The sequence below is a fragment of the Megalops cyprinoides genome, chromosome 14, assembly GCF_013368585.1.
Source record: "Megalops cyprinoides isolate fMegCyp1 chromosome 14, fMegCyp1.pri, whole genome shotgun sequence".
NCBI lineage: Eukaryota > Metazoa > Chordata > Actinopteri > Elopiformes > Megalopidae > Megalops > Megalops cyprinoides.
Window position 1 is genome coordinate 10329669 of NC_050596.1, and position 70574 is coordinate 10400242.

General features: G+C 45.5%; 3 protein-coding genes across 16 annotated transcripts in view; 1 reads left to right on the forward strand and 2 right to left on the reverse strand.

The window, feature by feature from the left end:
* Positions 1–19458, reverse strand: part of si:ch211-269e2.1 (cohesin subunit SA-2) — a 19988-nt gene extending 530 nt beyond the window's left edge. Inside the window, exons 1-34 of one of the 6 annotated variants that reach the window (XM_036545039.1) lie at positions 19191–19445; positions 18690–18973; positions 17725–17836; positions 17217–17336; positions 16631–16715; positions 15567–15731; positions 15347–15443; positions 15086–15162; positions 14903–14974; positions 14247–14451; positions 13543–13694; positions 13202–13275; positions 12987–13110; positions 12121–12219; positions 10629–10708; positions 10433–10540; positions 10035–10152; positions 9419–9536; positions 9040–9137; positions 8744–8836; positions 8572–8661; positions 8167–8370; positions 8008–8084; positions 7829–7916; positions 7666–7746; positions 6581–6673; positions 5761–5938; positions 4670–4809; positions 4030–4131; positions 3186–3340; positions 2566–2694; positions 1869–2074; positions 1284–1395; positions 1–994 (exon numbers count right to left, since the gene is read on the reverse strand). The exon at positions 1–994 is cut by the window's left edge and continues 530 nt beyond it. In XM_036545039.1, coding sequence (XP_036400932.1) covers positions 886–994; positions 1284–1395; positions 1869–2074; positions 2566–2694; positions 3186–3340; positions 4030–4131; positions 4670–4809; positions 5761–5938; positions 6581–6673; positions 7666–7746; positions 7829–7916; positions 8008–8084; positions 8167–8370; positions 8572–8661; positions 8744–8836; positions 9040–9137; positions 9419–9536; positions 10035–10152; positions 10433–10540; positions 10629–10708; positions 12121–12219; positions 12987–13110; positions 13202–13275; positions 13543–13694; positions 14247–14451; positions 14903–14974; positions 15086–15162; positions 15347–15443; positions 15567–15731; positions 16631–16715; positions 17217–17257 — 3570 coding nt within the window. In that variant the 5' untranslated portion in view covers positions 17258–17336; positions 17725–17836; positions 18690–18973; positions 19191–19445 and the 3' untranslated portion in view covers positions 1–885. Of the gene's footprint in view, positions 995–1283; positions 1399–1868; positions 2075–2565; positions 2695–3185; positions 3341–4029; positions 4132–4669; positions 4810–5760; positions 5939–6580; positions 6674–7665; positions 7747–7828; positions 7917–8007; positions 8085–8166; positions 8371–8571; positions 8662–8743; positions 8837–9039; positions 9138–9418; positions 9537–10034; positions 10153–10432; positions 10541–10628; positions 10709–12120; positions 12220–12986; positions 13111–13201; positions 13276–13542; positions 13695–14246; positions 14452–14902; positions 14975–15085; positions 15163–15346; positions 15444–15566; positions 15732–16630; positions 16716–17216; positions 17337–17724; positions 17837–18689; positions 18974–19190 lie in introns of all 6 variants that reach the window. The other 5 variants (XM_036545033.1, XM_036545034.1, XM_036545035.1 and 2 more) reach the window with 5 other exon arrangements.
* Positions 19459–21179: 1721 nt separating this feature from the next.
* On the reverse strand, positions 21180–49154 carry LOC118789539 (mediator of RNA polymerase II transcription subunit 14-like). The gene is made up of 31 exons (XM_036546010.1): positions 48673–49154; positions 45807–45833; positions 45521–45626; positions 44895–45068; positions 43872–44001; positions 42909–43037; positions 41689–41796; positions 38928–39060; positions 38559–38709; positions 37892–38003; positions 36547–36672; positions 36198–36276; positions 35186–35345; positions 34478–34672; positions 33123–33257; positions 32930–33006; positions 32406–32566; positions 30875–31021; positions 30441–30532; positions 29526–29678; positions 28154–28423; positions 27615–27749; positions 27406–27517; positions 26952–27056; positions 25743–25925; positions 25399–25637; positions 24375–24554; positions 23383–23490; positions 23133–23258; positions 22274–22463; positions 21180–21542 (listed from the first exon to the last, which is right to left on the reverse strand). The coding sequence occupies exons 1-31, from the start codon at positions 48843–48845 to the stop codon at positions 21469–21471; spliced, it is 4290 nt and encodes a 1429-aa protein (XP_036401903.1). The 5' UTR covers positions 48846–49154; the 3' UTR covers positions 21180–21468.
* A 4971-nt stretch (positions 49155–54125) lies between these two features.
* The window catches only part of LOC118789597 (probable ubiquitin carboxyl-terminal hydrolase FAF-X), a 49515-nt gene continuing 33066 nt past the window's right edge, over positions 54126–70574 (forward strand). For 7 of the 9 annotated variants that reach the window (XM_036546081.1, XM_036546087.1, XM_036546088.1 and 4 more), the window contains exons 1-2: positions 54127–54861; positions 66703–66956. In XM_036546081.1, the coding sequence (XP_036401974.1) occupies positions 66861–66956 (96 nt within the window). In that variant the 5' untranslated portion in view covers positions 54127–54861; positions 66703–66860. Of the gene's footprint in view, positions 54862–66702; positions 66957–70574 lie in introns of all 9 variants that reach the window. The other 2 variants (XM_036546084.1, XM_036546089.1) reach the window with 2 other exon arrangements.

Below are 70574 nucleotides of genomic sequence, written 5' to 3' on the forward strand. Positions count from 1 at the left end.
CTGTTAAACAAATCAGTTAAATTGTACCCGGTTCCAACGTCCTGAGCTCAAATCTCATTTCAGACAGGGAGACAGTAAGCCATCACAACAGCTCTTCTTACTGTTCTTACTCAACTTACTGTTCCCAGACCTCATAAACCGCTAGGCCAAATACTATGAAAAGATTTGCACTTCTGTTGTGGAGAATGTAAAAGAGTACAGATGTATTTACATCACCATTTAATTACCCTTTTCTTTCCTTATGGAATATAGAATGGACTTCACCTGATCAAAAACTGTATATACATATATGTACAAGACTAGCTTCTTCCCCAACTCTAATATTTTCTCATCTAATTGGCAATTGTTTTGAAAACAAAATATTTTCCTGAATTTCTCAGGGGGAACCAGAAGTATGCATTTTCTGCGAGTTAAATGTCATGAAACGTATTTATGAACCTTCTGAACTACAGTACAGATTTACCACAGTAGTTTGTTTTAAACAAGTAGTGTCCACATTGATGGAGAGGTAATTAAACCAAGTCCTGCACCAAGTCCCAGGGAGACCTGCACTGCCTATTAGCTTACATCTGGCAGCTACTCGAAAAGGCAGTCAAGTCGCAGCGTTAAATCCTAAGCAGGCTCCCGGGCAGAGCCGAAACGGCAGGAGAGAGGACACTGTCACCACATGCTACAGGATGCGTGGTGTAGGGCAGCAGAGGCAAATTCATCAGCTAAAACCAACAGCAGGCCCTTCACATGAATGGGTCTATTTACCATTGCAAGAGACACAACAGCAAGTACAATGACAGTTCTGGATCGCCCTTAAGGTTCCAGACTAAGAACTTTACTCCGCCACAGATCTCAGGCTTCTTCTCTGGCCTTGCTGAGGCAGGAGGGGCCGGGTCACAGGTCAACGTCCACCGTGTCCACGTCCACTTCCTCGTTGGCGGCGGTCGGGCATCCCTCTGAGGGCAGGGCGGGGGCCCGCGGCTCCGTTTCTTCCTCCTTGTGGCTGGCCATACAAAAAAAATGATGTATTGAGAGTATATTTCCGGGAATATCTTTTGTATCACAGTAAATACATTTCAAATGTGTCGCTTATTGCCATTCTGGTATGTTGCAATATACTTCTTTGTGTTAATATTTTTAATTATATTGCCAATATATTCTGGGACTGAACAACATATTTCTCAGTATATTACAACATATTTCATTTTCGCATTGGGTGGCCAGGACGGTGCACACACTTTCAGTGAAAACGATTCATTCTAAATGGTAACCCCTGAGAGCATTCATCTTACCTTGGTTTGGGTTTCACAGGGTTCCTGCCTTTTATTGCTGTAGACGTTAGCAGGGGAGGAGCCTTCAGCTCAGGGGTCTTGAGGGACTGGCTGGGGACAGCACGCACCTCTCCTGCTGAACAGCAGTAATAACACAAGAGCTAGACTTGTAATACCAGCAAGGTCAGCTTCACAAACCCTACTGTGTGTGTATGGGCCATCACCGTGTAACAAGGGGAGGGTGTCGATAAACCTCAACACAGACGCTGAATGAGTGTAGGCAACAGTGTAGCACAGTGGTAAGGAGCAGGACTTATAACCAAAGGGGTGACAGTTCAATTCCCCACCAGGGCACTGTTGTTGTACTCTTGGGGAAGGTACTTAACCCACAATTACCTCAGTAAATATTGTGCTGTATAAATGGGTAACATGTAAAAAAATAATTGTAAACAATGTAAGCTGCTCTGGATGAGCGTCTGCTAAATGCCAGTAGTTTAAGGTAATGCAGTGTGAATCGTTATCCCTTGATCACCAAGATCAATTTAAACCCTGCACACAGCGACAGCCTCTGCGATGTGCAGTTGCACGGTCTCTGTCACGGCGTACCATCAGAGGAGCCCTGCTTTAGGGAGGGCGAGCGGGAGGGGTTGGGCAGGGAGGGCTGTTTGAGCGTGTCGGAGCTGACGGAGGACACCGAGTCCTCGCCCTCCGCCGTCACCAGCAGCGACGTCTGGTAGTAGACGAGCGGCACCCAGGCTTCGTCGCGGCTGTTGACGGTGTGCTCCCCGGCGTACCTCTGCAGGTAGCTGTACCTGAGGGACAAACCGCAGCCATCACCAACAGGAGCGTGGAAGCACCATCGCATCAGCAACGGAAGAAGCGCACTCTGTCGTTTATCTTTAAACAGCCGCCGTACTCGTGCAAGACGGCAGGGCGTAGTTGGTGAAATCCTCCAACGCGCTCATGCACCAGCCAAGACTATTTTTCACACTTCAGCTTGCTCAGCACACTACGGTTAGTTAAGTGGCAATTAAGATGATGGGTGTGGCTTCAGTGATGTCATCCAAGCAATCAGCAGACACCTGATGAGTAACAAGGTGCCTGAGAGCGGTGAGATGAGCAGCCCCCGCCGACATACCCACCCCTACACAAATCTGTTATGCTGCCGGGGGCTCCAGGTTATCATTGGCTGCTGACACCGAGCCTTTCAGAAATGAGCTGGCTGGTTGCGTTTAGCACCATGACTTGAGCATATGGGCCTACGGAGTGCAGGGACTATGGGTCCTGGTGCTCATGAACTTACACGGTCTTCTTGTCCGGTCTCAGCAGCTTGCTGGAGAACTCGCTGAGGATGGTGAGGTACGAGAGGTAGGGCGGAGTGTGCTGCTCTGCTTGCTGTACGAAGCCCTGGAACACGAACTCGATGCCGTCCCTGCGGAGAGGAACAAGGGCTCAGTGAGAGCAACACTCCAGTACCACGGTGAAGACACTCACAGCTGAGACAACGTCACATGCTAGGACTGAGAACGGCGACATAAGCAGTGAGGGAGACGTAGGATTGGATGAACTGGAGATGATGAGTGTGGCAGTGGGCGTGTCCACTTAGCTCTACTCATGGAGGAGTGTCCTGAATGCCTACAATATACATTTCAGTGGAGGCTCATGGGACTGACAACTTATTACATTACATGCATTTTCAAAGGCATTGTTAATCACATGAATTTAAAACAAGTTATGAACAGCAAGCTCTGTCTCTCCTATTTAAAACTCAGAAGCCACAGCTGGTGTGCTCATCTACGATTGGGCTACACATGTCACATGGATTTCCTACACAAATCGGAGAGTGTGTGTGCCGCACAAGGGCAAAATCACTAGGCTTGATCACTGCCATGGAGAGCAGAACTAGGCAAGAGAGATCTGTACCTGTGGATCATGGCCAGGGACTCGCGGGACTTGATCTGGTCCCACCCGAAGCTGAGGGAGAAGCGTCTGGCCAGCTCCTTTATGCCGCTGAAGGTCTGAGCCACAGTGGTGCAGGAGATGCCGCTCTCCTGGTCCTCCTTCAGCCGCAGGAAAAGCTGCGGAGTGCAAGAGGGGGGAGTCACATGACCTCTAACGGCCATCCGACAGGCCCTCGCTTCCAGATCAGACCCCAGATCAAACCAGTCTAAACCCATCACTGTTTTGTACAGCTCAACCTTTAGGCTGACATGGTGAAGCAGCTATTGAGGAACCTGCCAGAACTGTCAAACAGAAGGGGCCCTATCTTCCTGACTGATGCTTCATCAGTTAAATGACACCTAAGGTGTTTATATGAGAAAATAACACCCAGAAAACAGTTTATAAAGAATTCATAAATCTCATGCTCGGGATGTCCAGTAGAAGACTGCCCCTGGAATAAGGCTTCATTTCATTTTCAAACATGATTTTTTTTTTCCAGACAATTTCACATTATGCCCATTTAGTCAGAAGAAATGGAAAAGGTGAGGTAAGCAGCAGATTTTTTCACAGAGTAGCCACTGGTGCCCTTAAACATGCATAGGTTTAACACAGAAACAAAGCCAGAGACTTGAGAGCCAAACTGAAGCCCAGCTGTGCTTCCCAGTGCTTGTTACCAGAATATTTCACCAGTCACAGGGGGCCGGGGGGTGCACAGGGGCCTTTCTGTGAGCAGGTGTCCCAAGACGCTTCTTGTTCTCTTTTGGTGGGGGGGGGGGGGGGGGGTTCTGAAATGGGTGTTGGATTCAGACAGGGATGCTCCACATACCTGCTGCAGGCACAGAACAAGCGTCCTTGCACTCTCGATCCTGTCCATCTGCCTGGTCCGGCTCAGGGTCTCTTTGATGATGTCGCCAAATTCGTTGTAATACTACAGTTCAGAGAGACATAAAGCAGTGAGCAAAGCATGAATTCACAAAAATGACCGAAACGTTTGCAGCCAACGTTTGGTCTCAACGCACATGGTGGTGCTCCTCTTATAAGCTCTGGTGCAGTTGGATGGTTTTAAACACTTCGCTGTGCTACTAGCAACCTTTTAGCTTTGTGAGCTGGTGTGGCAATAAGCCAACAATAGACATATGGCACAAGGATATCTGTGTCAGTCAGGGACTTTGTGTCAACCTGAGCAGAGAGATTAACGCTAAACAGAATATGGGCACTGAGGAGCAAGCTGGGCTGGCCTAGTTTTTAGAACTCCTGATAGCAGCAGCTAGCGCTGCTGGATAAGGATGTCTGCCAAACGGACAGAAACTGAAAACAGAACCACACTGAGCGGGTGGGTGGTTCCAGTTTTCATGTGGCCATACTCTAAACGTATCTGACGGGTGGACAAAACATTCTGGTTTCCTGCCCCGGCTGCCCGCACGGCCCCTCGACCCGTCCGGACAGGCCTTCGACAGGAAGAGTACCTTCATGTACTGCTTGAAGACCTCAGCCGCCATGCTCATCTCCAGCACGCCGTGCACTATCAGCTTGCAGTAGGCGGCCAGCAGGTTGCGCCGTCTGTGCACGTCCTCCAGCCGGACGATGCTGGACTCGCTCCCGCTGGCTGCGTGAGAGAGGGAGGGCAGAGAGAAAGGCTCCGTAACACAGCGCTGTAATTACGACCCCCTAAGCGTTCTGCCATTCACATCGCACGGCTAATAACAGAAACGTCAAAGGTCAGCTGAAGCTAATGATGTCCCCCCCCCCGGAAAGCGATCGTCCTAATATTGTGTCTTAATGGCTACCTTCACATTGCGAATGACCTTATAGCTGGAATGCAGCCGAAATTAACCACGCACCTTAATAGTCCTTCTAAAACATGGAATGATTACATAACACACAGGGAGCCATTTTATCAGTCCTCTCAATCTGGCAGGCCCTTATTGCACCTGTGTTCCCAACAGAGCAATCTTGGCTGATTCATGTCTATCTACAAGACATGTACTTCTACAAGATAATGGGTTTTTCCAAGGCAAATTTCTGAGAAAAAGGAACAACTTTTTTAGGAATTGTACCACAGTGTAGATGAGCCATAAAATAATTCTATGAACACGCATTTAATATCTGAATACTCTACCATTAGTATCTCAGTGTGAAACTCCAAATTGCTTCCTTTCATTGGGGAAAATAGCACGAAATATCATACAAGAAGAAAGTCTACCACCTGCTGGAGAATGGTAGTACTACAAAAGACTTACAAAGTGAAAGTAGAACATGGTGCTCTGCATTCTGGAGATTAAATATATGCACATAACATTTGTCGTATTACAGAACAAGCGCACATCTTAAAATTCAACTGCTAATCCTGTTGAAAACTGCTAAACTGCTATTTTTTTGGGTGAGGTACTGGTGTACTGTACAACCTAAAACATTTTTATTAGCAAGGAATCAATAAAAGTAAGAACAGCTATTAAAAAGGCACTGATGATACACGATCTCTAACTAAGAAGCATTACTAATGCTAACCAGCCACAGACAGTGCGGTATAATTGGGGAGAGGGACAGGGCAGCTCACCCCTGCTCTGGGTGTCCATCTCCACCTCGGTAAAAACCCCCTCCATGATGAAGGCCAGCAGAGCCTTCTGCAGTTTGGGGTCCGGGGTGTAGAAGAGGAGGGGGGTGCCGGCCGTGTGGTCCGAAGCCTGGAGCTGGTAGCTGTGAGCGGTGAGCAGATCACACACCGACAGAAAGGCCTGGAGAGAACACACAAAGCGTACTGACTACCTCCCTGCTGTTATGGCCACAGTCAGCAACGCAGCGCCGCAAACCCCACACTTCACAGTACCTAACACCCCCGATCATACACATCGCAGACAATAATGTCACCCGGCCGACCAAATCTGACACATCAATAACATAATAACACCGATCATTTGTGACACTGTCAGTGACACAACGATATACCAGGGTTGATTCCTTGTTTTCAAAATTGCATCTCGTTAGGTGGTATTAGTTTTGCGTATTTCACATTAAAAGACTTTACCTACTTCAGACATTGGGTTACAACACAATTACAAGATGAGTGTATTATTATATTATTACATACGATCGTAAGAATGAGACTGATTTGATCAGACAGGATTTGACACTGATCTTTCAGCTTTAATTAATACGTTCATTTGAAGCACACAGAGGTTACAAGGGTAACACTACTCCTTGTGAAAAGGCACCATCTACTCTCAAACTGCCCTGATTGGCTGGTTCTAGTGGTGGGCGGTAGCAGCCCAGTGACAAGGATTGGAATGTAAAACACGGAACAGAACTCAGAATTTTTTGCTTTGTAACTCAGTCTCAGCTCCCGACAATGGGAAGGTGTCTAGGGGGGATGTTCTTACCTGTTCCCTCACCGCAGGGTGGCTGTGGGAGAGACAGTGGTGGGCCTTTTCACAGAAGCCCCGCAGCTGGCTCCTCTGGGTCAGAGTTCTTTCCTGAGGACGCACACAACAACCGGATCATTCCCCTTCACATGGTACACAACGCTGGTAATGAGCCAGAAAGGCATTCTAAACAAGGGGACCCTACTGTAGTGCAGACGACATCAGTATGAACCATGAATATCTAAGCTTTACAAAAGCCGAAACCATTTTAGGTGGTAAAAGCCTCGGTCAGAGTAAGTAATAGAGTCTGATTTGATAGTCCAATGGGAGAACTCTGATCTGTAGGGAAGAAAGCACGGCTAACTGTTATTACCCTCATTACCCCGCAGAAACCATTCTTTCATAATCGCACCAGCTGCTCCAGGGACACCGCGTCTCTCTCATTTAAGGACCCTCAGCGGCGCGGCAATCTAATTTCATCAGCGCGATTCACCTGAATCATACCGCTCTCCTCTTTTCTGCTGAATCTGTCCAAATCAGCTCAATTGTGGAGTCAAGCACCACCGGCACTGGAATTGCAGATTGCGACACACAAGCGCGGCCGCCGGCAAAAATTACCGCCCGCGCTCTGTGGGCTATTGATTAAAAGCTCAGTGGGAGAAGAAGCCTGCACCCCTGACCCTCTCATGAGGCAGAACATAATCACCATCTATATTTCACTCGAGAGGTCAAAGGTCAGGGAAATGAGATTCAAAAAAAAAAAAAAAAACAGTTTTAATGAAACCACCAGATTAGAGAAAATGTACATGTACACAACACAGACAAGTTATGTCCTACAGAATGCATCACCGTTGTCTACTGCTCTTAATGACCTCAGGTGAATCACAATCACTGGTATTTGCTTCCCCTATTAAAATTCACAGAATATAATAAGTGATACATGTTAGTTATAAGATATAAATGATTAAAATATCTGCTGTCGTTTTTTATCACTTAAGATAGCTGTCAGTATTTCAGAAGGTTATTATATGCCAAATTGAAAAATGCAGACAGCTACTCGGAACGAATCCCTTAGTGCAGAAAGTTAATCAGCGGTCACGCACCTTGGAGGGCGACCCCTCTCCGTATGCGTTGAGCTGCCAGAGGACGATGTAGCACAGACACTGCAAGGCCTGCACAGTGACCTGCAGGAGGGAGACGCGCACTGTTACTGAGAGGGTGGGGGCTGCTTCAGTCTGCACGGCGTACTGAGTGAGGGGTCCGTACCTGGGGAGGCAGGCCGACGTGCTGGACCTCCGCATTGAGGAGCCGGGAGACAGGGTCGTGGAGCTTCCAATGGGACAGGTCGTGAGCGCTGAGGGAATCCAGGAGAGAGACAAGACGTTCACATTGGGCGCACGCCCAGGGTAAGATTACATTTGGCCAACATGCAAGTGCCCTCCTACTTGTGGAACATGGTGACCCTCTTCAAGGCCCACAGAAGGTTCTGCGACTGCTCTTCGTTCGCGCTGAAGGTGCCGTCCTGGCGGAGAGAAAACACGGAAGCTGATCAAGTCCTCCGCCTGGACGCCGGCATGCAGGGGTGGCGCGTTCTCGGTACCCACCTCCTGCAGGGTTTCTCCCAGCAGCAAGCCCAGTGCGTCCACCCAGCGCTCGACCAGCTGGTCCCTCGCGGGGCGCGCCAGGCCGTGCCAGGCCGTGTCCTCGCAGCAGAGGGCCTGGAGGGTGCGGGCGCCCGCCTCCAGGACCCCCGTGTCCGTGTGCCTCTCCAGCGCAGCGCCCATCATCGTCAGCAGGGTCTGCAGGTGCTGCAAAAACCAGGAGGAGGCGCACTTTCACTCTATCGTCTGCAGGGGGAGCACTCTCAACCCCAACAACCAGCGCTGAACCTTAAAAAAGCTTCTTATCCGAGCATGGTTTTTGAAACACGACCGTGGCTCTTTGCTTCTTTCCCCTGAAATAGGTGGTTGCTTTTTTAAGAAAGGGAGCCAGAAGAGCAAGAGACGTACCTCTTGGGAATATGCACCCTCACTGGCATCCATTTGGAAATACTGAGGTATTCTCAGCAAACACGCCACCTTCTCCGGATCCTCTGAGTACTGTGGAGTGAAAAAATGGACCATTGCATCACCAGAGGCCCCTGGAGGCTGAGGTATCAGGAGAGACCGGCCTGCTCTGTACCTTTGACAGAAGGTCCGGAAGCACCGCCAGGAAGTGTTCAGTAAGTCCGGCACAGTCGTCTGTCTGGACTTTCTTCTCTTTGGTGCTGATCACCTGAACACACACACACACACACACACACACACACACACACACAAACAGAGCATCAGCTCCCTGCATTCTTCCAAGCCCCAGAAACATGATCTCGTCCAGACAGGTCTTTTATAATGAAAGGTATAGAGCTGACTGACGACAGTAAGGAAAAACAGAAGTCTTAACAGTGTGATATGAGACTGGTCACGCAGACAGACTCTGACCTTCTTGCCTCTCCCAGCCTGCGGGGGGCCCTCCACTGCCTGCCGCACCGACGCCAGCAGGATGTCAATCACCAGGCCCTCCTGAATGTAGCTGAGACCTGTGGACACACACACACGCAGACACGCACGCACACACACACACGCACGCACGCATGCACACACACACGCACACACACACACACACACGCGCGCACACACACACACACGCGCGCACACACACATACACACAGCAGCAAGGCAGCACCGATCAGAAAAATACAGGGTCTATTTGTGGCCACAAGCAGACACTAACCATTTGTACTAGATGTAAGGCTAACATTCACGATAACATTACATTGCTTCATTTAGCAGACGCTGTATTTGCATTAAGGGGCCGTACCCTGCTCCAGTGAGGGGCAGTTCTGCAGGAGCAGAGAGGTCAGGGAGGGCCAGTCTTTCAGCAGGTCCCCTGCAGAATCCCATAGGCTGTCAACCAGGTACGTCACATGCAGATGGAGCTGTAGAGCAGGACCACACACACGATCGGTCCTCATGCACATGCACACACACACACATAAACACACACACACACACAAACACACACACACACACACACACACACACACACAAACACACACACACACACACACACACACACACACACACACACAAACACACACATGAATACACCTGGACACATACTCTTACACACAAAACAGGCATAAACACTTACTCAGTCATACATACACACACACACAACCACAAGCATCTCTCGCTCTCACTCACACACACACACACACACACACACACACACACACACACACACACGAATACACCTGGACACATACTCTTACACACAAAACAGGCATAAACACTTACTCAGTCATACATACACACACACAACCACATACGAGTGCGCATGTGCACACACACCCACAAGTATCTCTCTCTCACACACACACACACACACACACACACACACACACACACACACACAGCACTACACGCCGCCTCACCCCACTGTCCCTGTAGAACTGCAGCAGAGCTCGAAGCCTGGCGTCTGCCAGCTCCCTGGTCCTGTCCTGCTCTGATGACCCCTCTGTGGGCTCTGGGAGGGAGGGGGCACTGAGCAGCCTGTGGGGGGAGGTGATCATGTGTTCATTGAGGGTGAGCTCTAAAATTCAGCCTTTTTCTCCTGGAGGGTCCTAAAAATCACTACCACTATAACCATGCAAAGAAATTATATTATAAAAATTATATACTTGAGAAAAACTAAATACACAAATAAACTGGCTTAGTTTGTTCTTTAACACTTGTTTTTGAACGTTAACATTCCAGCCATTCTAGTTTAACAGCTTAAACTGTTAACAGTGAGCACAGTGGAGCTGCTGTGAAGCAGTTCCCTCAGACTCACTTCTTGTATAGGAACTCTCCTGCTGTAGTAGCCAGGGGTCTGTGAGAGGAGTAGACAAACTGGTACATGTGCTCGCAGTCGTCTGAGTTCAGCACATCGTCACAGGACCTAGGGGACACAAGGATACGAGGTCACCTCTCACACGCGCGCGAGTGTGTGTGCGTGCGTGTGTGCGCGTGTGCGAGGGCAGACTCACTCTGAGATGACCACCAGCAGCCTCATGGCCTGCACCGCCACCTCGTTGTCCCTGTCCAGCGTCATGGAGATTATCCGGTCCTGCGGGGGACACAAAGGGAGCGGGTGTCACTCGGGCGACCCCCCCCCACCCGCCCCCCCCGCTGCCAACGCCGCGGGTTAAACGAACTCGTCGATTCATAGAACGCTTAAAGTGTCTCCCCTCGTTTTCACGGCACCTCATTTCTCTCTCAGGAAAAAAAGAACTTACCATCAATGTATTTCTCCATCAGTGATTTGTTTGGCCTGAATTCACAGCATTTCAAATGCTTAAAACATACCATGGAATTGGCAAATAAATTACAGTACAGTGACCTTCACAGAACAGGTTCAGAGGAGAGAACCAGTGAAATGGATAGGGATGTGGGGCTTACTGGTAGAAAATCTGTTTCATACAGATTTAGGTAACTGACCTGGGAATGTCTGAAAACTCATGATTTCGTTCCAAATCCTGTATTATATTACAGAGTCAAGAAAATCTACAATAAATGTATTTCTTGGCTCAACACATACCTGACTGGTGTTGCCCATGTCAAAAGCTTCAACAAACACTTGATTGACTCACTTCAGCAGAAGAGCAAATTATGCACAGAGCTTTGTACCACTAATCCTCACCAGCAGAGATATGACCTTTAAATAATAAGCTTTAGAGTCAGATAAATTCAGTGATGCAGCCTCCGAACTCCACACCTTCAGCTGCAGTTTCCTTCTGGTTGTTCGGGCTGAGCGGAGACAATCTCTTCTATACACTAGGCACTGCATTCTGGTGTAATGACATACCAAGACCAGGCCATAAGGGTGGCTAATGACCTAGCTGAGGGGCTACACTGCCTGGAGGAAACCCGAGGGCTTTCACAGGCTGTCAATCAGCAATGATCTGCTAATGGGTCACCCTCCAATAACCTGCCATAGACATGCGTGCAATTCTATGGGGGTGACGAGAGAGAATATTCTCACACATGGAGTCTGCTCACCAGCACTGTTCTTTCATTCCACTGAGCTCTCTTCCTCTTTAAGAAGACTTTAACCAAGAACACGGAGACAAATCCATCCCAGATTTGGCAGATCATTTCCAGTCAAAGGTCTTGTGTTTATGGCATTAACCGTGAATTGATTTACAAAGGAGGCAGGGAGCTGGTGTGTGTGTGAGTGTGTACATTATAATACAGTAAAGATTTGCTTTGCCTTGCCTGTGAGAGGGACTGCCTGTGGTTACTAGGGTAAGGTTGTTGACCCCTCTATGAACTTCACAGAAGAAGAATGTGCAGAGAGGACAGACAGAGATGGGAAGGAGAGAAAGGAAAGTGGAGATGGGGAGAAATTTTGTGGATAATAGTAAAAAAATGCTGGGAAAGTAAGGTTTCATGAACCCCAAAATGAGTGAGGGAACCATGTACACTCCAAGGTAACTGCACAGGGAATACAATGAAACACTCCAGTCTCCCTGGACCTACCTTAAAGCGGCTTGTGAAAAGGTCAAGCTTGGAGTTGAGAAGTGTGTCTCCATACAGCACCTGTAGACTCAATAGACACTTCAAACGCACATCCGCTTCCTGAAAGAAAAGAAGACATCGGGGTCTCAGTTAATCTTTCTTTTTTTATACTGTACAAGGATTTGGCACCTACTGTTGATCTAAGTGAAAATAAAACCCAGCTAAAGTGTTGTAAAAAGTGGTTGGACATTTCAGGGCATAAAGCGGACAAGGATATTAACTATGGTTTGTGATTCTACTTTCAACTAGGCCTATACGTTCAGCTAGGCCTAAATACTTTTTCCCTTCCTTTCATTTAAACACAATTTACACAAAAACACAATTCAAGTCAAAAGTAATTATACATATTAATTAAGGCAGCATCATATCAAATCACATCATATCATTCATCTTCAAGCAGAGGGGTACTGAAGGTTATTTACTGAAACAATTGTCTTAAGACCTCAATGGCATCCAAATCTTTCATGAAATAACCGGATAACAATCTAACATTATATTGTATCAAAGCACAACCAGTTCTATTACTCATATGAAAATGTTTACAGGTTTTCACTGACAGATACACCCATCCTCTGAGAGCGTCTGTGCAATTCATTATATCTGACAGAATGACACATCGCAGTCAAAAGGCACGCTCTTCCTAGGACGCCGCCTCTCAGAGTACACTCCAACACAACCAATGGGTCACTCCCGCCAGAAGGTCAGGCCCACTAATCAAGTCCACAGGCCAGAGAGTAAACTATGTTTGACACGGGAACCGATTCACGGGACCAACCAGTAACCTGCCGCCACATTTGCAGAGCAGGACGCCACTCTTGTCTACGCACCTTGTCATACAGCATCCATCCCAGGTACTTCAGGTAGCTGTCATTGAGAAACGCAGAGCTGTACAGTCTCATCCAGATGCCCAGCTCCTCAATGCAGATGGCCCTGATCTCAGGGATCACGTCTCTGCGATCGGAAATCCATTTATCAGCGAAAGACCTCAAAGCGTACAAGCACAAAGGGCTACTGAGCAAAGCAAGTAATGTGGCCGTCTTACCGATACCGCTTAAGAAAAACTCCTTTGAAAATGGCGTCCATCATGTTTTCGATTTCGCAGCTCTTGTCTTGCAACTGCAGAAGCAATAAAATATTTTAAATATGGAGCCACAGGCACATCATCTGTTAGACCTGCCTAAAATCTGCCCATCAATTCTCCAATTATGTATTATATATGGACGAAAAACAAAGCTAAGACACATTAGATATAACACTGAGCTTATTAACGCAGTATTCAAAACTGGAGCCATTTCTCTCAAATGAAACAATCCTGTTTTTGGCTTGCACAGTTTCCTTACAGGTGGAAGCCACCGTGTTAGAGGCCATTCTGAGAGCGCTCACCTCCGCAATCTTCGCCTCGACCTTCTCCAGCCTGGACGCCACCCGTTTGGAGGGCGACTGCCCCTTCTCCACCTCGTAGAGCCGCTGGCTATTGTCCACGCTGACGCTGAGGTTCAGAGCCACGCCCACCAGGGCAGTGAGGACCTTCACAGCTATAGGACGAGAGAGAGACACAGCAAGATATGAGAGAGTTCAGAAAAAATTCAACATTCAGGAATTACTGAACTGTTATTGCATTGCATTACGTTACATTACTGGCATAGCAGACGCTAGTTCTCTTTTTTTCTCCTCCCTTGAATACCTGTACTTTTAGACAACTTGCAAAGCTATTCATTGTAAATAAACTGCCATCCCTACTATGCAATTTTATTGATCCATTTGATACATTACATTGTTGTCATTTAGCAGACGTTGTTATTCAGAGCGACTTACATAGGTTACAATTTATAGATCTTATCCATTTATACAGCTGGATATGTACTGAGGTAACTGTAGGTTAAGTACCTTGGCCAAGGGTACAGCAGCACTGGCCCAGTGGGGAATCGAACGGGCAACCTTTTGGTTACAAGTCCTGCTCCTTAACCACTATGCAACACTGAACTGCAAACTCAACATCTAAAGAGAACTCTCAATACAGAGACGAGCACCGCAACTGTTGTTCGTTGCGGTATGAACGGTGGTGCGGAAGGGAGCTTGCGTCTTGCCTGCCAGCGTGCAGGTGTGTCGGAAGGCCCGCACCCCCGAGTCAGACAGCTCTGTCAGCAGCGAGATGAGCGTGTCCATCAGGTGGCTGTCGTAGATGATGGTGTACTGACTCCGGGCCACCAGCACCGACACAAACTCGCAGAAGTCGTTGCAGAACCTTCTCCAGTACGAGCCGGGCAAGGCGAGGGGGTACTGACCACTGTCCTAGGACACAGCGTAAGGGTGGGACCGGTCATGAGATTTTACTTAGCTGAAGCATTGATGAATGTCACAGCAATGCATTTCACAGAACTGAGTAATGTAACAGCAATATGCTGTTGGGGAGAATAAATGACTGACTATTTCTATATTTCTACACGACAAACAAAACAAAAAATATGCTTCTTTTCAGAATAAGAGAATGTGAAACTGTTTAGTTAAGTTAATGTTAAGTTTAGTTAATGTGTACCGTTTAGTAATACGTGCAGACAAATGACAAATTGTTAGAATTACTGGCAGGGGAACAGAATCTGGCAGTGGCGACTTGCACAGTGGACTGACAGCTCAAAGAACAGGTTACCAGAATCAATACACCAGAACACATTTAAAATAACATCTCAGTGCAGACTGTAACCGTACAGAAATTCCAGTAATTGCTGTTACGGCAGAACCTTACCATGTGCAAAGGCCATGTGACAGTGAGAATCCAAGGGAAGGCCAGGAACTTTTTATACTGTAAGCCTGACCCCTAGAACAGATAAAAAACCCGATGTGAACAGATTTAACTTCAAACCATTGAGAACTCAACAAAGTAATAATGCAGGCGGAGCAGATTCAGAGCTGAGACATGAACTCCTACCTCATCAACCTCCTCCACCATTTTACTCATGACATCAGTGTCCTGTTTGTTTTGGAACATCTCCGCTGTGACAAGACCTGTGACAGAGGAGACAAAGGTCACACACAGATCCACCAACCACTACAGAGGTCTACAAGATGTACTGCAAATAAACATAAAAGCATTCCCTATATAAGCACAGCTAAACCTGCTACAGAAACTGTTTAATATATTCCAACAGGGGTGCTTGCACCAAAGAGTATATCAGCAAGCAAAAGTTGCCTTTGCATCCTGAACACTGGATGAAGAAGCTGATGAGGTCCAGTAGGGCAGTGTCCCTGTCCGTGTGGTAGGCCTCGATCCAGTCATCCACCACCGCCTTCAGAGCACAGACACACGGGAGACATGACAGGCCTTTCTGAAGGCGCCGAGTCCACAAACAGCTGCAGTGCCGTAATACTGAACGCAAACAGTTTCACAGACTCGCCGAGCTGTGTCATACCTGCATGACGCTCCTCCCCATGGAGATCACTTCGAACAGGGTGACAGCCTCCACGGGCCCATTTTTGGGGCGATCAAGTGGCGGCCGGCCCGGGCCCCTGCGGATTTGCTCTGAGCATCTGCGCTTGGCATTCTCTGACACCTCCCGAGCTTTCCTCTTCCCTCTCTGAACAGGAAACAAACACACAGCAACTCAGTTGTGCTGCGAAACTATCAGTAGGCCTACACATTTCTTTGTCATGGTTGAATACACTGAGGCATTAAAATAGCTTCCAAGAATGACCGTCAGCTTCACAGAAATACCATCTGAATGGATCACGTGCATCTTCTGAACATGCCTGTACCTTAAGGCTATATTTTCCCAGTCATGGACTGAGGGATCCACTGCATGAGCTCAATTCTTTTGCTTTGATCCTGTTTTTGCTTTGAATGCCAGTCTCTGTTTCACAGATCTGCACAGTTATCTACCATATCAAGAATTCTTTCTGAGATAATGTGCTGCTTGAGACATGTCAAAAATACAAAATTAACACTCTTTTTGTACTTGCTTTTTCACCTAACAAAGTTAGACCTACCTCTGTGACCTAAACAGTGATTAAGCGTAGTATCTATTTCATTTACCCACTGTTCTACAGACTTCAACAACTAATTTAACTCCAGTTTAACTGCAGACATTCTGTATTATTATTCTGTTCAAGAACAAATCAAGTTGAAAAAACCTTTGGTCGGTCAACTTTTTTTACAATCACAAACACGCCTAAAACTATATACATCTTATATACGTAACCTTAAAAGACTTTCAGCAGGTGTTTAGATGTGAAATCCCAAATATTACTAAATCCTGATCAACTGAGCTCATCTGGCATGAATAACACCATGCAACATCCCAGAACAAGGACTGGGACACCTCTCTTAAAGGCTGTTCCTTAGGCATACACTATATTAGAGTATTAGTGGCAGCACACAGAGGAACTGACCACATATGTAAAGGTGTTACAGTTTTTGCTTCAATCAGAAAGGAAATAAGACCTCTGTCTATTCTCAGGAAAGATGTGCAACACCCACCAGACTCTTCTGTCTGTTTTCATTGCTTACTCCGCCTAGGGTGTGACTGGCTGAACCAGAGGAAGTGACATCAACCGAGTTCTCTCTGAAATTCACAAAACACATATCACCTTTTCTCATATCATCTTACAAAGGGACAAACTGCATTAATGCAACTTATTTTGTTGTGGCTGGCCACACCATTTATCATTTAAAATATAACATTCGGTAGCAGCCTGAAGTATATTTTTAAAGGCAGAAACATAACCTCTTTGGTGAAAAATGATCAGGTGTTTGTCATATCATTACATTAATGATAAATTAATGCATAAAAGTTGACTTTGAATCAAATGTTACATTTTCTGGTAATTAAAATCAAAAGTGATTTTAAATGAGGAAACGTAAAAGCATTTAGTAGGATGTACCATGTACACACAAAAACAACAGTGTCACAAGACTGTCTTCTAAATGTTGGGCACCTCACACTAAATTCTTCCCATAAATTAAATTTTGCCATAGACCCAGTCAAAGTTCATTTTAAAAGCGTAATGGACCTGCACTTACAAGTTATAAAGCACTTGAACACTTTCAATAAAACATCCCTTACTTTTGTACTGAGGATCTGGTAGCTATTGGCTCTGCTATCATCTCTTTCAGGTCATTGATAAACTAGAGCCATGATAATGTGATGAATGACGTTCAGAAATGCTGTCCAGTAGAAGAGAACCTGGGGGAAGAGGTGACATTAACAGTCTGAAATCAGCACTTTGCATTCACTTACTCTGTCTTACTTACATAACATTACATTATTGGCATTTAGCAGACGCTCTTAGGCAGAGCAACTTACATAGGTTACAGTTACTTATGAGTGAAGAGCTGTGTGTAGCTTTAGTTACAACGTGTAGCTTTCCTGTTCTGTTTCAGTGTATGTACCATGATTTCCACAGAGGTCTGCTCTTAAAATAAACTAGCATTGCGTCTCTATTACACCTGACTGTTAGGACAGGTTTGTGGGCGTGACCCTGCCTGAACGATTCTCTGGGGTGAAGCTCATTAACTGCCATGGCTTCAGCACCCAAGAGGCTGAGATGCAGGCTACTGAACAAGCAACCCACCTGCATCAAACACACAGCCGACTGCAGCAAGACAAAGAGGACGCCGCAGCCCACAAACAGAAGACTAACCACGCTGAAATGTTCAGTTCTGTGAAGGTAGGTCCACCTCAGACTTTGAAAACAGAAAAACAGTTGTATAGTATTGGCTACTGCAAGGTACTATAAGGCTAACTGCAAATTAATCTAATTACTGATAACTACTTTTGTATGAGAAATTATGATTGCAGACAGCTATGGTTTATAGACGGGAATAAAGTCAAGGACCCTGTTGTCAGCTAATTTAGGAGTGGTAATAAGCCAAACGGGGGGCATCAGTGTAATGAACGAAATAGTTAGCTAGCTAACCTAGATAACGTCCAGGTCAGACAACCGGTCTACATTTAGGTAGGTACCTACAAATCTAGCTGCTGTAGTTCGCTTCTGTCTTAATTATTGAAACAATCAAAGCAATTGTCGTTTGGCTAGCAAACTAACCTATTAGCTATACGCTTTAAATTACAGACAATATGAGTTAAATTTACCCATAGATTAGCTAGCTAGCCAGAAGGTTTAGACAAAGCTTTTGGTGATACAGCTGTCTAGGTAGCTCTCAAGCTTGCGACGGAGTGTTTCCTAATAACAGTGTAATCGGCGCAGAATTTTTTTGGTCTGACACGTAGGTAGCAGGCTAGCAACCTTAGATCGCTCCCAGATAACAACACATGGGTGGCTAACTAGCTTGCGGAACACGGAAATGCAATTTCCTGCTTCTATCAAGACTAGCTAACAACAGCAAGGCTGCAGACTGTCAGGACACAAAGTAGCTAGCTAGATAGCCTCTATAAACATGCAGTTGTAGGTCTGCTATTTTAAGAAATACAGTAATATTTAATATAACATATAGCTTACAGCAGTAAATAAAATGGATGTCTGTTCTCTGTCTAAAAACGATAATAGATTGCCGAAAATTTAGATCACACACTCACTTTTGCGGCGAGAGACTGCCGGTTGTGATAGCTGATTGGCTATAAACTTGCCACTGTGTCTGCGCAAGAGATTTTCATTGGACGGAAGACGTGTCACTCAGGATTCCTTCAAATTCGCTCCTCTGGCTTCTCATTCACCCATCCCCCACAACTCGATTCCCCAAAACACGGAACTCTTATCCCGCTGCGGTAGCTAAGTAGCCCCGTTTACGAGTTCAAGTCCACTGATCAGCATTGACTTCTGTATGGCGGTGTCCAAGAAGCTCCCCAAAAACCTTACAGACCTGCATTTCAATAAGTGAAACCGAAATAATCACAGCGTGTTGTTATTGACACCAATATCACCAGTTGCGGCATTATTGCCATGTATCTAAGCTTTACAGTAGCTTCTATCTGATCAGCTTTCAACCAAGGAAGCAATATTTATTATCAAAAATGCGTTACTCTTTAAAGCAATAGTGCCGAGGATTTTCTGTTTGTAAAAACGCAGATTTCCCTTACCCATCGACAGAAAGCATGAAGATTTGGGTGGGTAACAGTCCTTGTATAGGAGCTAACAAGATGTAGATCTCAAGAACGCCATCCCGTGGCCTTCTCTCGCAATAATAAAATTCCACAGTGTCAGAAGCAACAGAGGGAGGAGCGTTCACTAAATAATCTTGCACTCTGAATAAAACATCATGGGATAAACAAAACTCGCCTTTAGCCACAATAACATTATACGCTGTGACGTGTCACCGATTCCTACCTTGGAATCCTGGGACTCTTTCAACGGATTTTAAAACCTTAGGGAGAGTCTCAAAACTACGCAGGTATTTGTATAACGCACGGCAGTGTCCTAGCTAAAGACGAACAAACAAGGCAAGACGAATAGTGTTCCGGAAAGATAGTGTGCCAGATGGCGACACACAACGGTACATTTCAAGAGACTGTTTCATGTTAATCAATGTCAGAACTGCAGTCAGATTTGTCCAGGACTATTCGAGCCATTACGCATGACAGCATTTGAGGGAGATTCTCATGAGCGATGCCGACAGAACTATATTTATGTATATGTACGGATTTACCGTTAAGGCGTTTGCAAACAGACCATAATACAAGTATGTGCCTTGACCTAAAATTCAGAGGCCGCAGATACCAGTGAATTAAGACTACGTTCTGATATTTCCTTTTACATACCGTCATTTAAAAGCTCTTATCCAGGGACTTGTTAGTACATAAAGTAGGGCATGTGGACAGTATTTTGCAATCATTGTCATTCACAGAATTTGAACAGTGTCACTGTATAAAACAATCCTACTATCAACAAGCTGTTATGAACAAGTGAAGAGGATGATATAAAATGAGGCAAATACACAAACTCTGTAAGAAGCAGTATGGTGCAGTGCTTGTAACCAAAAGATTGCAGGTTTGATTCCCTGCAGGGGCACTGTTGCTATACCCTTGGGCAAGGTACTTAACCCAGAATTGCCTATGAATAAATATCCAGCTGTATAAATGGATAAGTTTGTTTTTAAAAAATAAATAAAAAAAACATAGCCAATGCAAGTCACTCTGGATAAGAGCATCTGCTAAAATGCCTGTAATGTAATGCAATATAATGTAGGTGAGAGGAGTCTGGGCTGAGGGAGCCAATATGCAGCCTGGGGAGGTGTGTCTTCAGTCTGTGCCAAAACAAGGCAGTGTATCTGTTCTGAATTATGCAAGTAGCTCATTCCACCACAATATTGTCAATCAAGAATCAGACTGTATAGCTACTACTTGTGATAGCAGGTTTAACGGCTACAGAGCTGCCTGAAATCACTTCATCACACATGGGCGGCCCCAGGTTCATGCCTTTGCGGTCAGGAACTGCCACAGCTGTGTGCTGTTATGCTGAAGAATACGTCATTAAGACATTCTAAACATGATCCACGAGCCCAACTGATGCTAAACAAGAGCTCTGATGAGCCAGTTGCATTCCACGAGTTTTGAATTACTTGTTAGAGAACTAAACTCGATTTGCATTCAGCATTTGCAAGTGTTCCAGGGACCAGTGGTGGTTAGTGACGACCTATACTATACAATCCTGGGGAGCACAGCTTAAGATGAAAGAAAAATGCCAGACCCAAAAAGCATTCTTTAACAATTTATTAAATAGTACTCCAAGACAGACGAGCAGTCTCAGACTCTTTTTTTGCGCCTCAAAGGCAGTCATAATAAAATACAACTTATAAGGTTTCTCACAGTTTTACAGCAATAAACTTGACTGAAAAAAATGTTCCTTTTCTATTACCACCTCAGAAGAAAAAGGACATTTACACAGAACAATAAGAAATAACACATTTCCAGTTCTTCAATGACACTGGTATATCATGGTATAAAAGTGAATCTGATTAAAGTTTCTTGCAAAACATGTTTTCTTTAAAACACTGAAATATACAAATGTACAGCTGTAGGTAAACAAACCTCAATCTACTTGTATTATTTTTTAACGTAAGAAGTGCATCGCAGAAAAATATAATTTATTGTTCATCTCATCAAAATTATTTATGACTGGCATTCTCAAGAGTTGCCACCTGCAGTTGCTGCTTTATTAATTATAAAATGTGTTCTTAATAAAGAAAAATAAAGGGATTCACAGCCAACAACAGACTGCTTCCCTTTCTTGTCTGTACAGAAATTTGCACACTAGAGTCAAGTAAATTCAATAGCTGCAGCTGAGAAGAGGTGTCTACTTGGATATCTAGCAACCAGTGTATAGTTTCCCCGAGTCAAACCGACGTAAGAAGATGCTGTGTTATGGGCGTCCACCAGGGGGCAGCGTGAGGCTGGCCATGAGATCATGAACAGAAGCAAATATTGTGCATTCACCTGAGGAGAAAAAGACAGATGAGGGTAAAGCAAATGACGAAAAAGGGGGGTCATAAAATTTAAGTGCTCATAAAAACACTGACCCAGACAGAAGTCTTTAAAAAGGCGTGTGTCTGAAGCCTGTTTTGCTCCAAAGATATTGCTTTGCTCCCCGCCTCCCTCAACACATACAATGAAGTGCTTAATCTTTCCGCAGAGCTTATTATTTTCACCTTTATATTCCCTCCATTTAAAAGGCAAGTTGCTCATCAAATGTTGGCTATTGTTTCAAATTAGCAGATTTTATTTCCGTCTCTGCTAGAATGAGTTTCATCTCGATGAACAACTGCCTGCAAAACGGATCATTTCTCCCAGAACACAGCTATTACACATACAGTACCAGTGAAGTTTGGACACACTTTTCTTTCTTCATTTTTACGATGTACTGCTTTTTAGAATGATAGTAAAGACATCAAAGCTATGAAATAACACAAATGGAATTATGCAGTAATATATGTACCTTATATATTAGATTCTTTAAAACAGCTAAAATATTTTTTTAAATTAAAACTTTTTTGGAAAGAAATTCATACATAGGCATCAACTTCACAATATACTTGTCTAAGAAACAAATTTGTTTCCCATTATCTTAATCAGCTGTGTCCAGATTTTTGACTGGTACTGTATACAGACACAGCTGTTAAAGTGTAACCCCAGCGGATATGTGGTGTCCCCCGACCCCCCCCCCTCACCCTGGCGCGGCGGGTGCATCTCGCTGAACCTCCTGAGGATGCTGCTGACCATGAGGGCGGCGGCGCCCGAGGCGCTGGGCTGGCGCGGGATGTCGGCCTGCTGGGTGAGGCCGGTCGCCATGTCGTACACGATGGGCACGATGATGCTGACCGGCTCCTGGGGCACGGGCAGCCGCTGCGTCAGCTGGAGCTGCGGGGGGGGGGGGGGGGGACATGCACAGTAAACCAAAAGCCTCCTACAGAGATCTTCCGCGCTCACCTACACACCTGAAACACCAACACCTAATGCACTTGCTTATGTCTTAATTAATGTCTTTGTTTTCCTTAAAAAAAAAAAAAATCAAATCTTCAGTTTCATGCAATTGTATCTCTACTACCTAGCTTGTAGCTCATCTGTCCAACTATTGAAAGTTGGTGATGCAGCGTTTGTAATATTGTTACATGGCTATTTGCTTGTGTTGTACACTGCCTCACTTGTAAGTTGCTTTGGATAAAAGTGTCTGCCAAATGAATAAATGTGGAAGTAACATAAATGTAACCGCGCTCAGCTAATGTGCAGCACATCCCTTCCCCGTGTGGACCCGAGCCAAGCCAAGCGGCTCCACCCCCGCGTGGACTCCACACTGCGTAGCGCGGTTAAGCTCCGGGGCGTTTTCGCCGCTTTTAAGCGGAGGCAAAGCTGTAGCATCCATTACCAATCTCATTTGTCCAACAAATCCCATTTGTCATGGCCGCTGAGCGGTTTACAGAGGAACATACATGGGCACAGGGAATTAAGCGATGCTCTCCCTGGGCACGAGCTCCACCGCGCCCCTCCCCGGACTCCTCGCGTGCCCCGCGGTGGGGTGGGAGTACTTACAAAGAACAACATCTTGGATTTGAGCACCACGGCGATGGTCCCCGGGGGGGCGATGGGAGGGGCGCTGGGGGGGATGGTCAGACAGAACTGCACGTTCCACTTGAGCTGGGTGGCCTGGTCTGGGAACTGGGGAAAAGGAGGAGAGACATGGCGTTACTGATGGAGGAGGACGCCATGTCTGCGCACACGCACACGCACACGCACACACAGTATTAAAGACAACGGGACACCATATCTGCACTCCACTCACCAGTTCTAGCTTCATGATGCGCACGCAGTCCCTGAGGATGTTGGTGGGAGCACCCAGCAGCTTAGTGAAGGCATTCAGAGTGTTGTACTTAAAAGGAGGGCCAGCAACCTTAGAATGGGGAAGAGCACAGAGGATGTTAGCTCAACCGGACCCGCCCTGGACACTGCACAGATGCACCGATCCTCATTTTATCTGGATGGGCTAATAACACACCCAGAACCTGAACTGAGAAATCCTGACCACACGGATAAAGATCAGTGCGTCCCTGCAGCTTTGCCTTTACGTGACACGGATATCTTGAATATGCGCCTCATTCTTGGAATGCTGGGTTCAGTTCAGGACATCACAGAATGTGGAACTGGGAGCACCATCTGCTCTGAAGGTAAGGAACACCACATAAAAGAATCATTTTTTGCAGGAACTCCGCTTTAAAATTTCATTGCATGCTTTCATGTGACGGGAACGCCTGGTGGGAGATCCATTCTGGATGCTTGCGTAGCGGATTACTGAGAGTCGGAGCACAGGCGCTGAGCACTCCCTGCTGCTTTTGCCCCCAACACACACACACACACACACACACACACACACACACACTGCCTCTCAGCTCCTTGACAGAAGGACACTGAAAGATTGAATGATATCATCGCCTCCCTGCAGCTCAAGCTGCCCTCTGTCTCTTCTGTCTGCAGGACGCAGGCCATGTGTGACATCAGAGTGCTGGCTCAGGGCTGTACCATATGGAGGGGAGTAAAGGGGGGGGGAGAATGTGTGAGAAGTGTGTCATTCAGGAAATTTACTCTTGTACACCCCCCATGCATTACACACTCTCACAGCAAGAGAGGACTTTGGAGGTTAATATCATAAGTCATAAAAATAGCCTTGAGAAACGATCTGGATTTAGTGTATGTCTGACAGCCTGCGCAGGATGGCCTGGCCTGACCGTCTGGCGGCTGCGTGCGGCGCCGGAGCGGGCCGGCCGCGCCGTCTCTCACCCGGGTCTCGAAGAACTTCTCCAGCATCTGCAGCTCCTCCTGGGACCAGGGCCCCGTGTTCTCGGGGGTCACCTTCAGCTGCAGCGTCTGGTAGGTCTTGGGGTTCAGCGCCACCCTGCACTTCAGCACCTCCGTCTTGAACATGATGACGCCGGGCTCGTTGGAGGTCAGGATGGTGAGCTGCAGCGGAGGGAAGGGGGGGGGTCTGAGTGAAACACACAGCTCCTGAAGGCGCTGCTCTGCCTCTCAGCACGTTTCCTGCGTGTTTCACAAGGTTTCCTACATCTACTAATAAATGTTTCACCGTAATGCATTTCATTCATGTTTCCTGTATGCACTAATAAAGTCTCACTTGTGTTTCAAAATGTTGCCTACATTCCCTAACCATGTACTGGATATTAGCAGCGGTATTTGTACAGCTGACAGCATTTGCTTGGTTGCACATGGACACCCTGGCGAGCTTATTTTCTTAGGACTGCTCACCAGTGAATTTAGTGTTAGGTCAAACATTTACCTTTAAGCCCATGTTTAAATGAAATATCTGTAATCCACACAGCTTCTGGTTTTAGCATCCATTTCCAGATTAATGCACACCCACCCACTTCCATTCTCCCAAATGGTTAAACTAACAAAGGCAGAGCTAATACAGTGACTTGTGCGACCTCTGCGCACAAGAAAGGAGCAGCCCTGACAAGCAGCCCAATTATCAGCACAGCATCAGTTCCACAGGACAAGGGGCTGCCCAATAACAACCCACCCTGTGAATCAGACGAGGGGGTGAAGGCCTGCTAATGTGACCACAAGATTTAACAAAGTTTCAAAGCATAGAGATAATATTAATATCTTGCAAAGGCAACAGACTATGTAACATGGGGACAAGTTGAAGAAAGAAACATACAGGAAATGAGAGGAGAGATGAAAACAGAGAAAGCAAGAGAGAGGCAGAGGTCAGCCGGAGAGAGGCATGAACCACCCATGCCGACAGACAGACAGCCCCCTCGCACGGACGGACAGGCAGACTCACGCTGGGCTCCTGCTGGATGATCCTCTGTAGGTGCCTCCTCATGATGACGGAGCCCAGGAAGCGCTCCAGCGGGGAGCACAGGTAGCTGCCGGCCAGCCCGGGCACCAGCGAGGGCGTGGGCGAGGGCAGCAGCAGCACGTGCAAGGCACTGTGGGTAAGAACGGTGGGGATGGAGGCGGCCCAGGAGCGCTGAGGTAGCTTACGGGGAGGGAGCATGCTGCTCGGCGTCGCCTGGGAGCCTGTTGTGGGGGGGGGGGCAAGAAGGGGCACAGAGGTGAGAAGGTGTCACGCTGAAGGGGAAAAGGAAACTGTCACCGTGGGTGACGAGCCGTGCGTGCACTTACTGGTGCCGGCGCGGGGGGAGTGGGAGGAGTCCGGGATGGGGGAGTGGAGAGAGGGGTTGCCTGGCGACATGCCGTGGATGCGGGCGCCGGGGGAGGGGCCGGGCACCTGGGGCGACCCCGGCCATGTGCCCGCCCGCTGGCTGGGGGAGACCATGGCATAGGGCGAGCTGGGATCCAGAGCTCCTGAAACATAGTGTGGGAAACAAGCAGCATTAGAATTATCATCATCATTAGCATCATTATCATCACACCATACTTTTTTTTAACATATTGAGGGTCAGCTTCAGCCAGTACTAAGCATGTTCTATGCATCTATACTTTCCTTTCTGACAATTTACCATTTCAATCAGCTCATCAAAAAAGCTTTTCATTACTCATCACCTGCACCCAATGCAGCAAACCCTCCAGAAAGCAGCCTAGTGACCTCACCTACTACCTAAAGGGAAAAAAAGTGTGAAATGGTCTGGGCTGAGTTTCAGGGGAACGCAGAGACGTTAAGAAGAGTGGAATGATGGTAGATCACGTATGGGACAGATGGCACACACTGCAAACTCCCCGGCACTTCTCAGCTAAGACACAGACCTGGCATGCCAATATCTTCCAGCTGCTTTCGTCCAGACCTCCCAGATCAGACATGCTCTCTCCTGAGAGCTCTCACCACAGCAGCTCTCCAATAAGGACACTTGACTTTCACGCCCGGCGTCATTGAGGAGTCCTGAGTGTCTAAACTCACTGTGATCTTTTCCTGAAGTTTAAATTCAGCCAGTACAAAGTAGATGTGCCCTTTAGAAAAAGGACTGCAGTACAAAATGTCATCTTTCAAATATGATATGACACTGATATTAAAGCGGTGTGGTTCATTGAATATATCAGTTCATTCATGAACCAGTATAATCCACACTGTTAGAGTTCACTTTTTCTTGATCTGTCTGTGTTAAACATTTCAGAAGCAATCACTTAAAAGGGTGACATCTTGGTTATTGCAGCAATTCCCTCAGGCGTGACAGTGACATTTGCCGCAGCAGAAAGACACAAGATTCACAGCTAAGTGCCCACCTGAAACACAGGAGTTAACAAATCCATCGACTTGGTCACAGCAGGACGACACACGCCCTGAGAAGCTGTGGCCCTCGGGAGGGAATAAGTGAACTGATTCCTCCTTGGCCTGGCCTCGGCCTCGGCCGAACCCGCCGCTGCTCGTGCACTTACCGTGCGGGCTGGCAAAGCTGGAGGTCTGCCCCATAGACATCCCCAGAGAGGAGGGAGAGGGGGCCCGCAGGGCACCGCTAGGGGAGCTGGCTGCGTGGATGGTCCCTGCACACAATCAACCAGTCAGTGGGCTCCGCCACACACCACCAGAAACGCCACCTCTAACGCAGGCGGAAGCAGCGCAGCGGGAATGGGGGCCGGGGCGGCCTGTGTCGGGTAGGTGAGGGGGGCGCGACATGGCTGCGTTCAGTGGCAGCAGAAGCAAGCCACGGTGGCATGAACACACTCACGGGCGCACAGTGGGCTTGAGGGACATACACATTTCAGGGCGATGGGAGGAGCAGAGCAGGGCACTTCCTGTGCTTTTCAGCGCTCTCATCGGCTGCTGAGCGAATGTGGCGGGAGACGTTAAGCGGGGGGCGCTCTACACGGGGAGGCGGGGCCAGCTTCTTACCTGGAGACTGGGTGGGCATCATGGAGGGGGAGGGAGCCACGCCGGGGTGGTAGGGGGTGGGTGGAGACGTGAGGGGAGGATAGACTCCGCCCCCCGCCTGCTGCTTCACAAACTGGGGAGAGAGAGAAAAAGACAGATCAGGACATGCGATTGCAGGCCACACGGTACGGCCCCTGACTCCTGGCTCCGCCCCACGGCAGCCTGCTCACCTGCTGCTGGGGCTGCAGCTGGGACATGAACGAGTCCAGCATGTCCCCGCCCACCGGCGACGGGGGGTTGTCGTCCTCGTTCACCGAGCGCCGCCGTGCGTCCTGGCTGCCGTCCACGAACATGTTGAGGAACGTCTGCCCAAGGAGGGTGGGGCACAAACAAACAAAGGCGACAAATAAAAACCACACCTGTGGCACACTACCACACACCCATTGCTGTCATTTCATTACATTATCGGCATTCAGCAGATGCTCTTATCCAGAGCGACTTACATCAATTATAGGGTTTTTTTTTTTTACAATGTTATCTATTTATACAGCTGGATATTTACTGAGGTAATTCTGCGTTAAGTACCTTGCCCAAGGACAAAGCAGCAGTGCCCCAGTGGGGAATCGAACCAGCGACCTTTCAGTTTGAGTCCTGCTCCTTAACCACTATGCTATACTGCCGCCCCATTTCCAATTTCAGTAGGAAAAGTCTGTGTATCATTAAAAAAATAAGTTGTCGGGTGCGTTTGCGTGTGGAGCAGCGGGTGCACCTTGAGGCCTGGGGCCGGGTAGAAGCCCTCCACGATCTTGGTGTTGTCGAAGAGGCTGTAGGCGCCGTCGCGGACGGCCACCACGCCGCGGCTGCGGCAGTAGATGTCGATGCAGTACATGTTGCGGAAGGCCAGGCGGATGTGCGTGGGGGACTGGGGCAGGATGGAGAAGCACTGGTAGGCCGTGTTGGTCCTCTGGGTCAGGCCCAGCATGGGCACCGTGGGCAGCTTATTGATGGCGGTGAGAGGGGCCTGAGTGTCTGACAGAACCTGTAGTGGCCAGGAAGAGGAAAGTTGTTAAATGTTCTGTACCACCCAACTCCTCAAATAAATGGGTCTCATTAATCAAGGTGAATGTTTCATCCAAATGAGCAGAAAGACCCAAAGTGTATGAGACATTCTAGTTGTAAAGCAATTCCTAAACTATAAGAGGTAGATGCCGGGAAAACCACAAAGAGTCCCTTTTCCCCTCCTTCTCTAAAACCCTTTTCGATAACATTTTGTTCACACAACCACCTGGATCAAAGATGCCCTCCAATGCACCCATCTCTTCAAGTATGAATTACACATTTTCAGTTGTGCAAACAGCAGTCATCTAATTTTCACCATGATATCGTTATACCCACGCATTAGTGAGCAGGGCATAATAACCCCTAATGCTTGTTATTAATAAAATGTTTAAATAAACTAGCACTCATTTAGTGGCATGGCAGCTGTGCTTCCGGAATGGTGGCTGGTATGGAGACTGGGGACGACGCCTTGTGTTTTGACTGGGCGCCAGTCGGTCGTGAGGGAGGGCTTTTCTTTTTAAAAAGCCAAAATGGAGGGAAACCGGGATGTGTTGGGATGAACCGGGGACCTGCCTGTCCTCCAGAGAAAGCTCACCTACCCCTATCTTTGCCCAGGCTTTTTTTGTTTTCATGTAAGACTGCCGTGCTTTCAGAAAACTATCACATACAACTGAACTAAGCTCGACAACTAAAACCGCGGAGCCCTTCTCCGGCGGAGCGGCGGTTTGGACTGGCCCGGAGAACTTACGAAGCGACTTGGTGAGGGTAAGTTCCAGTTTCGCCATTCCGGGCCAGCTGTCTTTTTGTGTAAACGAAAATCATACCCCTCGCCTAGACCAATCGTGCCCACGGCAAAATATACTGAAGTGAACTAACCATTTGTATTATAAGTATAACAGGCATATCACATAGTCATATACTATAGAATGGGTACAGTGTACTTACTTATTTGCTATTTATGCTCTCAACTGTAAATGCTTTGGATGCTTGGAATCTACAAAGCCACAATTACATCGACACGTTAATTTCGTCCCAGGTCAATACCACATGCTGCCATGGCGACAGACCCAGGTGTGGCGTACCTGCAGGAGCTGCACCACGCTGGGCGTCTTGTTGAACATCTCCTGCAGCTGGTGGAGGATGATGTTGTGGCAGTTGCTGCAGCCGGAGTTGGGCCCCACGGTGCCCAGGGAGATGTGGAAGCGCCGGGTGGCCGAGTTCCACTGGATCGTCACCTGAGGGGGGGCGGAGAGCAGGGAGGTGACGCCGCCGGGCAGAGGCGGGGCCGCGAAGCGACGGCAAGCGTGCCACAATGCGTCCAGTCGCAGACAGCTCAGAGCACCCAACAAACACCCTAAAATACCAGCAAACTGATGCCAGTATTCACCAAATTCAAACAATGGCAATGAGTGGCGTGGGCAAACAACCTGCCATGGTGATAGTGTGAAACTTAGTCTTGGGGAGGAGGAGGAGGAAACACAGCAGCCTTTGTGATCGCTCTTCAAACCACGCGTCCCACAGTGAGGCTTCTGTGCTGGCTTCTGGAATTTTCCAAGGACAGAGGGCAGGAATTCTGACCCTGCCCTAACCTCAGACACAGCCACGTTCACAGAGCTGACCGGCGAGGGCAAAAATGGCACGCGCCACACCACGCCACGCGCTTCTCACGGACAAAGACGAAACGAAGTCCTACTCAACACCACACCCTCTGCTCAACACTCATCAACTGCTTCTCTCTACTTCCGCAGTTCACAGGCTGTATTCCCTTCTCATGACTCCTGGCCAAAGAATATTTTAAGTGCTTCTGTGAACATGCGAGGGATACTGTTGGATACTCTTGTATTCAAAATGGACCGCAGACAGATCTGTGATAGTACTGGAGTTGTTTTCAGCAGGTGAACCCTGAGTGGTTTGGATCGGTCTCCAGTGAGTGTAGAGATTTCCACAGCTCGATTCCTCCTGAATAAAGAGAGCCCGTCCCCAACCCCAGCACTCACCGAGCTCCCCTTGGTGCTGCCGTAACACAGGACCAGCTTGCGGTAATTATACAACCGGATCTCCGCGAAGAGGCTCAAATAGGAGGGCATGTCTGTGGGAAAGAGAGGGAGACAGGAAGAAGGACACCTTCAGAAGCTGTGGAGGACCGTGGAGGATGCCGAGTTCTGGCTCTGTTGCCATGGGAGCATCACACGCAGGCATCTCTGCTCCCAGCTGGGACAGGTTTATCCAGTGAGTCACCCTCAAACACAGAGTGAAATACTGTTTACATGAGCAGATAGAGGAGCTGCCAAATAAGCACATCAAACACAGGAAATAATGCAATGACAACAGCAGACCTTTGCAGGTAGGTGTGCGCCAAGTGAGAGCTGTGTCTTCCCGCGACCCTTAGGTCTAGCGGCATTTTCGATGGCGAGAACCCTTTTCCCCTCACCTGGCAGGGCGTGGGCGAACTCCAGCACGCACTCGTACAGCTGGCTGATGCTGGCCCAATCGTTGAGGAACATATCCACCACCTTGCGCCCGCCCACGGGCTCCGACAGCGGGCTCTCATAGGTCAGGTACAGGTGGCGTGTGGCGGCTACAGACATACACACACACACACACACACACAGTACAATGGTGACGTTACATTACAGTTCAGCAACTTAGCAGACGCTGGCATCCAGGACGACTGGATAGTCCATGAGCCCCTCTGTCTGCTCACAGAAACACTGATCTTGTTTGGTCTGACACTGCCGCTTATTCAGCTTGAAACGGTTACACTTTTGTGCTGGAAGTCGCTCCGGATAGGAGCATCTGCTAAATGAATGTAATGTAATGTTATGATCTACAGTGATGTCAGATCTCTGCTCCATTTTGCTGTCCTCAGCCCTGAAATCCCTCAGTTCCAGTTCCACTGACGTTTGCTCACTGAACATAAAACACAACAGGCAGAAAACGCTCTTCATGGTTAGCTACACCTCAGTGTGGCCCTCACCCACTCATTAAGAGATCCCTGAAGTGTGACTGGGTGACTCTAGTTCTTCAATGCATGAGATACACCCCGATCGGCTGGAAAGAGCGTCAAAAGGATGTGAGGTTCACTTTATTTAAGAGCCACCGGGACAGGAGCAGATTATAACATTTAAAATAGGGGAGCCTTTGAGCCCCCGGAGGGGGGCTGGGGTTGATTAATTCACCAGCGCCGCTGACAACAAAGGGCAATCTCGTCAGGCACGCTCCGGCAAGGGGACATCCTGGGCGCACAGGAAGCCGACCCCGGGGAGCCGCATATCAAGGAAGTAGAAAGTGAAGGAAAGGTCTTCACGTCCCCCCGCACCCCCACCCCAACCCCCCCAGCCCCCGCTCCCCTCCCCACTGACAAACCGCAGGCTCGTTCCGTCTCCCTGGGAAACGGAAAACCTCTGCCGGAATCCGGTCTGGCGCCCGCACAAAGACGTGCATTTATTTGCCGTGGACACGGAGACACACACACACACGCAAGTCTGTCCTCTCAGGGTACAGACCACCTGCCTCTGCTGTTCCCTCAGTCTTTTCTTTCAAGCCAAACGTGCAGAGAGCTGCCTCTGCTGATGTCAGAACAAGCAGAATGTACGATTACAGAGGAGGAGGGGGGAGAGCTCTGGACCGGGTCTCAAACCACAGTCAGCTTGGTATGAAACACAAACCCCAAAGAAAAAAAAAAGACACCGATGCTTTAAACATGGAGAAACCTGATACATTGACAAGACCCATATTATAATTAAGGACACAATCTGAATTTGAACAGTATGAACAGTAACTGCCCTTTTAACGCTTTCCACATTTCCTAAAGCAAGGAATAACTTCTCATCCTTTTCGATTAAGTTCCTTGCAGAAGGCACACAATGGTAACGGCTTTGTTAGCAGTGGGTTGTGAAGCCGTAGAGATGAGCTTCTGTTAAGACAAACCCCTGTCGTAACACAGACAGAGCAGCGCTGACCTTGCTCCTTGCTGGAGGTGCTGGCGAGGGGGCAGTTGGAGAAGACCAGCTCTGCCACCCAGGTGCGGTTGTTGCGGCCCTGCAGCCGGAAGGTGCAGTCCAGCAGGGAGCGCTCCAGCGCCCTGCGAGTCTCCTCACCGACGCCCCGACAGGGGGGAACCCTGGGAAAGGAGGGCAGAGCGAAACAACTCCTCAGCACGAGCACACACTGCGTTCTAGTGTCACACAACAGGTCCACGTCACTAACCACTGGTTAAATGCATGCTAATTGGCATCTTAACAGGCTCTTTCTCCACACACCATGCTTGAACCTTGGTCTGAAGAGCCAAACAGGAAAAATGCTGAGAAGTGAGAGGGACACTGGGAATACTGATGCTCCACAGGTACAGCAATGCCAAGAAATGAGAGGGACACTGGGAATACTGATGCTCCACAAGTACAGCAATGCCGAGAAATGAGAGGGACACTGGGAATACTGGGGCGGGCCAGGGGGGTTTGGGGGATGGATGGGTGGAGGCTCTTACCTGAGGATCCGCACAGCATGGCTACAGCCGTCCCCCTCCACTTGCACCCCCTGGTGTGGGATGTCCATGCTGGACAGCTGGAAGCACAGGCAGCCAAATGAGAACGCCGCTTTACTGCATTACTGTACTAATGTTTAATACATTTTCCAACCTGGCAACCGAGCCCAGGGAGGGCCAGCCAATATCCCCTTACTTCACAGCGTAGGCTGACGAAGGGCATGTTGCTATCGCACATGGCCACCAGGTGGGCCAGCACCTTGTTGAAGGCACACATCTCCCCTGAACGCTTGGGTTTCTTAGGTTCTATGGTGCCCTGATCCCCAGACAGCTGTCAAAGGAAAAAAAAACCACACACAGAGGCGGCAGTTATAGTGAGTCATTTTATCTGGCCAGTTTAGATTTATCAAATGACTCAGACTTGGAAGCCACAGCTGCAGCTGACAACCCTTTGTCAAATAACACTCTGGCTAATTTTCTTTTGGAGCAACGTGTATTCCCTTGAAGACTGCGGCACAAATCATCTGTATGCCAGCGGTATTACGATCCAGAGAATTCTGGCATTCTTACCCCAACATCAGCCTTTACCCTAGCTGCTGTTAGCACATCTGATACTGCCAGATGAGTCAGAGTACAGATATAGTGCAGGGCTTATAGTCTCCCAGCAACTGGTTCTACACTGCACTCAGACCACCCTGGACTTTGGTTAGAGCTCAGTCAATTATCAGAGGCTGCTGGATGCTCATGTTCACACACAGCATTGTGCTCACTGTGCTAAACAATTCACCACATGTGTGTGTGCACGCACATATACACGCATTTACATGAATACATAGCCCAGTAATCAGCCATGTATCAAAAACAATCTCATGCACATAGAGCATATACATATGCATATAATTTCGGTCGCTTTCTCATACAGAGGTATTCACAATGGTTTCAGTCAGGGACTTGGGACAGTATTAACTTCTCTACATAGGTGCTAGAGGTTTCCAGGACAGAAGTACTGTCACAGAGACTTCAGGTTAAATCAGCTTGGAAGGACTGGCTGGCTGACAGGAATTTTAGCGCCTCACTGTAGTCCCTCGCCTGTCAAAGGCAGCCATCTTGTGTCTCAAACCTGCTGTCAGGCTGCAGAGTGTTTCGCCGCCGGTAGACTAGCTGCCTTGGTGCTACCACATTGCACACACACAGACACACACACCTTGCTATGGGGACATCCCACATCACTGTCAGGCTCACTGAAATCAAAGGCTCAGAGGCATCTCACAGCTGCCAAAGCCCAGAGCTGCTTCTGCATACATCTAACTCAGGCTTTCAGACCGCATGCTTTCTGAACAAGATCAAGGCTTTAAGTAGAGCCTGGCCTCCAGCACATCTCTACAAAGATGTATGAATGGGGATTGCCAAATCAGGATACCCAGCTTTAGACAGGTGTTTTGCCAGAGATGAAGCCCCAGTGCAGAATGCAGCAAGCGAGACGTGCAAAGCCTGTTTACTCAGGGATGTCCACAGCTTATCCACACAGTTCCAAGTGGTGCTGTGCCCTACCTTCCTCTTGCTTCCTGGCCGGGCACCCTTGCTCAGCGCGGTGTCCAGCGCCAGCTCCTCCAGGTTGGGCTTGAACTGCTGCAGCAGCTGGGCGCTGGGCGGACCCTCGTCCCCCTCCAGCTGGGCCACCGACAGGAAGTGGTACTTGTACTCCAGTTCTGTGGGGCAACCGGGCACCTCAAACATCTCCACCACCTGCAGGACGAAAGGGCAGAGAGGAGGGCTAAAAAAAATCCCAGCTATGTCTGACGCACTGCGGCAGGGAAAATGAGGAAGAAATACTTGCGCGTGCTAACATCAAACATTTCTCTGGAACTCTGTACACAGTCACACATTCAGTGGCCTGAAAAACCCCTCAAGCCATCTCAAATGTCCCTCAAATTTTAAAAACTATTTTTTGGTTACTGTCAAGAAACTACAATATAAGATAGTTTCCATTTGTTTAACACATTTTGTGGTCACTGCATAATTCCATTTGTGTTATTTCACAGTTTGTCTTTACCATTATTCTAAAATGCATAAAAAACACTAGGTGTGTAGGTGTGTCCAAACTTTTGACTGGTACTGTAAAAGGCAAAGCGCATCTACAGCAGATTGGGATTCTGTGGGTCCCAGACATCTCACAGGACTGTGTTCTGCCACCAAGGAACAGGCACAGCAGGAGTCAGAGCAGCTGTGAGGAGAGGCGGGAGGGGGGGCGGGGCTTACAATGTAATACTGCGGGAGGCGGGTCAGCTTGATGAAGAGGCAGTGTTTGGACAGGCTGCCGGCGGGGTGGGTGGAGGCGTTGGAGAGGTGGAGGGTGTCGCTGCACGAGGTGGGGAGGTGTTTCACCGATTGCCTGCACCGCTGCTCCCCCAGCCAGAACCTACAGGCAACGACAACGCAACCATTACCATCTCCCGTTACTACAATCATCCAGAGACACTGCAAACACCGTCACAATCGCTAGCATCACATTACTACAAGCAGGTACACACGTAGCATCACAACCATAACCAGCACACAAGTTATGCATGGGACTAATACCTAGAATTGTATTTGGTTCAACCATTTCAAATGTTTAACAGATGATTTGAAAAATACCAAGAGCAAAAACGGCTGACCACTTCAAACAATTCACTTAAAACACAATTCAAACCATTGTCTTTGCAACCATAGTTTATATCACCAACATCATGACATTGAAAATATTGCAGTATTGGAAGCTCAGCAGAGGAATGGATGTTAGGGGCAAAAGAGTGACAGAAAATTAGTGATGTCACTTGGCAAACACTGCACTCCCCTTTATTCCGGCTAAGATTCCCCTCTCACAAATGACAAAAGGACAGTACCGCTTCCACAGAGCTCATGTTTGCTTGCTTTTACTATACTCTAGCTTGGCTCGTCTAACCTTTGGGTCTATCAAGAACAATCATCTCTTTCAAGTAACACTTGCCATCAAAAAGGGATTCCCCCAAATAACTGTCAGTGGGACAGCTTTTCATTCACCTGCTGGAAGGAGGTGCGGAGCCACCAGTTACCACAGCTGCATGGCCCAATACAGTGCAGCATCTGAGGGACACATACCAGCTACAGGCAATGGTCTCCCATTGGTGTTGGCAGCCCATTAATTTATCCCCCCCACCAATCAAATCTGGACATAATGCAGGCCAATGACACTGCCTCACGGGCCGCACTGCTCTGATGCACACAGAGCGCTGTAAGGAGAGCCTCTTACTTGAGCTGCTGCAGCCAAGAAGTGATGCGCTTCATGTCCTCATTGATAGCCTTCTCAATGTCGTCCAGCATGGCCTGATCTGGGGGTAGGCAAACAGAATTAGCAGCACCTCACTGGAAACGGGGACCTACAATCACAGTCTATTCATTTACGTAAATGAGGACTTGATCTGATCTACCCAGCCTACGCTTCAAACAAAATGAAATAATCAGCATGCCCAACAGCTTGCCCCCCTACACGGTGTCTTCTGAAAAACATTCAATAAACAGATCTATATTTATCAGGGTCTGCGCATCCACAGCCTTCACCACACTCACAGTCCTCAACGATCTTCAGTTTTGAGGCTTACCGATTCCGTAGAGCATCGGCTGGAACATTCCGGAGTGCAAATCGACGAATATGTGCAGACACTCTGAGCGCCCGCAGGGCTCCAGAACAGGTATGACCAGGGTGGGGAGTGCGGCTTCTATGAAGGCTGAGACAGGAGAACACAGCTTCAGTACACACTGCAAGCCAGTGTTCGCCCCTACCTATTACCTCCCAGTCTCTGAAATACAAGTCCCACACGGTGCCATTTTGAATATGAAAACTCCTGGGGTCTCATTCACCCCCAGGCTTTGTGCCCTAATGTCTTCTGGCTGCATGGGGATCCTTAGCCATTTTATACAGGGCACAGCACTGTACTCAACTGTATAGCACCTCCAAAGGTAAGATACCTGTAGCCAAAAATCAAGGGATAACTGCATATGTGTAGGAACAGCACAACTACACCGAGTAGGTCTCTTTAACAGAGGAGCTAAATAACTTTAAGATTTAACAGAGTTTCGTGGTGAATGGGAGTGACTTATTATCTATTCTACGCCCTCGGCAAAGACATCAAAACAGTCTTTTAACACCCTCTCTCGCCTGAACGCTGCATTAGTCAGGTCTTTCAGAGGGTAGAAGCAGCCATTTTCAGGTCACTTGCAATTACTGTCGACCAGCCCACGCTTACAGAAAAGAGCTTGCTAGTAGGTTCCACACCAATTACATTACCTTAGTGCTGACATATTGGCACAGTTCTGTCTGCCCAGCAGACTGGCATATATGAATATTGCACTTTGGAAATTTTTTTGCCTATGCTTGTGTATCAAAATTACTGTTGTCATTTGGTAACTTCTGTTGTCAAGTTCATACTGTTATTTTATGAGGGATAAATAACTGTGTCACTCTGAAATGGCATTGCAATATGCAGTTCTCACATTCACATGCAAATCTATATCCCAGAGGACAGTCACTGTGCTCATCCAGTAGTACCATCATTCAGCCACCAGGAAATGCTCCTACACACAGCATGAAAAGCGTGTGAAAGTGGGAACACTCGGGAAAAGCTTTTTTAGTAATCAGCATGCTCTGCTTAAAAACTGTTACTCACAATTCAGAATGGAATTCGAGAGTATTGCGCAACTGATGAATGGCATCCCCGTTCTTGTCTTTTTTTAAAGATAGCACTTGGATATTCTTGCTGTTCTGGCTTAGTAAGCACACTGCTCTGTCTCAGGCACCTTTTACTGGGTTATAATTCAAACACTGACAAATATCGCAGCTTTTGTCCCCCTGCAACTGGAGATGCGAGCACTGCTGTGTGGAACTGAAATGGCTGCACGGTGATAATTTGCAGAGAACACTGTTGGCCTGCTCGCGGTGACACTCACAGTTCTCATTGGGGTTGTAGCTCTTCAGTATGGCTTTGAGCTCCTGCAGTTTCTGATGGGAGTGGGCGTGGACGCTGTCAATCAACAGCTTCTCCACTGACAGATGGTCGATCTGCAGGAGGACATGATACTGAGCACAGTGTTGAGCCATGATCACAGACAACACAGTGTCTCCGTTCACGAGAAGGACCCCTTTTGTGTTTTCCAGAGCTGTGTGTATTTCAGAGGTATGTGAAACAGCCCCACCCCCCATTACCTGAATGTTACCATGCCAACTGCTACATTCCCTCATGGGAAACAAACTGGACACATTGTCACTGTGTACACAGTGTGATTGGGTCTGGGTCAGGGAACACAGTCAGAGAGCAGGTATGTGGAAAGGGCATACCAGTGCCATCTAATGCATCCCCCCTCCCCAACAGATGTAAAAAACCACCAGAATAGGTTACATTACACTACATTCATTTATCAGACGTTCTTATCCAGAGCGACTTCCAGGACAAGAGAACAGAACTGTACCCATTCAAGTTGAATGAGCAACAATGTCAGACCAGGCTACCAACACTCCCAGACCAGTAAGTGTGAGCATAACACTACACATATATACATTGATTTCTTTACATTCAAAACCATACATTATTTTATTATTAAAGAACCCACCACTCACCTTCATGGCTCTCTCCATTAGTTTGGAGTCAAGGGTGGGAAGCGGAGGCTCATGGGATATCTGTAGCGGTTTGGAGCCATCTGCCTCGTCAATCCTGATATTGACCTTGTGGACAGATGCGGTACCAGTCTTCCGGCCCAAGACCTGTTGGCTGCGGCAAGAACAGCACATGTGAGCACAGGACCTGGTGTGGCTTCAACCAACGAGCAGTGACAACTTCCCTAAGCACTCTCATGGCCTTACAGCAAGACTTTGCTAATACCTCATCCCTCAACAGCATCCAGTCAAATTTCTAAGTTAATTTAATTTGAAACAAAAGTGAAGTGAACTTCCTCCAGTCGGAGTGTTTCAGTGACGGTGACGGCTTACTTCCAGACGCTGAGGGTGAGGCACTTAGCGGGAATGTAGCGCTCCACCTGCACCAGGTCGCCCCAGCGCTCCCGGATCAGCATCAGGGTCTGCGAGTGCAGCACCTCCAGCTGCAGCGACAGGCAGAAGGAGTCTGAGGGAGCTGTTAAGGACAGGCAGGCGGCAGACAAGGAGAGCACACACACACACACACATGACCAACGAGCCCACAAACTCCCACTCAAACTGAACCAAGAATGGCTAACCACAGCAACACCTCACTAAGACCTCACACTCACGTTCGTCATCCCAGATGTCTTCCCAGACATTTTTAATGACCCCACAGCTGCTGTAAGTCACCTGTGCTCAAAGTTCCAGGCTGTAGGCCTTCCTACACCAGACTGACACAGAACAGAGTGCCAGCTTCCTAGATACAAAATTATTCCACAAGCCCAAGCAAGTAAAGTGGAAGTAGGAGTGCTTACTCTGCTGCCATACAGCATTAGCAGTCTTGAAGTCTGCATCCACCTGCCGGAAAAATCTGACACCTCTCCAAACACAGCTCAAACGACAGCAAGCCAAGCGAGAAGAGTCCAGAGACTCTTCCAGAGAAGCGTCCAGCAAGCCAAGACAAAACTCATTAGGAGAACTAAGGTAATGTTCTCACTAATATATGGGCTGAGAATTCATGTTCAAGGTGATGTGGACAAAGCTTTGTATGTTTTAAAGATGCATGGCAAAATATCAGGACAGAGAGATGACTTGACAGGGGCAAATCTAAACAACTGAAAAGAGATTACAGAAAGACAACAAGTGGAGACACGAGAAGTGAAAACGAAAAATGCATTCTGGGAAACAAACAGATGTCTACATCCTTTACTGTAAGCCAGATATGCAAATAATCTGCCTCATTTGCTGCCGCCTTTTCCGGTGTGGTGCCTCCAAAATCAGACTAATGAAAACACTAGCACCATTTTGTCGCCTTCAGCGAGCAAACACACAAATGTCAACTAGCGGGTGACCTCAGCCATTAAATTACTTATATAAACTGGGTGGTGTGGGTGGTGCCAAAGAAAAGTTAGACAAGATACTTTGGGGTTGCAGCACAATCGATGAGAGAACACACAAAAATGAATGGAATACCAGTGCATGGTTAAACAGATTTTTGTAACCTAAGAGGAATCTACCATAAACTTGTAACAACTTGTATACTATGGACAAGGGGATAGTGGGAAGTGCAAAACAAAGATGAAAGCGTCCGTTCACCGCAACAGGTTTCTGCACAGGGTCCCTCTCGTTAACGGTGCCCAATGTCTCGCAGGTCCTCAAGGTGAAGTGGAAAACGGCAACCGCAACTCATTAGCATTCGAGCGGCGGTGAAGAGGAGGCACTACAAAGAACTTCATCAGACAATCAAGGAGGCCGAGGCATACCAATCAGCTTGTTATGGTGCGTCTCCTTCAGCCGGGCCACTGTAACAGGCAGCTCTGGCTCCCAGCTGTGTGTTTTTAAAGCCTACTGCCGAGCACCGCTCTCCGCAAATGCACCCTGCCCTGGGCAAGACTTCTCAGCCAAGCTCCGACAGCAACATAAATACTGTACTGCCGCAGTACTCTTTCCAACGCTCCTAGGATCAACTTACCAAGGAAACTGGAAATTTAAAACATTTAATGGCCATAATTTCAGTGCACTGGGGCCGTATTAATTATTAATGCCGACAGCGCTCTCTTTTCCTAACATATGGAGTAATAAAATGAAAAGAAGAAGCTGCAGAGAGAGCACAAGGATTATGAAATAATAATACCAAAAAAAATCTGAATAAAGCAATACTAAATACCAGACAATAAAAATGCAATGAATAATACGGTTCTGAACACTTTGTTGCCTGGTAGCCTAACAGAGGATCCACAACAAAGTGCACTTTGTTGAGGAAAATGAGTAAAAGCATGTTCACTAATCCAACCATGTGTTGCCATAAACCAGGGTTTCGGTCATTTGGACGGGCAAGAAAATGCCTTGGAGACTGTCATTTAATCTTATGCAGAATGCAGCACTGCACAACCGTACCACAAATCTGAGGAGCGAAAAACTCCAAGTCTAGCCTGAACAGCTGGATATCTAGCTACCCTCTTCCTTCCAATGACCTGATGCAGTGCTATCCTCTCACTCTCGGTCTTCTACCTGTCCCTCACAATTCACTGCTGCACTCAGGACAGGGTCAGGGCAGACGGAACTCTATGATAAAATACATACGTATAGAAACTACAGCAGGCTAAACGAAGCACCTACAGTGAAATGCATTGTTAAGTGTTTAGATGGTTTAACAGATACAATTTTTAAAAAGCCACAAGGGAACTGGAGGACACACACATCAGCTGAATTTCCCTTTGCAATATAATGAGAATCAGAACAAAACAATACGAAGAGAATAATCGTATGAATAGCAAAGATTTGAACTACTAGTAAAGATTGACTGTTTCAAACACATTCTTTGTCATGATTTCAACACTTAACTTCATCAATAAAAATTCACATTCAGTTACATGAAAAGTTCAGTTTGGCTTTTTACACTATTGGCTATGTGTACGAAATGTTTTTCAAATTTCAGTGATTTTGATAGCAGCCGGCTTTGAAAGAGGGGGGCAATCATATTTGTTTACTGGGATCAAACACATTATCGCAATTTATACCCTTCTCATTGGGAAATTGAAAGACATGAACGTTCAAAGAGAGGCCAAAACATATCAAGTTTGTGTGCAGTGCAGCAGGTTCCCAAGGATACGGAGGCAGTTGTACATGTCCTGCAGGGGTTTCTCGTCGGCGAAGAGGCGGGACTGCACCAGCTCGTGGATGAAGTTCACCTGCATGCTGTGCACCAGGGCTCGGCCATCTGGGGAGGAGGAGCCAAAGACGTTAAAAACCTCAAACAAGCCCAGCAGAATAAGTCAATTACCAGTTTCTTCCAGTTTATTGGCTGACAAACAGTGCATTCTGAGCCTGCTACAATGTAACTGGCCAACCAACTTCAGCTGTAAAGAAGGTACTAATGGTTTAAATCAAGCAGAGTTTTCACAAAGCAGGAGTTTACAATGGAGAAATCACTAAGCCCTCACAACAACAGTAATGAGGTCTGAGCATTATCAGTGATGATTAAGGTGTGGGAGCAATCAATACACCAGGTTTTACAATAAGCTAAGGCCGATAGAACAGTTAATGCTTGGCATTCTCGTCTTAGTTCTCAGACACAAAGAATTACACTGGCTCTATTGACAGTGCTGTTGATGGCCTACAGTATCTTTCCCAGGGTTTTACACAGAGTGGTTTCACACACAGTCCTTCAGAGAAATATGAGCAACATTGTCATTTGTCACCAGCCACCTTATGCTGTGTGTCTGAGGAGACAGCTGATGACAGGGTCTTCAATTCTCAGTATCACACTTCCACTGTGCCAAATTAGCTGAGCGCAGCCATGGGGTATGCTCAGATCAACTACAGATCTAGAGGACAGCCGACCAGGCCTGGGTACAGTAGCTCCGAACGGCAGCATTAATGCAATCCTAATGACACATCGGGGAATAGACTGCGAACTGCTCAGTGCAGCATTTGCCATTAAGTGTTTGTGTTTAGGCAGGTTAACAACTGAGCGATGACCATACATCTCTGCCTTTGCCCGAAAGTGCTCTGTTGCAAGTGTTCAATATCCACACAAACACTAGCCCATTATCCACTTGTCTTTCTGTTTCATGGTTCATCCATTATGCATGCCATTCTTGTCTCCTGCAAGACTTGGTAGCATAAAAGCACCAGGGCTGCACAGTGGAAAACTGGGTAGCCCTTTCATAATCAATAGAGCCCAAAGCCTGCAGGTATGTGCTTCTCATGGGCAATAATAGCACAAATCAACAGGAAACAAGGCAATGTCCTCTAGGCACAGTGTGGTATGTAGTGGAAAGGCCTTTCCAGAGGAAGCCTGTGCTGATCTCGGGTCAGTCAAAGCCTCACCTCCCGTCTCTTTGTCCTCCACCAGGATCTCCACCTTCAGGAGCCTCCACGGGATATCTGGATCATCCCCCATCACAGTCAGCGTGGCCTCGAACTCGCCCTCCACCCTAAACTTTACCCGGCCGTTGGCTTTTCGAACATGGCACACACACACACACACACACACACACACACACACACACACACACACACACACACACACATCACATGGCTCATTAGAGTACACTGAAACTTTAGACATCTCCTGTGAGTATACATTTCACTGTGAAGAACCCAAACAAAGACTAAGGACGTGTTTCCAGACTTGTCAGAAGTATCAGGATACAAGAAACTTTCGACTAATGCTCGCAACCTCACTTGAGCATTTAGTGGTGGAATATTCAGTCAATATGTTTATGTGAAACAGCTGTGTGCAGAAAAATCAGTTTACAAAAGGCAAGCTGTACCATGCAAAGGAGCTACGCTCTGGCCACAGTCAGACTTGTATGGAATGAGAATGCTGTCAGTTACAGTACAATTCAAAAGTTTGAACACACCTTCTCACAGAAGGGTTTTTCTTTAGTTTTACTATTTTTCCACATTTTAGAATACGAGTAAAGACATCACAACTGTGAAATAACAGAAATGGAATTATGCAGTGACCAGAGAAGTGTTATCTCTAAATTCTTATATTTTAGTAAATTCTACTTCTTCAAAGCAGCCAAAAATATTTTTTAAAAATTAGAAAGAAATTCATACACAGGCATCAACTTCACTATTTACATTTGTCTAAGAAACAAATTTCAAGCATTTAAGCAAACACCTTTAGATCAAAATGTCTTTGAAAGCATGTTTCCCATTATCTTAATCAGGTGTGTCCAAACGTCCGACTGGTACTGTACACGTACATGTCATGGACTCAAGCTATTGCTCAGATTTACCACAGACATCCCATAATGATGAGCCCTGCTGCATGGCGCTTACCCACGGTGAGATTGGCCAGCTGGGGGGGCAGGTCTGTGGTGACCAGCCGATGGCGGAGGATCTGGCTCAGCTGGTTCAGGGTGCTCTGCTTCTCTGCTTTGGTGATGGGGTCTGGGGGAATGATCTTATCCTGCAGAGACGCCACACAGAGGGTGTCAATGGACTGTCCCCCTACCCGGCGCTTAAAGTGGAAATTCACGCTGCGAGAACAGAGGGGTCAGCCCGGAGCAAGAATATCATAGGCAAAGCTATCAACATGCAGGTGGTCTGACCCGAAGAGGACTATTGCCAACATTCGCCGACACGGTCAGGGTTTGACTTGTGACTGGTGATTGTGATGAGAGAAACTAGGGAAGCTAAATTTGCCCGCGCTGTTGTTGCCCGCTCATAGAGGGCCGCAAAATAATATCCGCCCACCCACATGATATCATTACTGTGTGCAAAAGAGGGAATGAAGCTTTCGCTAAGTGATCACTGAGAAAACAAGACCAGGTATTTTAAATGTCTTTGCTGTGGGGGGGAGATGGGCCGAGACAGAAGTCACATGCGCATCACATCAGTACGCTGTCTGGATAATTAGAGCGAACTAGAGCGAGTTCCGCCTGGCAGCTCTCCCTCAGATAGACTGTCATCTCCCACTCTCCGAGCTGTCTGCCTCACCACTGCAGGTCTGTTATGAGAGCAATCACCTGCTCCTACACTGTCTCTTCAGGGGGTCTCCTGCCTAAGTGCCGTTCTGCCTCGTTATCCTGTATGTTACTCAGCTCCTTAAGAGCGCTTTGTAATTTTGTGGTGCTGCAACCAGTCACGAAAGGCCAGCTCAACAGTGTAAGAGAGACGGAGTTTGCCTGTGAATCTCAGCAAGCTTTTGTTACACCCATTTACCACAAAAATAAGATCTTCATTACAGTACCCCACACAATGCCTTTGTGTCAGTGTGGGTCTGGAAATGTATACCCTCACATGTGCCCAGAAGCTGTAGGGCGAGACGTGCAGCACAGCGCCCCCTGGCTGCCAGCTTACCCTGATGCAGGTGGGCAGGCGCTGGTAGGTGCCCGTGGTCAGCACATCTATGGCGAAGGGGATGGCAAAGCTGGGCAGTCGGGCGTGAACCAGGGCGTCCCTCGCCAGCGATGCCAACCGGTCCGCTGTGTCCACAAACAGGAAGGCCTGGTGGTCCAGGAAGCTGGAGATCATCTGTTTCCATGCAGACAAAAGTAAAACAGGGCGCCGTATTTCTCAACTCTGCAGATCACAATTATTGCGCAGACCAGACACGTTTCCATCCAAACAGCTCATACTTAACCAGCACTGGGCAACCACCTGTCCACTTCCACTACGCAAACTAAACCAGGGCTGGGAAATCACCTCTCTAGCTCTGTTAACCTCTACTTTGACAACTACTGCGCAAGTATAGTGTACTGACTAAACCAAGACTGGTCTGCAAACATTACCTCCCTGTCATGTGGCGCCATGAAGCAAGGATGAATTTCAGCGCAATTTACCCAAGGGCCTTTGGGTAAAAAAAAAGCAGTTTCCTTTCACAGCCTATCTAGCATGACAGAACTGATAGGTTTGTGAAATGCGCGGGCGGCTTGCTGCCTGCACGCTGAAAGAGGAATGCCCACTGCGCTGAGCGAGACGCATACCGCACACTTCTCCACCTTCCCAGCATTGCTGGCCCACTTCACGAGGGCCAGGAGACGCACGAAGAGCTGACGGGTCCGGCTGGCAAACTGCACAATCTCAATTTTCCTGTGAGAAACAAAGAAGGTCCACGCAACAAGAGGTGGAAATGATGAAGATGAAATCATACTCTGTTGACTCATATGTAAACAATGGGCAACAGTGAGGCTGAATTTGAATTCTCTTAATATCATACTTTCAGGCTTGCATCTGCAATTATCATACTCTCATACAGGAAGAAAAACTTACCTTTCCATATCTGTCTTCCTGGGAAGTCTGTAAAACAAAAATGCAAATGGAAATAATTAAAAATAGCACCTTGTGTATAACCATGATAAAATGACATCATATTCTTGAACATAAATGGTTGTAAAAATCAGAATGTGGTGTTATCTGCAATTTCCAAACATACAAGCACCTGATGGCCTTAATAATAAAAAGGAAGTGACAAAGATTCTGCAAAAGCAAAGCAACCTAGAGTCAAAAACTGAAAACTTCAAGCCAATTTCACATCTTTACTTCCTGTCAAATAAGACAACAAAAACCCTCTCCACTCTCTCCCCTCAAACATTATTTGCTAAATGCTTAAGTCGGGGCTTCCACCTGGGGCCAGTACTGAGGCAACCAGGGCTGACCAGGACATAATCAAAACAGGTCACGTCTCCATCCCAGATGTCCTTGATCTGAGCAATGCGTTTGGAACCGATTACCATCAAATATTAACAAATCATCTCAGAAGTCTTGAGGCTGGAAATGCATTACCTCTGAGTTCGGTCCTGCCTTACAGAAAGGTATCAATCTGATCTAATTTAGTATCAAATGAGTCAAATGTGCCTTCCCATAATGCACAGGTCTAGGACTGGTGCCTTTCATTACATATGCTGTCAATCAAACATCAAAGAACAAACATTCACTGTCACAGCACAGACACCCAATGCAGTGCATCAATAAAACAAGATTAAACACAGTAAGTCATCAAATTAAAAGCCTTCCTCAGAGGGCTATGTAAAGGTTAAACTTTCATGTCAATCATGGCCAGATTTTCCACTGTATTCCATTCCACTGCTATTTCTTTTCCACAAGTAAACATTTATGGAACTTATCACATCCATGTTTGTTCTGTATAACTCCACCTCCCAGCTGTAATAACAGTATGGCACTATATCGGCAATTTCAGTGTTTTACACACTACACAACTGTTCTCTGACAACCATTGTGAAGACTGTTATACCAAATAAATCACAACGCCAGGATACAGGCCTACAAAAAATATTCTTTATGTATTTACAACAACATTCTATACCAAAGCCATGGTTCTGCACACAACATACTGGTTACACACAGCTTATGCAACTTTCCTGCTCCTTCACACAAAGGAAATGAATCTACTTTGACCCCATTAGTGCAAATGCGGCTCTATCGTAGCATGGCCTCCTCCAGAACATGCATTTCCATTTAATCCAGGTAAATGTGACCAGCAGTTGCCTCAGTAATGGTCGGTATGTCTTCCGCATGCTCCCCGCTGGTAAGCACGTCTATTTCAGTTCAGTGATCACTTTAAGGCTATTCTAAGATATGTTTTTCATGCTGCTTATTTTTAGTCAAGCATTTCATCTTCAAATAAAAGGGTTTTAATTATGTAATGTAATCACTTTTTTGCTTCTTAGGTTATATAAATACCCTAACCAAGCTAGCAAGTGTAATATGTAGCTACATTTTAAATCACATATTCTGACTGCAAGCAAACATTAGCTGCCGATGGCTAGTTTTTGTTACACACAAAACTCCTGCTCCATGCATCAAACACGAGACATTCAAAACATTCTGAAAGTTGCAAAACCTTCAGACAGCCAATTGAAAGACTGTTTTTTTAATGCAAAATCCCCAGGGTAAGCTACAGGGTCACAAACAGTCAATGAAATGCAAACTTCAATCTTGAAACAAACTGGTAGGGTACAGTACAAGGTACAACTGAACAAACACCCCCCCTACAGAGAAAGAGACACACTCATACAGTGTGTTCTGGGAAACAGAGTGCACCCCTTAATGATGCAAGCAGACAATGAGCCAAAACAGCTTCTCGTGTGTGGTGCTAAATGTGGTCAATGCACAGATTGTGCTGGGTCAGACATCAGTAATATGGTTGCATGCTGCTACAGGAAAAAGAACTGACCATGAATGATTGCCCCCTTATAACCCCCAGTATGCAGCATTAATTAGGATTCAAGTTCATGATGTACAACATAGACATGTTGATGATGCACAACATAGCCTATGTGGTGCCACAATAATTTAAAAGAAAAACTGCCAGTTTAACATAGACATTTGAGTAATAACACCACTCAAATAACCACTTTAGAATTAATGAAACACTGAACATTACAGTCTGCCAGTGTCCATCTACATGGGTCCACGTCTGTAAATTCTTATTAAATATTAAATACCCCCATGCTATCAAGAAACTGAATGTAAACACTGACAGACGCAGTACTGTGCTGCGTTAACTGTCATGACGTGTACCTGAGCGTTATCACAGCACCTAATGAAGTGCTTTGTTACTCATTCTACTTGGCCTACTTCATTTACAGCTTTGAACAGAAGAGCCCAGCACTTTTGGAACTTGTTGCTGTAGGTTACTCTACTTCAGCAGACCATTTCACATAGCTAGCTATCTTTACTAGCTGACTAAAGAGACTGATCCTAATTCACTGGTTCCGTTAAAAAGAACGTTAGTGTTTTTACCCAATGCAAGAGATACCAAATGAGAATTCTTCACGAGATCGCGTACGATAGTCACTGTTGTCCAGTTCTGCAACTGTTTTGTTAAATGTCATCATCCTAACCAGCAAACGTGCCATCAGCTACTATCCTTTAGTTTATAATGAAGATGAGCAAATGTAACGGCATCAATGTTTGTTAAAGACAGCAGTGGATAAATGGGACGGGAAACCCCAGTGCACAAAAAGAACTAACACTATACTTGCGCTGTTGGTATGTTGGAGACGACTGGCATTCTCTGACGGCAACGGTGAGCAAGCCCTGACTTAAAGAATTTCAAGATCTACCTGTTGTTACTAACCAGCCAGCCAGACGAATTAGCCGGGTTCATACTCACAGTTCAGCCAGCAGTGTGATTTCATGATAGGTTCTCTGCAAGAGGAATTCTATCAGCAGGCTGAGTCGGACTCCCTGCGTCGCTGGTGCGCCCGGTGGCGGGGGCAAATGCGCTGTGGTCGGACCTGCGACTGGAACCAGCTGGCCATCTGAAGCAATCTGCACTGGAGCCATTTTAAATAAAAGCCTGGAGAGCTGTTCCTGAGTTTGTTAACTAGCTAGTTAGCTAACTTGCTACACAGTCTATGCAGCTAGCTAGGAAGCTGGATAGCTAGCCAGTTTGATGGACAACCGATGGAGAACAAAAAGAAATGCAGTTCTGCCAAGATCACTTTGTGTAGATAGTGATCCACTGCTTTAGCACGTTGCCTTCTTCAGTCTTGGCCGGACCCTAGCGGCTTCGCTCCACGAAAGAGCCGACATGCACCGTTGTTTATGAATGTTATTTACAAGCGAGACTATCACTCTGCGACCCCGCCATCATTTCACTTTCACAGGAAGTGATTACAAATTTAATGAAACCAGAGACCCGGATGCGGAACTGATGGACTATGGCAGTGAGATAACCAATCATAAGCTTCTTAACAGAAGAAGGGACCTGCAGCAAATGACATGACCGTTTACGCTTGCCACGATAAACAGCTGATTTATAAGGGATCTGTCATTAATATTTACTAATTTTCTGATAAGCGACTTATCTGCGTGAAAAGTGTAATAATTTCCGCGTCTCCTGTTGTGGTTTAAATAATAATATTTACATAAGTGATAGATGACAAAGTCTGATAAAAAAACTATGCAGCGTAAATTTAATATATATTTTAATATTTTATCCTATTCAGGAAATTTTGACTAATGTAACTATTCACGATAAAATATCTAACACAGACCTAGTCATACTAACGCCATAAAGTAATAGTAACAATAACAATAATAACAATTATTGCTATTATTGTCGTAATTGTTATTGTTGCCGTAGTAGCGCTAGTAGTAGTAGAAGCAGAAAACATTTAATGTGTAAAGTCCGTGCTGATCGTTTGTAATTCACTTTAAAACCAGATATTGTGCTCTCACTTTAAAAGCATCACTAAGCATACCCTCACTCAAAACATCTTCCAAATATAAAATTTATGAAATTAAACAAAATGTAGAACCTGTCAATACTATTTTTTTCACGTCCATATGCAAGTTGTAAATTGTCTGGCTGACTGGAAAATGGCCTATCCTATGACGTGCATGCACCTCATTGTGGTCTTACATATTTCTTATGATTTACCTCAAATCATTTACATGGTATGTGGTTTGACAAAGAATGTGGCTGTGTAAAATTATAGTCATAGTGATATGATCTGATTAATTTGCACAGTTATGTAACAAAATATTTTGATTTTAATAATAAAAACATTTTGTTCTTTGTCAGGTCTAATGTGCATACCTTTTAGCTTTTATGATTGGAAAAACTGAATACAAAGCACAATGATTCATGAAGTACAGTCTGCAGAGAGTTACTGAAATATACATACTGTGTCTTTAAATTTCACATATGTCAGGATTTTAAGAACACAGTAACAATTTTCAAAAACAAAGTCTTATCATATTGGAGTTCTGCCACAACTCATATTAGACTGTCACATGGTTTTGTAATTAAGGAGAAAAAAGCATACCATACATTATTTTGTCAGGGCTGACATTAGATATATTGCTGGTCTCTTCAATTCCCTTAGGCGGGTGAAATGTGGTTACTTTTCCATTCCTCCCTCTTCCTTCCTACCATTTTTAATGGCAAAAATGCATGGTGTTGGTTTTTTGAGTCTTGTTTCGACAGACAGCTTATGTTGTGTCATGAATTAAAGGGAGATTAATTTAAAGCACTGATGTGAGTGAAAGTTGTATCAGATATCTCTGTCAAAAATGTAATAATCTTTCACAGCAAACAATCCCTTTGCACAGGCACTGGTGAATATTTTGGAAAAGAGTTTGATTTTCATTGACAAATCACAATCCAAAACCTTGTCCGCATTCTGCTTTTGTCGTCTTACTCATACCCTGAGGCCTTGACAGGAGAATGGAAAGTTCATTTACAGTAATGAAGTATGTTCAGATCTGGCATTTTGCTGCATCTGTGTCAGGTCAACGGATCCCTAGCTATAATACTGAAACCCCATGTTTAAATCTTAACCCACCAACATAAAGAAATATTTTTGCAACAAGTGCGGAGGCAGAGGGTAACATGCAGGGAGCAGATCTATGGGGATGGATGGATGGGGATGGGATCTTAAGAACACCTGTGCGCATCTTACACTGTAAACTGCTGGCGAGGCAAAAAAAAAAAAAAAGCCCCACGAAGCACAATATAAGATGGGACAAAAGGAAAGTGCCAGAGGATTTGTCAGTGTTGTGTGTGTAAAGCAGTGCACACACAGCAGACTGAGAGGAGGCCTGTGTGGTAGGGGTTAATCCCGTCCCAGCCATCGGCTTCTCAATGGCCGGCGCTGTGAGTCAGCAGTTGTGTTTCTCTCTCTGGATTCAGTCCTCACTGCAGCAGCAGCGCGTCGGATCGCTCCGGCTGCGCGGCTCACGCACGTTTCTGTAAAACTCTCTCCCATCAGATCACATGGCTGATCTGTAACCCTAGCTTTTTGCAGGAGTTTCAGGCTCTGCATGTACATCTAAGGGTAGTCAATAGCCCGCAGTGCCCCGCCTAGGTGGTACGGTCGCAACCCTTCACAACGGAGTATTGAACATCCCGAGGTTATCTCTCTATCATGTGAGAGAGCAGGAAACACACAGTCAGCTGCTGCTGTGGGAGTACAAACTCCTGCTCGGTTAGGGGAAAGAAAGCGGTAACCTGGAACCAAACAGAATATCTCAGCTGTCGGAGTATCTGATAGCTCACTTCTCATAAAAAAAAAACACTGGGAGTAAGCAACAGCACAACATGTGAAATTTATGCTCATACTCAATTGCAATTGCATACTGCAATTCTCTTTTCTCTGTCTAGTTCTTGGTTCTTGGTTTCCCCATTTGCTATTGAATAATCTTTGGACTCTTGCTGACCTAAGGTGTTTTTTTTGGCTGCCCCTTTACCTTACCTTTACATTTTGCCATTTAGCATATATTCTTATCCAGACTAACCCCCCAAAAAAGTCACATTTTACCAAACCTCCTCGAAATGTTCTATCCCTGTGCATTCTTCTCAGCCCTCCTTTCACCCGATCTTTGTATTATTAACAACCATAATTAATCCTTCAATGGTCCATCAGTTTGCGATCTGCCAAAGCTTTTTGATTTTAAAATGGCCATACAATAACTACCAACTATTAATGATTCTGCATGTTAGGAGGACAATGCATGGTCCAATCAAAATTGTGTTTGTTCTTGTTACAGACAACGAAGAAGGAAATGTTAGGTCAGGCCCATTTCATTGAGGCCACTTTTGGTCTTCTTTCCACAGCATTCTTATTTCAGCTGCAAAACATAAATATCCAAATGGGCTTTTGATCCTCTTTTGTATCAGAAAAATAATTGTCCTCAATCAGAAGGAAGTGGCATTCTTGACCTGAGCCTATGTGGAACTGACTGCTGACCCCACAATTAAATATACTAAGCCAGACATTCAACAATAATTTGAAGGAGAAATCAAGTCAAAAATTTAAAATTTCTCATATGTAATAAGCTTTCATGTGTGCTTATTGAGCATTTAAAACCACACCAGGAATGACAAAAACAACGCTCTTCTATCTCTTGTATAAGATACACACCAGTCTTGTGACCATTCACAGCTTTTTATTGTAGGTGTGCCATCAAAATAGTATACCTGACCTGCATGTATACCTGACTGGATTCAATCCAGCAGCACCTGAGGTAGACCGCTCTTCATTTCACCTCTCCTTCCCAAATATTAATACAGCATGACAAAGAACTGTGTGAGGAATTCATTTTTATGCATCTATAGTATTTGCAGTTTCCTGCTTAAGTGCTAACTTGAAAACTAACGGAATATGGAAACTACAGTGAACAAATGATTAATTCTGAGCTCTTCTGCCATACTTTCCACAACTTCTAGCTAATTCTAGTTAACTTGGCACTTAATTAGCATAGAAGTGCAGCTGAAATATAAAAACTTTGTATGAGGTTTAAATATTCTTATGTAAGGAAACAGGGGTTGACCATTGTATAGTTTGTTAGCTACGTCTATACTTCAATGAAAGAAAGTCAAACACATATACAAAAAAATCTATGCCCACTTCTCTGTGGCCCAGTTTGGCCACATTGAGTACCAGATCAGAAAGCATTCCACTGAGAGAGTACCTGAGATGTGGGCAAAACATGCACCTGAATCTGGTATGAATTTATTAGTCCCAGCAGTGGAAGAAACAACAAACAGAAATGTAAATATTGAACGGGACCAGCTGTGACCCATGAAGTTCGCCTCTGTTCTCTCCTTGTGTCCTTTAACTGTCTTGGTTTTCACTCAATTTCTAAAACATTGCAATCATCACCACGCACAAAATGTGTACTGATGTGCTCACAGGATGTTTCACCTGGCTCTTGGTATCTTTAAGTCACCAAAGAGCTGTCCACAAACAACATGGCTTTTGACAGGGTTTTATATTGCCCTTATCATTCTGATGTAAAGCTCTAGCTAGTCACAAGGCCAGCTTGCATCACTTACTGAGGAGGAATGATTGCCTTTGGGACAAGGAAGAAAATTATTACATTTTAAGACTGCTCTTTACAACACATAGCAGAGAGGTATGTACTGTACTAAGTGCTACCTCAGTTCAAGGTGATTCACCAACTGCTTGATTTAGCTCTAGATAAGGGACAATTGGACCATATGAAATATAGACCAAATCAACAGGAAGTGGCTGTCTAATGAACTTGCAGAAATAGTCCTGTTCAGAGGGATCATCGCCCTTGTCATAACGCTGCTGTTAAGAGTATATGTCACAGCAGCTAGGAGACTAAGTTCAGGCCATACGTGTCTTTTAGCACAGGCTGTTCTGTAACGTTTTGGCTTATCTGTATCATGCTGTTCAGATTCTACATCCCTTCTGTCTTCAAGATTTAAATTAATTTTACCCACTATGCCATAAACTCAACATATCATAAAGACTAGTTACTTTGTGCAGAAACTCCAAAGCATAAAACTCTTCATTTTTTTCCAACGCCGCGCACGCTAAACTGATCTTTAATTAATCACACTTTTCATTGAGCCCACCCAATCTATCCCCGATCCACATACTATAACGGTCAGTGATTTCGAGCAGCACTGATTGAAAATGTCCATTGTGTTCAGACTACACCAAAAACGTATGAAGGGGACAGAACAGCTCCATTTAAGGCTGTAATTGGGGATCTTGATCTTGAAAGAGATTTTCGTTTGCACCATGACGTTTACAGAATCTGCAGGCGCAACAGCCTGTGTCTTGGGGCCTGTGTCTTAAGATCCAGCCTTAGGCTACAGTCCCACTGTGCACCGAGACCCTGGCGCTCTTCTGTAGCGCTAAGGATACCCTAAACATTGCCAGCGACCAGATGCGATGCGCGGGCAGCTGCGTTCTCAGAATTATGAACGTCCATAGTCAAATCGGCCTTTGAGATGAAAATGCTTTCTGTTTTCCAAACCTTGAATAGGCGGAACAGACTCGTGACAGCAGGAGGCAGCACGAAGGGTTTACTGAGAGGCACATAAACGCCGTTTTGAGTTTAGGTACTGGATACTGTGTCCGTGTTAAAAGCTGGAACGTTAAAGGAAACCGCATCGAGACTGGAATTATAACTTCTCGCAGTTCTCCAGCGCCCAAAGGAAAATCCATTCTCGCATTTTATTCGCGTGGAAAATTAACTACCCTTGTGATTGTGGAAAGTGGTTTTGCAGTTTTGTACATACTGTTATTGCAGCGGCGCTAGATCGGAGACTGCGCTGCCGCCATATTGCATCGAGGTAAAGCACCAGTGACTGACTGGCTGGGACTGAACTGACAAGAGATCGGAGCTAGTGAGTTGGGGGGGCTGCTGCTGGTGACGCAGGAAAAACACCCAAGAGCAGACAAAATCAAAGGAAGCGAGATCATCGTTACAGACAGATTACGAACGAGAGCACTTATACACGTTGATGAAATTCATTTATGAAACCCAAGCTTCTGGAGTAGTTGGTGAATAGAAGGGAAGCCATATCTAATTCCTGGTAAGTAGCTAACTAACGTTAGCCAGCTAGCGAGTTGCTATAGCTAGCTTCAATGCTTTGTTATAATTCTGTCTTTTAAAAACAGAAGGGATGCACAAAATTGAACGATTCTGCTTGGAAGGCAAGAGGCTCAAAATGTCAGATATTGACTCAACATGACAGAATAGGGTGCTGTGCATGGATGTGTAGAAAGCCGGTTGTTGCTGTATTTCACTGTGTAGCAAAGTAGGAAAATGGCTGACAGGTCCCAGTCTATCCAACCCGCTCTAAATTTGCGTTAATGGTGAAACTCAGCAGCATGAACTATATTCAAGCTGAACCGAAACATGACTGCAAGATTGAACCCTAGGGGAACGATCTGGCACACGGTTACAGTGTATTCTGGTTAGCAAACATACAATCTGATGGTTGTTTCTTGTACTGTGGCCGGCAGATAAAGTGTTGCTCTTGGACCGGAGCGGAACGCCATTACTGAGGTGGAGTGATGGTGGAAAAGCTAGCTAGGCCCGGATCGAGGAATACGCCTGGAAATAAGGCCTTGTTCATTTTTATTTAGAATATGTTGGTGCAAAAACATGTGACAGTTGTGGGGTGAGTTAACGCTATCAAATATTGTTACCCCGATAAAAAACTAAACTACTATCGTTACACACCGGAAACGCCCATACGTATGTTTGCTAGCATGCTAGTCAACAAGCGAATTTATACCACAAAAGGTTCTGGTGGCTAGCAGCTCGCTAGCTAACGTTAGCTGAGGAAAAGAGAAGAATATCCCGCTGGCTCCAGATATGCTATTTCCGTCTGTGTCTCAAGAAAGGAGGTGAGGGGCGGATCGCGACAGAGCTCGCTAACGTTAGCTGGCTAACTATTTTTCACTTGTCTGCCCAGGAAGCTAGCAGACTGATTTAGCTAGCTTGCCTCGATGGCTCTAGGCTGCTAGTCGACTAGGTGTCACAATGTTGTCTAATGTTATTGTGTCATCTAGCTTGTCAACTAATTGCATACAAACGTATCTCAAGACCACCCTTATGTTAGCATTTTCGCTTTAACTTTCAGGTTTAACTAGCTAGCCAGCGGCTATCAACTTATCTTAGTAGGAGGCCCGGCACCTTGAAATGGAAACATTTTGGCAGACTGTCAATAACCAGTGTTGACCAAGCTAGTATAACTGAGTTAACCTCTTCGGATTTTAGGAAAAACGAAAAGAAACAGCTAATGGGAGACAGATTGGTTATTACTGAATAATAACCCGATTTAGCTAAACAGTCTCGTTCAAGAATATCGATGGATGTTCGCATCTGTTTTGGATTTTATTTAGATAGCCGACGTTAGCTTATAACAGGCGAAGTGTTTCAAAGACATCAGCTGGCTGACAGCTCGCTGACTACTTAGTCTAGCTAAGTTAGCTTGATCGAGTTATCATAATTTGTGCAAAACAGATGTAACCTATATATTGCTACCTAGCTGTTGTCCTTAGTTGTTGAAAGTATCGTTTCCCAAGTTTCATTTCATTTTATCACGGTGTATATATTTGAGATGAAATAATCTTACTCCATTTTCCCTAGTCAAGTAGCATATTTTATCACTGGAATTACAGTACATTTTACAATGTAGTTAGCAGTGTTGACTTGAATTGTGCATCTCACAAGATACAGGTACAGTTACCATGTTGAGGAAACAAGAGTGATTATCTAATAAATATACATAGATTTACACTTTTATTGCAAAGGTTTACACAAATATTGCAAAGGCATTGCTCATGCCAATGCTGCATTTTAGGGAGAGTTATACATGAGGTTTTGTTAAAACAAAAAGGTGAGAGAGACTAAGCATTGAAGACAAAGATGGATCCACCTTCTCCTACTAGCTGTCTTAATGAACTATGACTTATTTTAAAACACTTGGCAGATTGTGTGGTGGTGTTTCAAACCGCTCTTGAAGCCAGTGGAGGCAACAGAGCAGTTTCAATATTTTCTATGAAGCAGAGAATGAAAAGCAAAACTAGAAGAGGCTCACAAGTCCTTTTCACAGAGGATGACTTGCTGAAAGAGCATGCCTTGCTTCTCACTAATTTTCTGGTACACCATTGCCATGCACAGGTCAGGCACTGGTATTGGTATGATTTCACACCTGAATGCTGGTGTCTTTAAGTGATGTACAGACAGCATTTTGTCTCTGTTCACTGTTCATTGAGAAGCTAGGGCTGGTCATAAGGCCATCTTGCACCACTAACAAGAAGGGATGGGGGATAAGGTTTTACCTTCACAAGATGCAAATTTGGAGTTGCTTCCTGCATGTAAGAACTTGAAACAAAATGTCAGATTTCAGTGTCTGAGCAGAATTTTCCTTTACTTTACTGATTGCCTGTGAAGTCAGTTTCCTAAAAAGTCATACGGGAATTGCCACACTGCCACATCCCACTGAGATAAAGTCTACAGCTGGGTCAGTCTATGTGAAATGGGATAGACTTTGGCATGACCCTCTGTCCTTTGCTTGACCGTGGGCACACAGATTACTCACATGGAGATTCAAACATAGGTGCTATTTCTAATTGATATTGTAAATGATAATGTAGACATGGGTAATATAAGTTGCTATTTTCTGTACCTCCCCAAGAGATGTATATAGCAATTTCTGGTCAGTATAAAATGCAGCCCCACTCTGTGGCTTAATAAAATTGTTGGTGTTTTTTGACATGTTTGGACTCAGAAGTTTGAGCATTTAAGAATATTTGTCTTTGAAATTAAAAAAAAATGGCCATTAGTATTTAAAAAGTACAGTTTTTGAATTAGTTACAATTTTGGGACTTACCAAAGAGCCTAATTACATTCCTGACAACTTGTGTTGCTGTCCTGCCGTGCATCCCTTGTGGAGCTTTCCCCATGTCTTCAGAGACTTTGGTTCTATCCATTGATGTGAAAGTGTTTGCAGTTGTCATGACTTGTTTCCGAGTCAGAAGAGCGCCATCAATTATTGTATGTAAAAATGATTGAACTGGTCAAGCCGGATGGCGGAAGCTCAGTTTAGCCTCTGATGCGTTCTGGAAAACCCCTCAGAACACGGCCAAGCCATCATTTCCCATCGCATTATAATGTAACAACAGCTGGGCCTACAGTAGCTACCCAGACAAATTTATGGCTTGTTTCCATCATCCATGTTGACCTGTGGGTCAACAGCCCCAGCTAGCATATAAATTAAACAGTAATGACAGTTGAAAGGAAGAGAGACCCAAAGAATCCAGCTCTGTTTGATATTGCTTATTTTCATTGAAATAGTTAGGACAATTAATTGTTTTGAGTAAAGAACAAAAAAATCTTTAAAGCAGTTTTGCAGAGAACTTATGGGCAATTAAAGGTGTTCACAATGCAGGGTGCTGTGCCTACAAATGCTAGTATTTTCATTTCTCCACAGCCACTGCACCGATTTCTCCTCTTTCGTGACTAGATGTGAAAATGGGAAAGTTCCTGTAGGTGAGGTGGTGACATTCACGTTTTGTCTCCCATTCACACCTGCTGGAGTGTTAGAAAAAGGCTAGCCTCAGGCAGGAATGAGATCCACTGTGAAACAGGTTCACAGTTGTGACAAAATCTTGTCAATCATAAATGGCATCTTTTTAGATTGAAAAATCTTTGAGCATGGAGCATGGAATGGAGAGCATTGTGCCAAAGACAGCATCGTTTTTACATAGGGTGACCCCACCTGCAAGCTCTGACCAAATTTTGAAACCAGCTCCTTTTAAGAACTGTTCTTTGAAATCATCAGGTTCAGAACCATGAAACAATTGTGATGAATAATGTTTTAAAATTTAAAAATGGAGAGCTGAAGGTCTGACTCAGTAATGCTCATAATTTACATGTAAAGATTTGCTGTAACTGGTCACTGTGAGTTGATTTGGGCAGCAGGAACTGTGTTTTTCCTTGACACTTTAGTAATGGAGGTAACATTGGTTATCATTTTTGTCATAGGCTTGTAGTGGGATAGTGTTGTCATTATGGAGTATACAGTTAATTCTCATAAGGATGCGATTGCAAAAGGTCTTTCTCCTCAACATTTTGTTGCCTCTTAGTGAGATTGAAAATTTGAGTTTGTTACCAGAGAAGTGTAGGATGATGAGGAGCGTGTTGCAAGACCTCTCTCCCACAAGCCACAAAAACATTAGAATGTAAATTCTTGATTAATCTGAAGTCTTTTGTAATAAGAGAAAAGTGAAAGGGAAAGTTGGAAGAAGGGGAATAACAGCTGACCACTGATTTCTGTATAAATGATTGCAATTCGCTGGGAAAGGCATGCGACTTCAGTTCTTCAGATGTCTGGAAATAAGAACATTTACCACCATGAAACGGCATCTGTGTCTTATTTCTGTCACTGATTCATTTGAAATCAGGACTTAGCTATTCTTTGATATAAAGTATGAGATCTTATCTGTTGTAATATATTTTCATGTCTGCCTGCCTGTCTTTCAGATTTTGAAAGAAGTCGCCAGCTAGTTCAGAAATCATAGTCATTTAGGCCATTTAAAAAGTTTCCCGTTTGATATTTGATCTGGGGAAATAAACTGAAAGCGAAGTGATGATCTTTACTATAAAAATTACCCAAGCTTTAATTTTAACTCTACCATCATGTCTGCATCTCTTGACTCATAATGACCTGTTCTTACCATACATATCTGGAGTCCATAACTGACTTTTGAGAGGTTCCCAGACAAGGGTAGATGGGCCGGGGGGGGTGGGTTTCCAAGAACACCCATTTTGATAATCACAGATATGGAAAGAAACAATGATGGAGAACCTATTTAGAGAAAGTAGGCTATTCTTTACTGAACTATATAAAGTATAGATGAAGTACAGATACAGTATATTAAGTAATTTAAATGAAATGGTTGTGTCCAATGTAATTGTAATGTCCTATTTGGTAATCATACACCTAAGGCTACTGATCGCTTTCATTTTCACCTCAGTGTAACTAACAGGGTTATAAACAAATTAGCTTACCTGTACTCCTAGAACGAGCAGAGACCATTGAGTTGTTTAAGACCAGACTTCGCACTGTGGCAGAAGAATCTAGGACAATATACCTATAAAAAGCTTTGCCAGACTTAGTGACTTGTTTATGTCAATAAGTGTTATGCTCTTATGACAGAGCTGACTGTAATGGATGATCCAGGGTTCTATAGTGGGAATATTTTAGGCAGATATGTATCCACAAGTATTTGGTATTGCCATGACTTCTGTTTTAGGAGCACAGGTGTTCGTACCACCTGTGCCTGCTAATGTATCATTCAGAAACTTTGAGAATTTACAGGAAACGCACATATAAAAATACATTTCTGTGATTTAAGGGAATAACTGCTATAGTCATTTTTATAGTATGTAAGTAAATCCCATTGCAGCCATCAGGTCAGTCGTCAGGCTAGGTTCCCATGTCCATTTTGAAGCTAGTGAAGCAAGCTTCTATAGAAGAAGAAGAAAAACACTACAATAATGTGCTGTGGGAAACATAATTTGTTCATGCATGTTGTCTGTTATAAAAATGCACCTGAACCTATGAAACCGTAGACGAATGGCATATGTTATGCCTCTGTTCTTTAAATGTACGGCAAAGACAGAGCCCTGTTCAGAAATGTCCATGGGATAGCTGTGCGATGAAGTAGAATAATGAGCTGTTTTGGGTCTGTCAGTAACAGGCATAATTCAATGTAATGATAAAGTGGAACAACAGACAACAGTGAGGTTTCATAAGGTAGAGCATGTTAAGAAATCACCTGAACAAAGGATGAGGTACCACAGTAAAAATATACTGCTATAACTGTGAACGGTTGAAGGATTTCACCGGGCTTTTGCCGAGAGACAGGAGAACGTCTGGCAGGTGACACTTGGTTTATGTCGGGATACAGATTTAGAGCGGAATAATGTTATCAGACAGGAAGGAGGATCAACCAAATCAAAGTCTGTTTGTGTTTGCTCTGATTTTTCCATTGTGCTCCTAAAATTTTTTAGTTCGGGAACGTTTGTACTTCTACCAAAACAGTTAGTGTAGAGCCCTGTGGTAACCTCAGATTACATTGTGGTAAAAGTGCTTTGAACTTGAGGACAGTCTGATGAGAGAAGAAGCGAAATGAATTTCATGGAATGTATTCACGTAGCTTGCCTCAAATGATGGTTTTCACTGGGGTTTATAAAAAATTAATGGTTTCTTCCACACCCCTTATCTGTCCTCTCATGAATTTAGGCACACAGTGCAGCAGTGCGACAATCGTAATTCTTCTGTCGGAGGCATTCTTTGGTTTGGGAGTCGTGTAAAAAGTGCCTCAGATATGCCTTACTGCCTGCTGGTTTCTCATGTAATGGAAGTTCGTGTCCTTCATCCAGCATCCTCTCTCCCTAAGTGTCTCTTCTGTGATTTTCTACTAATTGTTATTCTTGTGGGTTTGGGGATTTTGCACTACTTTTGTTTGGCAGTTGCTCAACCGTGTCTCCCTTAACGCTATACAGGGAAAATGTCAATACAAAAACAGCCCTTGCCAAGCCTACAGCAAATTCATCTGATTTCTGGCTTTGGGCTCCCACCTCGGTGATCCTGTTTGCAAACTTGACACACAGATATAGTAACTTTCCATGCACCCCCATTCACCCCGACCCACCCCCCCACCATTGACATTCAAGTTCAGTGTGGCTGCCTGCGAAATGCTTGCTCATGCAAGTCAGCCGTCTTCGTTGTGAAACATGATTAGCTGGAATATCATGGCAGTTTAAAGACGAGACACAAGGATATATTAGTTGGGAGTAACATAGCACATGTGTCTTCAGCAGTAGGTTTAAACACAAAAAACAAGTGCAGTATTGAACAGTCTAGGCCTCAGAGTGCAGATGCAGATGATCTGAACAGTAAAATAAATTGTAATTGCAGTTTATTTAGGTAATTTAGTGTGTTGTATGTTTAAATATATTTATATATCTTTTTATGTACTGTAGATTAAGTTATGGGCCTAGGATTTAACTTTTATTTTATGCTAACCATAAACAGAAGCGCCTATTTATGCACAATAGCTTTATTGTGTTGTTAGAAAAAACCCCACACACAAATAATTACTCAATTACAAACCCACCCAAGAGAGGAGACTTGTGAAATGAAAGCATGCTTCCAAAAAACACCATTACTGTGCGTCCGGTCCGATTACGTTCCTCTTTTCAACTTCCTAACCTTTCCAAGCTGTTTTTCATGTAAATCCCTTCTGTGCCTTGCAGTTGTGAGGGGAAAAGCACAAAATAAATTTTATCTATACGGAATGAGTTGTACGGCTGTCATAAGAGACATACCAGTCTTTCCCTCCTGTGCATAAAAAACAAGGTAGTTGCACAATGTTGGCCACTGTTCAGGTACTACATGTGGGTGGGAACATTTGGCTTCGGTTCATCGATGAGAAGTACTGTCCCACATCCATCAAAATTATCCTGCTGACAGACTGACTTGTAAGAGGTTTTTAAAAGGCAGTGAAATGACAGTGCATGATTTTTAAGAACGAAGAGGAGTGTTCCAAGTGAAGCATGGAAATAAGTCAGTGCAGAGCACTTCTCATGTTGACAAACACTGTCATTGCTGGGAAGGAAGCTCCATGATTTTAATTTTTTCGGTCCCCAGACAGCTGCCAAAGTAAGCGATTGCACACAGGCCTATAACATTGTTCATTGTTGTGCAGATAATCGGAACAGAAATTAGAGTTATAAATTCATTCCTTCTCCCCTTTCAAGTTTTCAAGAGCATCCAGTTAACCTTAAATGTTGAAGTTGGGTTCACTACTTCCAAAATAATTACGTTAGATCATTTTCAATCTTTTAATTACGTTAACTCATTCATAAAAGTTAAAACAATTCAGCTGAAAATGTAGTTGTTTGTTCAACCACTGGAGTCAGTTTACAGCTGTGTAAATTTATCAATATAGTAATTTATAGAATGTAAATTGGTTAATTTATGTATTGATTGTTCATGAGTTACATGATGTTAGCTACTGTTGGGGGTGGGGTAGATAGTTATATGGTGTCAGGATTTTCAGTAGTAATGGAAAGGCTGCAGAAAGCAACACTTTTTTTCGAAAGTTTTCACAACAGTTCTGTACCCTCCGATTTCAAAAGTCTGACTAAAAGACTTGGATTCCCATGAGTCTTTAACTACCCTTTTTTTTTTAACACATGCGCTATCTCTTATAGTGACCAGAGTTGCTGCGGCCCCTTGCGTTTAGGACAAGTATAAAACCGATACCCTGTTGGTTTCTCGGCCGGAATGATTTGTGTTCCTCAGAGTCGTGTCACGACGGAACGAGTCAAAGAAGCAGCTTGATAACCGAGCCGCGCGCAGCCAAGCACGCGGTTCCCTGAGCTACCCGTGTTTCATTCGCCCAGTTCTTTATCTCTCAAAACGCTGTCTCTGCGGTTACGGTAAGGTCACACCCACTTCTCGCCACAAAACAAAAGCAGTCATGGACAGCTCGTTTTAATTTCATTTGCTCTAAGATAGTTTTGAAATGGGAACGAGATGAGCTGGCTAGCTGGCATATCGTTGCGATGTGGAGACTTCGCCACACCACCTGCGCTCTCGCCTAAGCGAGCACAGCTAGCTGTCAGTGCGGTGTTTCGCTATTCTTTCCACTGACAACAGCACGTATTTCAAAAATATTGCCCATTTTCAGTCAAGACCAGTCCCTGATGATTGCAACATCCTTTTGTTGCTGGAATTCTCTAGAGTGTCATGGGTTCCTAAATGCCAAATGCATTGTCAGGCGGCTTCTGCCGCTTTCTGTATGGTTATGAAGCAGCGTCTTCGCGACACCTGTATTCTGAACTTCAGTGTGATAACAGTTAAGTTTCTTGTATTTCCAAATTTTTCATAACTTTAATAAGTTTCAGATATTCGATACTATGGCTGATCCTTCATCACAGTAAAAATGGAGTTCTGATGTCCCTGTGTAAAGTGATTATTTTAGGTGACCGCAAACATGCGGTTTGCTTCATACAAGTACAGACAGGTCGATACCTTCGCTGTTTTGGATCTACTGAATACATAATTAATGAATCTTGGGAACCTTTTTGAAATTTGGTGTTTCGGCAGTATCAAAGTAACAGTGTTTTGACAGCTTTATTTGCAGGAAAGTTTGCACACTGGCTTTCCTTTCATCAGCAGGTAGACCAGCTTCATTTGCTACAAAAATCAAAATGATTACAGATAAAGCTCATCAGACTTTTTAAACAAGCAGTAGATCAGAAATGCTGTCCATCTTCACCTTTTCCTGCATGATAAAACACAATCTTTGCTGCGTTTCACATCCTGGGAAGAGCTAAAAGTAATACAGTGATACAGCTTTAATGTTGCTGAAGCTACAACGAGATCCCAGGAGAGATTTTTCTGCGTTTGTGCCACCATTGTGGTCACAAAGGGGAACTAGTAAACAAGACCTTGACCCCATCTATTTGCAGCCACACATGGATGCTTCTTGAGTTCACTCTTGAGGTCATTCCCCTTGTCACTAGTGTGTTTTTGTGTCATGTGCTGTTGTGGCTGGCATGCTAACTGCTGTCATTTGCTTTCACATGTGGGTGTTGTGGCCAGAGCAGGGAAGATTTACAGTCAGATTCCAGTTTGTCTTGCCCTCCTGTGTAAGCATGTAATGCGAACATTACATTGGTATATGAAACGCAAATTTTTGAAGCCTGTTGTCTGACTGTTGGACAGAAGGGTTGGGTCACTGCTGTTGTACACTTGAGCAAGGTACTTAATCCAGACTGGCTCAGTAAATATCCGGCTGTATGAATTGATAACATAAAAATCGTAAGCTATGTAAGTAGCTCTTGATAAGAACATCTAATACACACAAAAAAACCCCTAAACATGACATATGACACAGAAGACAGAGCAAATGAGTGTGCTACAGATTCTCAGCCAGTTATTAAGGCTGGACGACTATGAAACTGTCCTGAGTAGCAAAATGTATGTGTAACGTAATAATGTAATACTTGCAACATCTCAGCAAAATGGAACTACAGCATTGTGAATCTGCACTGAACCAATGACAGCTTGCTTGTTTACTCGGCCAGTGGAAGTGTGGATATGGTCAGTCTGTAACCACTCATTTAGTTGGCATAATTAGGTTCCATTAAGTTGAGTGGTACTAATAATGACAGGTTTGCTGCCTCTTTGCTCTTTGATGGCAGAGAGAGCCCTGGGAGAAGGCAGAAGCCCTGGGACAGTATAATTGGGAGCATAATGCCAAATACTCTTAAAGTGATGTCTTTAACTTTTTTCTTCATACAACAAGCTGTATTTCTAAGGGACCTACCCTTGCAGAACTTCTGTGCAGGAGTGTCCTGAATGAATATGAGGTTGCTTTAGCATGTGAGGTGGGTGACAGTTGCTTATAGCTGTTAAACACCTCTTCTTACTGCAGCACTTGCAGCGGTGGTGATTGAGGCCTGGTTTACCTGGCCTTTGGCCTCCTTCAGTGGAGCACTGATGCCCTGTGAAAGGAAACGGTTGTGGCAAAAGTCTGACTCTGCGGCCCATTTAAGAAGAGTTGGAGGCTAGAACTCAGACTTCAAAGCAAGATGAGGCCAGAAGATGTTGAATGTATATGCGGCATAACATGGGAAAATGGCGAGCATGATGTGTCAGAATGTGAGACAGATGGGCTACCGTTTGCACCTTGTATGGAATAACCGATATATACTTCCCCCGCTGCACGCCAGTGTGCAGTTTGACAATCTCCAGCTTAAAACAAAAAGCGATGGTAAACTTTAACATTTTGACAAGTCAGACATGCTTTGACTATTAATTTTACAGTTGTGTATCTTGCTCAGCAATCGTTCCTGGCTCAGAGTTCTGTACATGAGCTGGGTGTCAATTCAAGAGAAAAAAGTGGTGAAATAACCAACATAGTTGCGACTCAGAGTGCCTCCTGGAGTAGATCCGTTCCTGAATTTTATTAAGACATTAACTTGCTTAAGAGTAACAGCCAGGTGGCAATAAAAAATTATGCTCTGTTATCCACTGACTGACTTACTGCCACATGCTAAACCTCCTAGTGTGGAGACTGCACATGTTGTTTCAAGGTCATGTAAGTGCTCCTAATGCCTACAAGTACCATGACAACGTATTTCACATTGCCATAATTCAGAAAATAGTCTATTTGTAAGGTATCTTCCTCTGTCAGTAGGAGTTTGTCCCTTATTTTTCCCTTCATTGAAAATGTTTCCAAGCATTGACTAGCTGTCCTTTGTCACCTCCTCAGTTGTGTGTGAGAGGTATGTGTGTTAGCTCCGGTTTACTAAGGTCAAAAATGTTTCACATTGCATTGCTTATATTTCAGCTGTGGCTTCATCTGTGCGTATCTGCTCACAAAGGTCACAAAGGTCCCTCTCCCAGGGAATTTGGATGAACAGGTCTTGTGATAGGCTCTGAGAGTGAACTCATTACCCCTTGAAAATAAAGTGCTGTTGTCCATAGTCATGGTTAACACTGTGGAAACTTGAAGTTGCAGTTCTTGGAGTTGCAGTTTTTGAATGTAGGTACGTTTAGGAATGACAAGGTTCAGGAAAATTCCACAAAAGTACAGAGCGGATTCAGTAATATAGGTGCAACATTTTTTTTTGTATCTTTTGTGTTCATTTTCTCCATGTTTCTGTGAATTTGGCATTGACTCAGGGCACCACACATTCGTAAGGTTTTAACCCTTGCAGGTGTACTCGTCAGCTCAGAATCAAGGAGTAATAGTGTAATAGAAATATGGCGCTGGAACTCTGTAGTATTGAAGCTTTGAAGTCCTAACCCTCCTCTCCTCTCCTCTCTGTCCTGCAGGTTATGCAATGGTCTCTGCAAAACTCCCGGTGCTTCAGGTGCTGCTTTCATACACGGACGTGTGCTGGTTCTCCGCCATCGCTGAGGAGCCCATAGTTTCTTCCCTTGCGACAGCGACATAAGCGGACAAAATTGCAAAGATCTGCCCCGTGTCGAGTATGACCGCCACGACCCGTGGCTCTCCCGTGGGAGGCAATGACAGCCAGGGCCAGGCTCCGGACGGGCAGACCCAGCCCCCTCTCCCCCAGAACCAGGTCAGTGTTCCGCGGCGCCCCCCGCTTGCCCTATGCTCTGGTGGCTCTACCTTGCACGAGAGCCCGTTTCCTGTCAAAAGAAGTGGAATGGAAGTGCTGGGGCTTGTAGAGAGGGCATTTACGATGGGATGATGGTTCTGGTTGCGCTCAGGAATACATAGGGACCTGTGGATATCATTATGGTTGCGTGAGTGTGTGCGCATGATATGAGAAATCAGCTGGAGGTTGCTGGATCATTCACATTCATTCCCATTTTAAAAGTGGTAAGATTTGTGGCCTGGATCTGTTGTTGAACTACCTGTTTGCTGGTTTCCTGTATCAAGCCGTGTTGAGCGTCCTCAGATGACACTTGCTCTAGAGATGCATCTGCGTGCGATTTTTCTTGGCTTTGTGGTTATTTGCAGCTCCAGAGTTCTCTCACTGCACAACACATTTTCAATGTGTTTATTTGGTTGTCAAAGAGCATTATAGAAACGATTAAGATCGGAACACTTGACAGTATTAATTAAACGAATTCCAAACGCATGTGATCTGCTAAGTTGCGTTTGAAAAAAATACCACTGGATGTTTACCAAAACACGTCAGGTAATGTGTGTAACGTGTGTCATTGAGGCAGCAACATGAGGCTCCAGTGTTGTGGGTAATGGCTCACACATAAGGTAGCTTTGTGTAAGGGGAAGGAGTGGATGTTTTTTGTGTTCTGATATTTTTTTTGGATTGATTTTTGTCAACATCAGTGGTAAAGTGCGTCTGACTTAGGATGCTGTCTCTCAGATGGCCAGCAGTCCATGAAGCAGTTTAACTGAAGGAGGCTACATCGGCATTTACAGCTAAATGCCTGGGTCAAGCAGAGGTGCTTCAGTCAGTATAACACCAATCCATTCATTGTTTCAGCACAGCCATTCAGTTTCCAGAATAAAGCAGCGCATCTCTGGTGACTAATAAAATGTATAGAGTGTGAGGGGAGGGGATAATCCCTTTAGACATTGCTGTTGTAATGTGATGTTAAAAAAGCAATGAGCAGGGAATTGCAGGGCTGGTCACCCGTGGTGTGAGCCCAGCCTCAGTTCTGCAGAGCAGCGGGTATCAGCTGAGCTGAGGGTCATCTTTATTTGAAAGAGCGTACCACAGGTTCTTTGGTTTAACCCATGTAACGGATATAAAGGTGTAATTGTGGATGAAGTGCGGTGCAACTGACCTGTAAGTGTGATATTTCTCTTTGTGTCAGAATATTTTTAGGCAGTGATGGTGTGACCAGTAACGATAGGGGCGGCTTCATGATCAGCTAAACTCAAAGGTTTAAAAGCAAAGGTTTGGAAGAAGCAAAAATTAATGAAAAACTCCACACCGAAAGAAGATACTGTTTCTTTCATGTTTATGTGTTATGTAGAAGGGAACTGGTCAAATGGACCAGTAAAGTTGCATATTAGGGATAGTGGTTTATTCACAATGCATAGCTTTGCAAGTGTTCATAAAGTACAAGTATTGGGGGGGAGACAAAAAAGTTAACTAGGGGTTAAATGAATTTAAAGGAATGAACCCCCCCCCCAAAATACATTGGGGAAGCAAGATTATATTTGCACAACAAACAAGCCAATAAAATTAATAACATTCCAGATCTTGGTTCTGGAAGCCAGCAAGAATGACTTCCTTCTTGGCAGTCACACATGAGATGAAAGCAGATTTTGTCTAATTAAAAACAAGGAACAATGGAGGACACAGTTTTCAGGGTGCAAATCCGAAACGATTCTCTTTTCCTCCTCTGTCACCGCCCCCGTGATTTTTTCCGAACTCGTTCAATAGCTTGGTGTTAGACATCGCGGCGCGGTTCAAAGGTATGTTGCGCGTCTTTAAAATAAAAAAGAAAATGAAAGTCAAACTGACGTCTTGCTGCAGTGGCCGTTTGAAGCTAGCTGAAACGACAAACGTCTTTGTTCCTTGAAACGCAAACGGGATTTTTCCACATAGTACGTAGTGCAGCTGCGTGAAGTATAGGACTTTCCCCCCTTTGCAACCACTGTGATCAAACCGAAAAGAACGTCCTCCTCATAATCTATTATTATAATGTATGCGCACAGCTGAAAGCATGCTCAAAACCAGTTGGAATAACACTTGCCTCTGAGTAATTAGGATTGCTTTATCCCTGATCCCATCTTTTATCTTTTTTCCTGTCGAAAAACCCCCCGCATTGTGCTGTGTGTAACCTGTGCCTGCCTGAAGAATTGAGATGCGTTGACCACAGGCAGGCTGTTAAAAAGGCAGAGTGATTGCTTTGCTTCACAGCTGTTGGCTGCTCACACCGGTGAGCTGCTTGACTGAATGCAGAATAACACATCAGCGTTTTGGCAGGAGTAGGAAGTGGAGGTGTGTGTGTGCGTGTGTGTGTGTGTGTGTGTGTGTGTGTGTGTGTGTGTGTGTGTGTGTGTGTGTGCGTGCGCGTGCGCGTGCGTGTGTGTGTGTGCGCGTGCTGCCGAAGGGCTCCGCGGGGGGGGAAACTGCAGCCTTAGCCAGCCATCCCACAGCCGGCCATTGCACCGAGCCTCTCTCCGAAAGTAAGCGCCTCGGGGGGGCGTCCGCCTGTGTCGTGGCGCACTCGGAAGCAAGAGGCGCTTATGTAGGTCAGCCAAGCGGGAGGAGCGCTCTCCGCACGCCCCCACGGTTCCCAAGTTCCGCGGCTCCTCAAATATCCGTCAGGCGCCTCTCTTCTCCCTCCCTCATGTCAGCAGGCCAGAGCCAGCCGTAAACACACAGCGGGGGAAGCCAGGGAAGCGTGGAGGAGCGAGCTCTGGCCAGGGGACCCCCACGTTACCGCCGCCGCTCTGTGCGTCTTTGCGTGGGTGTGTCCAGGGTCCGGGCCCCGCAGGCCGCGTCACCCGCATTGTCTGTCTCAGGGTGCGGCGTTAGCGCGCCCTCCCGGCACGCGTTTCCTCAGCATCGCCGGCTGTAAACCAATGCCGCCGCTACGCAGCATCACCCAGCGTGGCTTGCGGCGTCTCCTGTGGTGTCTTGCAGTGCTTTGAATGAGCTAATCGCTGTGAAATTCTAGATGCGTGTCGGACGAAAGCAAGACCCTCATAATATGCGAGATGGAATCCGTAAAAGTGACTTCAAAACGCACCTGAGAACCAAGCACATACCACTGCAATTATTCCCAAAGACATGCGGCCTTGATGGAATAAACTCTCTTTTACATTCTCTATCAAGTTGACAGCAGTAACATAACAGAAGAAGTAACTAATTATAAGGGAAACATTTATGCATATTTATCTGATTTGTGAAAATCGTAACAATCGTAAAGCTTTACACTGATAAAAATCGGCCAGAAACGCATGGTTACATACACATGTACTGTATGTACTACATGCGTTCAGTAGTGAGTCTTCTCAGCTGTAGGTGTGTGGGTTCTTTGATACACTGCTTTCTCTCCAGTGCCTGAGCAAACGAGATGCGAGGCGTTTCGTGTGTATGACTGACAGCTGGATGAGGCTCGTTCTCAACACTGACGGCTCTCGAGCGCTTTGGAGAACACTCCCAGCTGCCTTCTCCTGGGGCAGTCGCACGCCTTGGTCCGCCGCTCTGAATGCTAAGCCCGCAGCTGGAAGCTTCCGTCTGAAGCTT

Excerpts from the sequence above, each read along its gene's own strand:
- LOC118789539 (XM_036546010.1), bottom strand. The coding sequence starts at position 48,845 with ATGGCTCCAGTGCAGATTGCTTCAGATGGCCAGCTGGTTCCAGTCGCA. Across the intron at positions 39,061-41,688 it reads GGACATGTACAACTGCCTCC|ACTCCTTCTGCCTGTCGCTG; the intron begins GTATCCTTGGGA and ends CAGCTCCCTCAG. Across the intron at positions 35,346-36,197 it reads TCTTGGCTGCAGCAGCTCAA|GTTCTGGCTGGGGGAGCAGC; the intron begins GTAAGAGGCTCT and ends CGTTGCCTGTAG.